General features: G+C 38.1%; 2 protein-coding genes and 1 pseudogene across 6 annotated transcripts in view; all 3 read right to left on the bottom strand.

Annotated features, from left to right (window-relative positions):
- TERB2 (telomere repeat binding bouquet formation protein 2) overlaps window positions 1–16,013 on the bottom strand; it is a 20,915-nt gene extending 4,902 nt beyond the window's left edge. Inside the window, exons 1-6 of the mRNA XM_027084253.1 lie at window positions 15,928–16,013; window positions 15,730–15,811; window positions 14,799–14,938; window positions 12,501–12,562; window positions 8,895–8,980; window positions 572–660 (exon numbers count right to left, since the gene is read on the bottom strand). Coding sequence (XP_026940054.1) covers window positions 572–660; window positions 8,895–8,980; window positions 12,501–12,562; window positions 14,799–14,938; window positions 15,730–15,811; window positions 15,928–15,991 — 523 coding nt within the window. The 5' untranslated portion in view covers window positions 15,992–16,013. The remainder of the gene's footprint in view (window positions 1–571; window positions 661–8,894; window positions 8,981–12,500; window positions 12,563–14,798; window positions 14,939–15,729; window positions 15,812–15,927) is intronic.
- Window positions 16,014–21,895: 5,882 nt separating this feature from the next.
- Window positions 21,896–59,119, bottom strand: TRIM69 (tripartite motif containing 69). Of its 5 annotated transcripts, XM_027084247.1 has the most exons (7): window positions 58,751–59,119; window positions 36,305–36,781; window positions 35,371–35,466; window positions 32,816–33,049; window positions 32,022–32,044; window positions 31,816–31,940; window positions 21,896–22,494 (listed from the first exon to the last, which is right to left on the bottom strand). In XM_027084247.1, the coding sequence occupies exons 1-7, from the start codon at window positions 58,754–58,756 to the stop codon at window positions 21,953–21,955; spliced, it is 1,503 nt and encodes a 500-aa protein (XP_026940048.1). In that variant the 5' UTR covers window positions 58,757–59,119; the 3' UTR covers window positions 21,896–21,952. The 5 variants fall into 5 exon arrangements, with proteins under 5 accessions (XP_026940048.1, XP_026940049.1, XP_026940051.1 ...); XM_027084248.1 differs by lacking the exon at window positions 36,305–36,781 and having other exon boundaries at window positions 32,816–33,057; XM_027084250.1 differs by lacking the exon at window positions 36,305–36,781 and having other exon boundaries at window positions 32,867–33,057.
- A 6,560-nt stretch (window positions 59,120–65,679) lies between these two features.
- LOC113608113 (E3 ubiquitin-protein ligase RNF4 pseudogene) overlaps window positions 65,680–72,089 on the bottom strand; it is a 7,378-nt pseudogene continuing 968 nt past the window's right edge.

The following is a 72,089-nucleotide window of genomic DNA, read 5'->3' as shown; positions in this document are numbered from 1 at the left end:
CACATAAATTGGGACTGTCTTATGTAAACAGGGGTGTGTTTTCACCTTACCCATAGACCAGGATTTTTTTTTAACACCTTTATTGGAGTATAATTGCTTTACAATGGCGTGTTAGTTTCTGCTTCATGACAAATTGAATCAGCTATACATATACATATATCCCCATATCTCCTCCCTCTTGCGTTTCCCTCCCACCTTCCCTATCCCACCTCTCTTGGTGGCCACAAAGCACCAAGCTGATCTCCCTATGCTATGTGGCTGCTTTCCAGTAGCTATCTATTTTACATTTGGTAGTGTATATATGTCCACGCCACTCTCTTACTTCGTCTCAGCTTACCCTTCCCCCTCCCCGTGTCCTCAAGTCTATTCTCTACGTCTAGGGGCAGGACAGACCAGCATTTTAACACAGAAAATATGGAGCCTGTCTTTGGATTAGTTCTGCAGATTAATTTATTTAACGTGTGAATGATGTCTTCTATTAGCATGTATAATAGAGGGGGCTCTACTTTGTACAAAATATTCGCTTGTTTCTTCCCTACTTGGGTTGACTCTAAATTTTATTTTAAATTACCTGTTACCATGTTGTTCACTGGATAATTCTGAAGAGGGAAGTACATCTGCTTTTCTACAACTGGAGTCCTTATAAAATGCTTTTCTGTGCTATAAAATATAGAAACACATAGAAAGTCATGTTTATATTTTTTTGGACTTGTTTTACAAATGAGAAATGATTCCAGGCAATATATATAGCAATCTAATTGCTCTGTGATCAGACTTCAGTCTTACTGGGTGAAAACATTAACTACGAACTTCTTTGTGCTTCTAAGTAATACAAGGGCCCATACAGATATTTTTGGCTTTCTGGGCTGCTTCATAAAACAAATATTTACTGAGTAAATACAGATGTGGGTCTTTTTCTCAATATTTTTGAAAGTATAATAATGCAATAATACTTTATAATTAGATAAAAAACAGATATACATATGTAATCTCAAATATGTTAAAAGAAAAGGCTCCCTTTTAAATAATCACAGCATTTATTATTATTCAGTGTTCAAATAATTGGAACTCTATTAATTCGTATTTCCACACTTTAAAATAAATAAAAAATGATGTCTGGGAAAATCATGAGGTATACTAAGTGACTTCTGAGTTAAAAAGAAAAAAAGTTAAATTATTCTGAGTGTGGTTGTATAGTATATAATTAATTATATTCTAATTTTTAAAGAGCTAAGCAGTTTTCAACTAAAATATCCTATTTTCTAACTGCCAAATAACAATTTACTATATTTAGACTACATATAATCCATAGGTAATACAATTGTATGAAAATAAAAACGTTAATAAAAAATTGGAGTCATCCTTAAATTTATTTTCCTAAAAATTCTAAAATTACACTGAGTGATAACAAAGGTTTTACTTTCAATTTGTTTAAAAGTTAGAGTTCATCTAAACTCTTCTAAAAGAAACCATAGCTCAGTTAGGATGAGATCCTACAAATAAAGCAAAACAATATTCCCAGAAAACTCAGGGACTAAACAAGGATACCCATTATCATTGCTATTATTTGTCATGGCTCTAAAATTTCTGGCCAAGCAAAAAGAGATGAGGGAGGGGAGAGAAAGAAATGGAAGAGATATCTAGTGAAATGGAAGAGTTATATAGTGAAACGGAAGAAGAAATAGTTTCATTATTAACAAATGATATAAACGTGTACCCTGAAAAGCCAAGAGAATCAACTGAAATATTTTTAGAATCTTAAAGATTCCAAGTGGGTAAATATAAGACAAATACCCTCAAATAAATGACTTTTCTATGTCAGCAATAACTAATGAAGGAAGAAATGATCCAATCCACAATAGCAACAAAATTCATAAAAATCTAGGAATAACATAATAAGCAGTTTCTGATTCTATCTGTAGAAAAATCAGGAAACTTTACTAAGATATAGAAAAGAAAAATAAAGAAAAACAAAAAAGCATTGTCTTGGATAGGAATACTGAAAATTATAAAGACATCAATTCTTCTCAACCTTTAATATAATTCTCAATAAAATCCCAATGGGATTTTAGTGTTTAAGAAAAAAATAATTCTAAAATTCACATGAACAATCACATGTTAGAAGATCTAATAGGAGGCAAGAACAAATTTACAATAGAATGAAAAAAAAACCTAGGAATAATCTTAAAAGAAGTATAAGATTTATATGAAGGAAATATGAAAGTGTTTTTTAAGGGCCACAAAAGAAAACTTGAACAAGTAAGGAAAAAAATACCATTTTCTCAGATAGGAAGATTCAGCATCAAAGTCTCCCTAAATTAATCTCTATTTTTTTGTAATGTCACTAAAAATAACAACAGAAGTTTTTGTTTTAATATGAACAAGCTGGTTCCAAAACTCAGATGGAAAAGTAAACCAGGAAGAATAGTTAACTAAGAAAATTTGGAAAAGAGTAAGGAGGAGGAACTAGCTCTAGATATTAAATCATATTATAAACAACTGAAACAGAATGGCACTGTTGCATGACAAATTAATGGAATCGAATATAAAGTCCAGAAATAGACCCAGATACTTATGTGGATTTAACCTAGGATAAAGGTGGCATTTCAGTAGAGTGGGGAAAAAGATGAATTATTCAATCAATAGCCAAGAGTAGGTAACTATCTGAAAAAAAAAAGAAGGTAGATCGCCACCTCATATCTTACACCAAGATATATTCCAAACGTATCAAAGATTTGAATTTAAAAATAAAGAAATCACTAAGAAGAAACCATAGCAAAATAATAGTAATCTTAGAGAAGACTTTCCTAATTATGACATAAAACTCAAAAAGCCATTAAAGAAAATATTAATAAGAATGAATACATATAGTAAAAAATTTCTGAATGCAAAATCCAACATTTTTAAAGTCAAAAGACAAACATAAGCTAATAACTGTAATTTATTTCACAAAAAATTAATTCTCCTAAACGTAAAGGGTTCTTGCAAAAAAATAAAAGTCAATAGAAAAACGTGCAAAGGATATGAACAAACAGTTCAGAGAATAGGAACTATAAATGGTTCTTAAACATATGAAAAGACATTCAACCTCACTCATAATGGCAATTCAGACAAAAAACTAGAGTAAGATACCACTTTATATCTATCAGATTAGGAAAGACCAAAACATATGTTAGCACACTGTGTTGGAGAAAGTATAGAAGAAAGAATGGTGACTAACCATCCCAGTTTACCCTAGATTGAGGGGTTTCTCAGGACATGGGCTTTTCAGTGCTAAAACCAGGACAGTCCCAAGCAAACCTGGATGGCTGGTTACCCTAGCCTGGAAAAGGTACTTAAATACACAAACAATAGGAATGTAAACTGGTTTAACCTCTATGGAGGGCAATTTGACAATGATTGTATCAAGGATACAAAATGTATATGCCTTTTGACCTAGCAATTCCCCTTCTAAGAATTACCCTAAAGACACTCGCACACATGCAAAATGACATTACATGATCAATCACTGAAGCACTGTTTTTAACAGCAACTTAGAAATTACCTGAAAGTCCAGTAAAATAGGAGACTAGTTAAATAAATTATGGTAAATCCATACAATAAAATAGTACACAGCACAAAAATGAAAAAGCTCTTTATGTAGTAATATGGAATGATCTCCAAGGTAAATTATTAAGAGAAAAAAGGCAAGGTGCTGAACAATGTTTATAGAATACTACTATTTGTGAAGTAGTATATGCATATATAAGAAACTGATAACATTGGGGTTGCCTCTGAGAGGGAAACTGGCTATCTAGGAGCTAGTATATTTCATAGTTTCCCCTTTTGTGTATCTTGGATTTTGAACCATATGAATATATTTCCTAAAAAATAATTAAAATTTGAAAGTAGAAAAATAATAAGTAGGCATGAAGAACTAAGGAAGAGATTTTTAAAAGGAGAGTATCACACTGGTCAGAATGGCCATCATCAAAAAATCTACAAACAATAAATGCTGGAGAGGGTGTGGAGAAAAGGGGACCCTCTTGCACTGTTGGTGGGAATGTAAATTGATACAGCCACTATGGAGAACAGCATGGAGGTTCCTTAAAAAACTAAAAATAGAACTACCATACGACCCAGCAATCCCACTACTGGGCATATACCCTGAGAAAACCATAATTCAAAAAGAGTCATGTACCACAATGTTCATTGCAGCTCTATTTACAATAGCCAGGACATGGAAGCAACCTAAGTGTCCATCAACAGATGAATGGATGAAGAAGATGTGGCACATATATACAATGGAATATTACTCAGCCATAAAAAGAAACGAAGTTATCTGTAGTGAGGTGGATGGACCTAGAGTCTGTCATACAGAGTGAAGTCAGAAAGAGAAAAACAAATACCATGTGCTAACACATATATATGGAATCTAAAAAAAAAAAAAAAGGTCATGAAGAACCTAGGGGCAAGATGGGAATAAAGACGCAGACCTACTAGAGGATGGACTTGAGGACATGGGGAGGGGGAAGGGTAAGCTGGGACAAAGTGAGAGAGTGGCATGGACATATATACACTACCAAATGTAAAACAGCTAGCTAGTGAGAAGCAGCCGCATAGCACAGGGAGATCAGCTCGGTGCTTTGTGACCACCTAGAGGGGTGGGATAGGGAGGGTGGGAGGGAGGGAGATGCAAGAGGGAAGAGATATGGGGATATATGTATATGTATAATTTATTTACTTTGTTATAAAGCAGAAACTAACACACCATTGTAAAGCAATTATACTCCAATAAAGATGTTAAAAAATAATTCCCTGTGCTATACAGTAGGTCCTTGTTGACGATCTGTTTTATATAGAGTAGAGTGTGTATGTTAATCCCATGCTCCTAATTTATCCCTCCCCCCACCTTTCCCCTTTGGTAACCATAAGTTTGCTTTCTATGTCTGTGGGTCTGTTTATGTTTTGCATATAAGTTCATTTGTATCATTTTTTTAGATTCCACATATAAACAGTATCATTTGAAATAAATAAATAAATAAAAATAAGAGGAGAGTAATGAGTTTGGTACTTACTTGCCTTGTCAGGTATTAAAATACATAAAGTTATATAACTTAAAAGAATATTATGTTTATATCAAAATAGATCCATAGATTAATGGAATAAAACAAATAGTCTAAAAACAGATCTCCAGACATTAAACACAACATATGAGAATGGAAATCACATCAGTTGGAGATAGATTTATTCTTAAAAAACTGGTGGAGGGCTTCCCTGGTGGCGCAGTGGTTGAGAGTCCGCCTGCCGATGCAGGGGACGCGGGTTCGTGCCCCGGTCTGGGAAGATCCCACATGCCGCGGAGCGGCTGGGCCCGTGAGCCATGGCCGCTGAGCCTGCGCGTCCGGAGCCTGTGCTCCGCAACGGGAGAGGCCACAGCAGTGAGAGGCCCGCGTACCGCAAAAAAAAAACAAAAACAAAAACAAAAAAAACTGGTGGAAAATTCTTATTTGTAAGACAAAAATAAACTTCGATCTTCACCTATTACCATACATCAAAATAACTATCTGCAGAATTAAAAACCAATTTGATACCTGAATGGGAAAGGACTTTTCTGAACATAAAAGTGATAGAAGAAACAATAAAGGAAAAGTGATTAGTTTAACAATGTAAAAACTCAAAGCTTGTATCTCTAAAAAATATAAGCCAGAGAACAATCTGAGGAAATAATGTGACAAACTGGCAAAAGGATAATATAGCTAAAAATGTCAGACAAGTTGATAAGAAAAGCAATAAGACTCCCAATAGAAAATGGAGAAAGGATAAAAACAAGTCACAGAAAAGAAAATGTAAAATGCTAATAAATTCAAAAAGATTCAAACCTACTAGTAATCAAAGAAAAATGCAAATTAAAACAAGATACTGGGCTTCCCTGGTGGCACAGTGGTTGAGAGTCCGCCTGCCGATGCAGGGGACACGGGTTCGTGCCCTGGTCCGGGAAGATCCCACATGCCGCAGAGCGGCTGGGCCCGTGAGCCATGGTCGCTGAGCCTGCGCATCCAGAGCTTGTGCTCCACAACGGGAGAGGCCACAGCAGTGAGAGGCCCGCGTACTGCAAAAAAATCCCACAAAAAACAAGATGCTATTTTTCATCTATTAAATTAGCACAAGCCTTCTTATTAATACTCAATATACTGATGAGGATGTGGTGAGGCCAACACTGGTGGCAGTTTTAAATTTGTACTTTTGAGGGAAGCAACTGACAATAGGCATCATGGCCTTTAAAAACACTCATACCTCATTAATACCGTAAATTCCACATCTGAGAATTTACATTAAGAAAATTATCAAGGGAATTCCCTGGTGGTCGAGTGGTTAGGACTCTGTGCTTTCACTGCCAAGGGCCCGGGTTCTATCCCTGGTTGGGGAATTAAGATCCCACAAGCTACATGCCACGGCCAAAAGAAAAAAAAATCTGAAAAGTAGAGAAAGATTTATTTTTAAAAAGATGTTCATAAAGGTGCCACAAGAGTAACAAATTGTAATTTTTAAAAAAAAATTAAAGGAAGGTGGTTAAACAGACAATAAGATTAAATGCCATATACAGCCATTACAAATCATAATATTAAATAAGGTTTTTCAGAATGGGGAACTGCCCATAGAATATTAAATGGAAAATCAAGAGACAGACTATATCTGCAGTCTGACCTCAACTCTGCTTAATGTGTATGTCTATATAAAGCTAGCAAGGAATGTACTAATGTTGATGGTGGTTATCTGAGTGGTGGGTTTGCTTATAATTTAAATTTTCTTTATTCTTTTCTTTTTTAGTTTTTCTTTTTTTAGCATTTTCCATCTTGACAAATTACATGCTTTATATTTATAATAAAATAATTAAGAACAAGAAAAATAAGCAAAAATTCATGCCATTTTCAGAAGATCTGGGAACTTACTGGGAAAGGAAAACAGCATAGTGATTAACAGTTTGGACTCTGAATCAGCTAGAGTCGGTGTCAAATTATGTTCACTACTTAAATAATATTGGGTGAATTATTTAGCTCTCTGAACCTGTTTCCTCAATTGTGAAATGAGGCTAATGCTATTTAACTATCTTATAAGGTTGTGAGCATCAAATGAAATACTGTGAACTGCTTAGCTCACAAATGTCTTGTATTTGGCAAGTGTTCAAAAACTAGCTCACCACTTAGTGTTCACTATCACTAGTAGCATGCCAAAAAAATAAACTTCGAGTAGGGACAAAGTGTATTTTATCTATGTTTGCACTGCACCCTCTGGTGGTTCTACAAAGAAAAAGGCTCTAACTAGACACCTACTTTGTCTATTTTTGTTGTTGTTATTGGAAAATACTGGACATACTTTCCCCAGATTTGTAAGCCCTCTTTGTATATTAAGGAAAATAGCCTTTGTCAAATACTTTTTCAAGTGTATATTTTTCTTTTGTCTTGGTTTATGGTATTTTTATTTCCATGTGCAAGTTTAAAATATTTTTGGTAGTCATATTATCAATCTTTTCCTTATGCTTCTGCATTTTGCAGGACAACCATTTCTTTTTTCTTTTTTTTTTTAATTCTTTTTTTTTTTTAATTTATTTGCTTGTGCCGGGTCTTAGTTGCGGCACTCGGGATCTTTAGTTGTGGCATGTGGGATATTTTAGTTGCAGCATTCAGGCTCTTAGTTGCAGCATGCAGGATCTAGTTCCCTGACCAGGGATCAAACATGGGCCCCATGCATTGGGAGTGGAGTCTTAACCCCTAGACCTCCAGGAAAGTCCCAGGACAACCATTTCTTGAAAAAAAAAAAAAACATATATATCTGATGTCTTTCCAAGTCAAGTGAATCACTGGGAGTTACTTTACTTTTTAATTTCTATTTCCCATTCTTCTCTTACAAGGTCACTTAGGATAACCATTTTCTTCTACTTCTATTTCATTTTTCTTCCTCTCCTTACCAGCTTCTTATCTCAGAAACCATAACAAGTTCAAAGGAGTGCTATACATAGAGATCCCAAAGACCTAGAATATGGATACTCAAACCCAAGTGGTGGATTATCTAGAAGTCATAGGACCATGAAGCAATAGTTTACTAAACTTAAAATAATTAAATATAAAACTTTGTGTTAAATCAGATAATAACTTATTTCAAATTAAAGAAAAACAGGAGGTACAAAAGGTATAAAAAATTATGGGAAAAAACTTAAAATTAAAAAAACTATATAAATTAAACTCATTAATTCTTATATTGAAGAAAGATCATTTTTATTTCAGCAGCTAAATACCAGACTTTCATATAGTTAATGCTCCCTATGAACATATGAAAACCACTGAACTGGAAAATACGGAATTAGGACTAGATAATGAGTAAGTCTGAAACAAGGGGGCCTCTCAGAGATTGGACCTAACACGATGGCAAGTCCATGTCTGTTTGTCTTTTAAGATATAATTTTAATTTCTTAAACCAAAGTAGCCACTTTACGAACAATTTGGGAAGGAAAGGGGGAAATCACCCAGAACTCCCAATCCTAATAAAATTACTGCTAATATTTCTTTCTTTCTTATTATAATACATAGTTTAAAAATAATGTAACAGTGATCAAAATATACATAAAATTTTTGTTTATTTTCTGCAAGGATAGTCTAGCATAATAGTTAAATGCATGCATTCTGGAATTAGACTGACCCAGTTCAAATCCTGCTTCTTCCCATTTAGTAAAAGTTTGTATGACTTTGGGCAAATTACTTAATCTATATATACTTGATCTCTTTTTTTGTAAAATGGCAATGGTGATAATGATATCAATCTCATAAGACGACTGTGAAAATTAAATGAGATAAACACACAGTGTTCAAAGGTGTCTATACTTAATTGAATATCAGTGAAGTATACAAATTCAGTACCTTTTAGATAATTCTTTTTTGTGATCTGTTGCTAGTACACTGCTTTCCCTAAGGGACTTTATTTCATTTGGTGTTACTTCATCATGCTGAGGAGAGCAAAAGAAATCACATTTAAAAAAATCAGCACACCAATGATGCAATCAATAATTTTTTTAAAAAAGTAAAGAAAAAAATTGGCAATATATATCAAGAGTCACAAAAATATTTATACACTCAGGTCCATCCCATCTAGTTTGGTGGGAAAAACTCACAAAATTTTGTACACACACACATACACACACAGAATTATATTATATATTTTTAGAGATACGTAAAGAAAGAAGACCAGGATTTTTAAAATATCAGCTGTGTTTGTATTAGATAGTAAAACTGACTGATTTTATTCTCTTTTTGATTTTTTGAAATTTTCCCTAATGTGGTCATATTACCTTTTAGTTTAAAAAAATAAGGAAACCAAAAAAAGTATTATTAATTTAAACTTTCTTAAAATCCTTGACTTGAAAACTCCTAGGCTTCCTGTGAGCTACAAATCAAAAATATGAAGTAAGCTGAACAAATTAAGTTTCCCCTTAAAAATTAAAGTGGAGTATTTAGCTATGAAGTTACAAAAGAACTAAATGTATATTAAGCTTTTCCAAAAGATTATGTGAAAGTGACTGACCTCAGATACTGGTACCTATCACATAATATGTTTACTTAATATGCCATTAGGAAATTTCTATATTTGGGTCACAAATCCACTCCAAACAATAATAATGTTCCCCAAATTACCTTCCAGGTTTACCCTTTATAAAAAATATTTATTTCTTTATTTGGCTGCATCAGGTCTTGGTTGCAGTGTGAAGGCTTGTCTGTAGCTTCTCTCTAGCTGTGGCACGTGGGCTCTAGAGCTTAGTTGCCCGTGGCATGTGGGATCTTAGTTACCTGACCAGGGACTGAACCCACATATCCTGTATTGGAAGGCGGATTCTTAACCACTGGACCACCAGGGAAGTCCCCAGATTTACCCTTATTATTGCCATTGGATGAAGTACCTTCTACTTACATATTCCATGGTTACATTATTATAATCGGATAATACTCAACATCAATCAATATTTGAAAGAACAAAATCCTTTATCGTATAATCATACAATTTCTAGAGTCAACAGTCAGTACAGGCATGTGCTACTAATTTTTTAGTAGAAAGAAACATTAGATTGGATTGGAGCTGAGAAAATCTGGTTCCACTTTGCTAACATCTGGTTATGTGAACTAAGTCAGGTCTTTACCTTCTTGCCTCAGTTTTCTCATTTCTAAAACAGAATGATTAAATTAACGAACTTTAAGGGCCTTTCGGTATACTCAATAATTATTATCAAATAATAACCATTCTACCACCACTCATGTCCCTGGAAACACTCTGACAAGTCAAGGATTAGATATTTGATCCTTAGTACAACATAGCCAACGATACTAAAAGAGCTATTATTTTCAGATGATGACGCTTTGGGAAGAAATAACAAGTTAATGAAAGGAATACAAAATGCATAAATTAATTGCTGGGCTTTAGACATAGAGATTTTCTCTCTTTTTATTTTGAAAAAATTCAAGCTTACTGAAAAGTTAAAGAATAATACAATAAGTACTATATACCTTTTGCCCAGATTCACAAAGTGTTAACATTTTTGCCACCCTGCATGCCCTCTCTCTCTCATTTTTTATTTTTGCTGGACCATTTGAAAATATTTGCAGATATTATGACATTTCACTCAATCTTTAGCATGCATTTTCTAAAAAAACAACAACATTATTTTATCATTTTAATACCACTATCATAATTAGGAAAATTAACATTAACTCAATATCACCTAATATATACATTGCATATTTAAATTTTTCCGACTGTCCTCAAAATTTCTTTTTTACATTTTTTTAAATTAAAAAATCCACAATCCATTCAAGGTTCATACATCACATTTGGTTCTTATGTCTCAATCTAGAACAGTCTGCCCTGGTTTTTTTTGTTTTTTTATGACATTGTTTTAAAGAGTCTAAGCCAGTTAGTTGCTTTGTGACATGTTCCATAATCTGGAATTATCTGAGTATTTACTCATGATTAGATTCACAATTTTGAACAAGAACACTACAAGATAATATTGTGTACTTTTCTTTTTTTGGCACCATGAGGTGGGCGAGATCTTATTTCCCTGACCAGGATTCGAACCGGGGCCATGGCAGTGAAAGTGCCGAGTCTTAACCACTGGATCCCCAGAGAATTCCCTATATTGTGTACTTTTTATTATATCACATCGAGCCGAACATAACAAGAGGTTGTTCCAATATTGGTGATGCTAAATTTTATCAGTTGGTTATGGTGGCATCTGCCAGGTCCCTCCATTGTAAAGGTACAAGCATTGCTTGCCTTTGTAATTAATAAGTAATCATCAATGAAGTGATCATTTTAGATCATGATTTTAACACCCATTAATGACACTTGCCTAAACCAATTATTTTACTGGGGGTGGTACAGTGCGAATTTTCTATTCTATCATCCTTCTTCGTTTATTACCTTTTATTCTGAAAGGAAATTTTCCCTTATCCCACCCTTTCCTTCCTTCCTTCCTTGCTTCCTTCCTTCTTCCTTTTCCACCTTTGTTCCTCCTTTCCTTCCTCTGTTCTTCCTTTTTTCTTTCTTTATGCTTTTGGAGTATCACTATGGAATCATGGATTTTTAAAAAAATTTAATGTATGGGCTTCCCTGGTGGTGCAGTGGTTAAGAATCCACCTGCCAATGCAGGGGACACGGGTTCGAGCCCTGGTCTGGGAATATCCCACATGCCGCGGAGCAACTAAGCCTATGTGCCACAACTACTGAGTCTGCGCTCTAGAGCCCGGAAGCCACAACTACTGAGCCTGCGTGCCACAACTATTGAAGCCCGCGCGCCTAGAGCCCGTGCTCCGCAACAAGAGAAGCCACCGCAATGAGAAGCCCACCCACCACAACGAAGAGTAGCCCCCGCTTGCTGCAACTATAGAAAGCCCGTGAGCATCAACAAAGACCCAATGCAGCCAAAAATAAATAAATTTATATTTAAAAAAAATTAATGTATTATAATCCATTATTCTTTTTGATGCTCAAATTATCCCAAATTTGGCTTTGCATAAAGATTCTGAAATAAGTCACAAGCACAGGCAAATTTGAGGCAGGATGGCAAAAGCTAAAAAACTTTCAGTATTGCACACATTTATTAAGGGGTATTATTCATAACATTTAACAAATGGTACGACACAGAAATTAATCAAATAGCATCTACACTGGCAGTAAAGAACTGGTAAATACTGTGTACCTATTACTCCCTTAATATTACTGAGATTTCCAAGCTTTTTCAAATTTTCAAGTTTTTACGTGAATAATTTTATTCATACAAAAAAATCTCAATTTTACTAAGGTACTAGTGTAAAAATAATGTCAAACTAGATATGTTCAATAAAAGCATGTCCTTTAAGTTCCTTACTCTGGGTCATTGGTGCTAACATATCACAAGTAAGCATTTTTAAGATTACATTGCTTTCAAAATTTTTTGAAACTGTAGATTCTAATCGAGCACCTTAATTTACTCTTACCTTTTCTATCAGAGAATGTTGGTCTTGTTCCCAAATAAAACTACCAATTTTTCTTCTTATTTCTGTAGTAAGAAAAACAAATCCAATACTGTTTTTTAAAAAGTAACTTTGTAGAATTTTCTGAATTTTGTTTAGGTTTCAAATTTCTAAGTCAGTATTATTCCACTTGCATCAAAAGTAACTAAGATACTTGTTTAAAATGCAGATTCTTATTGAGCCAGATCATTGAGGAGAAGCTGGGGAATTGCATTTCTAACAAACTCTCCAGATGACTCCAGTGCATTATGAGAATCATTGTTGTAAACTTTCTTGGCTGTAATACATATCTTCATCTGATGTCAGTGTCTTTAGGCCAAGCATTATAAAGAAGACAACTGTCTAGTCAAAATAAAAGGCATAGGGCTTCCCTGGTGGCGCAGTGGTTGAGAGCCTGCCTGCCGATGCAGGGGACACGGGTTCGTGCCCAGGTCCGGGAAGATCCCACATGCCGCGGAGTGGCTGGGCCCATTCCATGGCTGCTGAGCCTGCGCGTCCGGAGCCTGTGCTCCGCAACGGGAGAGGCCACAACAGTGAGAGGCCCGCGTACCGCAAAAAAAAATAAATAAATAAAAGGCATAAAATTCCTGAATCTGTAGAGTGCTTCAAGAATTTACTTTGTTAAAAAAGAGGTTGGATGAACAACATGTCTAGTGGGCGTGGTAGTACAGGAATTCTACAATGCTTAGCATGTCAAAGGACTATGAAATTATCTTAAATCAATGATCTCAAAAGTTTCCACAGTATACCACTCAAGGACAAAAAGTTAACATTCCTCTAGACCTAAGCTGTCCAATATAGCAGCCACTAGACTAGATACATATTGAGATGTGTGGCTAGTCCAAAATGAGACGTGCTGTAAGTTTAAAATAAACAATGGATTTCAAATCCAGTATCAAAAAACAATGTAAAATTTATCAATAATTTTTATATTGATTATATATTGAAATGATAATATTTTAGATACATTAGGTTAAATAAAATATTTCTTAAAATTAACTTCATCTCTTATTAGTTTTAATGTGGGTATTAGAAAATTTTAAATTAGTGTGTGGCTTACACTTGTTTGCCTCTCACACTTCTACTAGACAATCCTGGTCTAGGTGAATAATAATGCATACTTTTCATTTTTAAAAAGGATCATGTTTTCATTTAAAACAATTTTTTTAAAAAAATTGAATGCATTTTAATGTAAGATGCTAAACACAAAGACTTAATAGGAGTGATAATTTAAAATTAGATCAGATAGTCATTCCACAATATAAGTTCCCTGAAGGTGGGTATTCTCTGATTTGCAGTTTTTGAGTAAATCAATTCTCCTATCCAGTCATTAATTTATTTGCATAACCACTTAGAACAATTTATTTTTATAAATTATAACTAGGTCTCACCAGGACATCAACTATAGAAGGAACCCAATCTTTGGGGTTTCCAAAGCTCTTCTATAGAAACATTTTTCAAGTTTTTTTGTTTTTTTTTAAATACTCTGCTCACTGGGAATTTTTACTACTTTCAGTCTGTCTTTCTAGGGATGGACACATACACATCGAAAAACACATCAAGAATTGGACAATAATGCAAGACCTACAAAAATGGGATATTTAAAGTTAGTCCATAAAAGATAGGTAGGATTTGGACAGAACAGGATAAGAAAGGGGGTTCCAAGCAGGGAAAACTAAAAGGACCAATCTCAGAAGCAATTTATTCACTTGCCCTTTACTTGATAGGGTTGCTGAAATAATTAATGTGAAAGTACTTTCAATAATATAAAGAACAATATAAATATATGGGTTTATTATCACACTGAATCTTGAAATATCAGGAAAAACATCCAGAAAAATAATGGTGAGATTCAAAACTAGCAACGAACATTTATTATATACTCACAGGTCAGACTACTTAATATATTATCTCATTTTATCCTCAAAACAACTCGGGAGGTGACAAAATTAGTAAGTGTTGGATCCTAGCCAGTGAACACTGTGAGGACAAGATCTGTATCTTACTCACCACTGAATCCCCAGCACCTTGGTTGAAACGTGGCACACAATAAGAGCTCAATAAGAGCTCAGTGAACGTGTGAATGAATGATAAACAAAGCGAGGATGCACACCCAAGGCAATCTGATCCAAAGTACATGCTTTTCTATTTATATTAAATGATACAAAACACAAAAATCTCTGAGAACAAAGATCAGTAAAGTTGGGTGACATAGCTGGATTTGGCAGTCTAACAGAGATTAGATGAAAGATCTTTGCTAACCTTTTTGAAGGCATTCAGGAGGAAGAATAAAATGACCTAAAGCCACCGAGTTTTTTATTTCAGCATTAGCTACTGCAGAGAGATAGCAGGCGTGAAAAACTGTAGCATTATCTTCTATGTAATCAAGACTCTGATATATTCTAGGAGAAAGAAAGGAAATATTTGAAATTATGAAATGAACAAGAATGTATTCAACATTTCAAAACAGAATAAATGAACAGAAAGAGAATTATTGGTAGGTAATCAGGAGACTGGGGGTGGGGGAGTGAAGGGGTGAGAAGGGGATCAGCCAGGACGGTGATCAGACGTCTGTTTTGTAAACATAATCGGACCGCAATGTGAAGGCGGATCACAGGTGGACAGATTGGAGGCACAGCAACCTCTCAGATAGACTACTGTGATTTGGGGGTAAGAGGTAATTTACGCTGTATACTAAGATAGTGGCAGGAAGAACAAAGAACATTTACAGGGGCACAATCCATGGTGTTTGGTCATGGATTAATTGGATTAATTAATGGATTAATGGGGATAGGGGTTATTATTCAAAAGAAATTACCAAGGTTTTAAGTTTAAGAACACAGCAGCTGGTACAGGTATGAGAGGCAATCAGGAGATTTGGTTTAAACATGTTGAATATGAGGGTCCTTCAAGGCGCCACGGGGATGTGGGAGATTCAAATGGAAACACACCACTGGAACTCGGGAAAAGATCTGAGGACCAGGTAGGAAGCCATGCCATTGCGGCAGAAAAGAGAGGAGAAAGGTTAGCTATTCCCGCGCCTACTTCCTCCCCGCACATCTAGGATTGGACTGAAACCTTGCTCGTTTCCAGTATCTTCCTATTATCAATATTTATTAGTGGACTGCAACTTCTATCTCCAACTCCTGGCTCCTCATGACCCAAAAGGTACTGCCTGGTGGGCTTCAGGTACCTCAGCGTGTCTGGGTGTGAGGCATCGCAGCTGAACAAGAAATCGGCGGCCCTCGGGTCACTGATGGTCCCCCCTTCGGCCACTGTGGAGGCAAGAGCACAGGGTAAGCCCATCAAGTGTCCTGCGGCCAAGGTACCAGAGGGAGGAAGGGGTGCTCCCCTCCCCACCTCAGCCACCCGCTTCTGCCCAGCTTCCTACCCCAGAACTGCCTCAGGTTGCAGCTGACGCTGCGGCAGAACCAAGCCCGCTGCCCTTGAAACATGGCGCCGCCTCACACGCCTCACAAGCGAGGAGGTGGGGGGAGGGGGCCAGGAGCCGAGATCACTGATTGGTCGGACGTCTGAAGCCAGCTCCATGATTGGTTCTCAGAGTAATGGGCGGGGAAAGCCTGAGGCGCAACGGAGAAGGTTCCCGTCGCTGCCAGCCTGTGCGGACCAGCTCGTGGTATTGTGAGGAGGACACTCAGCTTCCCCGGACTCGGTGGAGGACGCAGGTCAGTCGTGCTTGTGAAATTTAAACCCTAAGTATTAACAAAGTTGTTGTGCTGTGTTATTATTTTGAAGCAAAACTCATTTTATCACTTCATCTATAAATGTTTCAGCTGGAATCTCTAAAAGATGAAGACGTCTTAAAAAACAGTACCATTGGGGCTTCCCTGGTGGCGCAGTGGTTGAGAGTCCGTCTGCCAATGCAGGGGACACGGGTTCGTGCCCTGGTCCGCGAAGATCCCACATGCCGCGGAGCGGCTGGCCCTGTGAGCTATGGCCGCTGAGCCTGTGTGTCCGGAGCCTGTGCTCCACAACGGGAGAGGCCACAACAGTGAGAGGCCCGCGTACCACAAAAAAAAAAAAAAAAAAAAATCATTGGACTTCCCTGGCGGGCCAGTGGTTAGCACTCCGCACTTCCACTGCAGGGGACAGGGCTTCTATCCCTGTTCCGGGAACTAAGATCCCACATGGTACATCCCACATGCCGAATGGTGCAGGTAAAAAAAAAAAAAAAAAATTAAAAAATAGCAATTCTTCAATATAGTCATATATCACCAGTGTTCAAATTATGTTTTCTTTATAGTTTCCCCATCCCCCGCCTTACATAAGTTTTAATAAGCTATATTTTTCTGGCGTTGGGTCCACTTAATCTAAAATTTCAAAAATATTGATATAAAGTTGACCATAAAACCTTCTATAATATTTTGTAATGTCTGCAGGCTCTGTGGCAGTTGTTCCTTTTCCATTTCTGATATTAGTTACTGATGTTAGTGCCTTCTTTTCATTTCTTAGTCTCACCAGAAGTTTGTCATTTTTTTTTTTTTTTTTTGCGTTATGCGGGCCTCTCACTGCTGTGGGCTCTCCCGCCGCGGAGCACAGGCTCCGGACGCGCAGGCTCAGCAGCCATGGCTCCCGGGCCCAGCTGCTCCGCGGCATGTGGGATCTTCCCGGACCTGGGCACGAACCCGTGTCCCTGCATCGGCAGGCGGACTCTCAACCACTGCGCCACCAAGGAAGCCCGAAGTTTGTCATTTTTATTAGACTTTTCAAAGAACAAACTTATGACATTTTTTATATGACTCCCATATATTTCTTTTGTATATCCTTAATTTCTGCCCTTATAATTTCCTTCTACTTTTTTTTTTTTGGCTTTAAATTGCTGTTCTTTTTCTAATTTCTTGAAAGAGATGACTGATTTTCATCCTTTGTTGTTCTAATATGTGCATATAAGACTTATCGATTCCCTTTAAACTGTGTGCCAGTTTTTCAGATGTCATTTTTCATTATCATTCAATTCAAAATATTTTCAGATTTCCAATAGGAGTTTTTTTGATCCATGGGTTATTTAAAATATTTTAAAATTTCCAAATACATGTGATTAGTTATTTTGTTATCGATGTCTGGTTTAAATGAATTAAGGTCAAAGAATATAGCTTGTGTGATTATAATCTTTTTAAATTTGTTGTAATTTTCCTTCTGACTGAAGTATATGGTCAGTGTTCTGTGTGTGTTTACAAAGAATGCCCTGCAGCTGTTGGATGTTCTCAGGTGTTGGGTACACTGTTTTAACATATGTTCATTGAGTCAAGTTTGTTAATCATATTGTCTGATTCTTCTATCAGTTACTGAGAGAGGCATGTTAAAAATCTCCTAAGTTGTTTGTAGATTTATTAATTTATTGTTAATTACTGCTTTATCTATACAGAAATTATGCTGTTAGGTGCATGCAAATTTATACTTGTTACTTTTAGTTGATTGAACAAGCATTGAAATATAAAACGCAGAACTTTAAAACATGTAGAATAAAACATAGGAGAATATCTCTCTGACCTCTGAGAGGGATTTTTTTGTAAATGAGACACAAGTATTAAGCCATAGGAGAAGATATTTGCAGTGCAAATAACCAACAAAGGATTGGTATCCAGAACATATAAGTAACCCTATGAATCAATAAGAGACAATCTGATGCAAAAATGGGCAAACATCTGTATAGGTATTTCACAGAAGAGGAAACTTAAGTGGTTAATAAAATTATGAAAAGATGCTTCAACCACAGTGGTAATTAGGGAAATGCAAACTAAAACCAGGAGATACCATTATGTGTACCCACCTTACTGATAAAAACTGAATTGTCAAAGACATAGATTAATGGGAACTCCCACTGCTGGTGGCAGTGTAAATTGGCACAATAGAGTTGACCAACTGTTCAGCATTACTTACTTGAAGATGTGCATACCCTATGTACCAATGCTTATCAGGTGTAAACCTAGAGAATTCTTGCTCCCATTTACCAGGTCACATATCCAATAATGTTAATGGCAACATTGTTGCTAATAGCAATAGCAACAGCAACAATTAAAAAAATGAAACAACTAGAACCAACTACTTACCTATTAACAGTAGTTTGGATGTTTAAATTGTTGAATTTTCATACACTGGAATACAACATAAGTTTGAATTTTAAAAAAGCTAAGGAAGGCGTACAACATGATTCCATTCATTTAAAGTTCAAAGAACAGACGTAATGATACTGTACTTTCTAGGAATACATACATATGTAGAATGGAAAAAAACTAAACAATACATTTGTTGGAAAAACATACGTATGAATTATTTGCAAAAAAGAAAAATCCAGACACAAAATGTAGAATAGTGATTACCTCGGGGCTGGGAGAGATACATAGGGGCCTTCAAAGGTTTTGATACTGTTCTATTTCCAAAGCTAGATGGTGAATTAATGAGTGTTTGTTTCTTCGTATTATTCTCCAAACTGTACATATACATTGCATACATGCTTCTGAATGTATTTTACAAGGCATTTTCCTTTTGAGGTTCTCACCTCAGTGAATCCCAACACACTGACTGGGGCCTCTTTATACTCTACTTCATTTTTTGGTTACTATCAGCCTCATCTCCTGTGGCCTGAGAGAAAACAGTATATAAGATAGCCCCAGTCATGCTTCTTAGTGAATACTATTCAGAGTCTATTTCTAGCAGGGAAATCCCGTATTGGTGTTTCATAATTCATACTCGTTAGAAGAATTCCTGCCTTTTTTAAAATGTTATTTTATTTATTTATTTATTTACGACTGCGTTAGGTCTTCGCTGCTGCGCATGGGCTTTCTCTAGTTGCGGCAAGCGGGGGCTTGTGGTTCACGGGCTCTACAGCACAGGCTCAGTAGTTGTGGCGCACAGGCTCAGTTGCTCCGCGGCATGTGGGAACTTCCCGGACCAGGGATCGAACCCATGTCCCCTGCACTGGCAGGTGGATTCTTAACCACCATGCCACCAGGGAAGTCCCGAATTCCTGCCTTTAATTATAGTCTGAGTTCTAAGTAGAGGGATTGTTCAAATTACTCAGTATAGAATAACCAATTATAAAAATAACCAATTATCTGGGAAAACTGGGGGAAAATTTGTGTCATCTGTGTTAAGACAAGTACTGGAGAGCTGAGATAGTATATCAGAAAAAGTATTAAGGTTGACTCCTACAGATAGTGGAAAATATGTATACACCTGTGGCCTGTTCTAATTCCCCTGGTGATCTGAATAAAACATTCATTTTTTCTTTCCCTTTTTTTAAACACAGCTTTATTGTGGTATAATTTACATCTCAAAAAGTTGCCCATTATAAGTTTACAGTTCATTTATTTCTAGTATATTTATATAGCTATGCAACCATCAATACAAAACATTCATTTTTAAGAAGTATATTTTCCAAATCTAGATTAGAATTTATATCCATTCCTACTCATCTTTCATTATGTCCAACTTAATCTGTCTTTTCCTTAGAATTTTCTCCTATTCTGGTGAATACTGACCTCCCCTTTCTTTGAACTCTGTAGCACTCGTCTGTCCCCAAGGACAGACTTTAGATATCAGTTATCTAGAATTCTGTCTATGGCTTAACTAGACCCTCTTCTTTCTCCCAAATTCTTTGTCACATTACTTGAAATTTTACAGTGCCTAAAATCCCACCATTAGAATTATTTACTTATTTATATGGACTGTATATTAGCTAGTAAGTAGTATTGTGTTGATGTTAAATTTTCTGAATTTGATAATTTAGTACTGTGATTATGTAAGAGAATACCTTGGTTCTTAGAAGATACTTGCCGATGTATTTAGGAATAAGAATTATAATGCCTGCAACTTAATCTAAAGTAGTTCAGCAAAAATAACATTAGTAATAATTATACTCACACACAAAATCATATGGGGTGGATGTGGGGGAGAGAGACTAAGAAAATGTAGCAAAATGTTAATAACTGGTAATGTAGGTGGAGAGTATATGGGAGTTATCATATAAATATGTAATTTTTCCTCTACATTTGAATTTTTTTTAAAGATTAAAAAAGGAGAGAAATCATGTTCCTTTAGTTCAGTGGTTCCCTGCCCTAGCCACACGTTAGTAAGCTTTTACAAACTACGAATGCCTAGGCCCCATCTGCTAGAGATTTTTATTTAATTGGTCTTAGGTGGGGTCCAGGCACCTGAATTTCTTTTATATCCCCCTAGATGAACCTTTTTCTTTCTTTTTATGCTTCTTTTATATCCTTCGAAACATCTAGCAAGGCTCCAGGCACAAAATAGGCCCTTATTACATTCCAGTTAAAATGAATTCATTTTTTTTTTAAAAAGGTAATTTCTTAAATGTAGCCATAACATGTCATGGCTGTTTGCCCAAATCAGCAGCTATAAATGTATGTCTATTGTATATACCAACACTACACGAATATTACCTGTAGTTGTATGTATCCTTCCCACTGTGACAGATAGGATAGAGGGCTTTTATCCTGCCCAAAGAGCTGTGCTAATTGTAATTTTAGAGGGCCATACTGCAGGTCCTAAGTACTGCCCCCCATCTCTCCCAAAAAACCTGTCAGATATAGAGCATGAAGCCCAGTTAGATGGGACTTCCAAAGGAAGGGAAATAGGGGTGGTTCATCAAGGGTACTGCTGAGATCAATAAGCCTAAGAAGTTTAGGCTTAGAAAGAAGGAACAAGCTAGAGGATGAGTATATTGGAGAGGACACAATGAAATATATGGGTATTTAAATTATAGGCAGGAATGACTAAAAGGATATGGTCAAAAGTAAATGAAAATACTTAAATGTATTTGAATACAGAAAAACAAGTGCTCCATAGGTAGGTAAAGTAAGAAAAAGGGACTGAGAAAGAGTCAGAGATTCGCTGGACTAAAAAGTATCTTGAGAGAATTCAAGACAAGAGTATAAACTAGCCCAGAACATTTTATTCTTTAAATCTCTGGAACAATTTTTTTTTAAATTACAGTAACAAGTTCCAGAAAATAAATGTGTTGCAAAATGTATATTAAAAGATAATTAAATAGGAAGAAGAGCACACATCTAAAAATTAATCTATTGAGTCATTATGTTGGAGAATAAGGACGGTATGATAGAATTTCTGAGCACGTTTTAAAAGGGTTCCTGAGCATCACAAACTCAAGTTGCATTTTGCTCCAGTTATAATAGGATGATGATCATGCTCATGAGAATGGCTCCTGTGTCATAGTAGACCCCAGAGAGTTAGAATGACAGCTTGAAAAGCTCCAGTGAAATCCACTTAGAACAGTGAGAACAGAATTCAATTTGTGAATCCTCTTTTCATTATTCCAGAGTTCCCCATAAATTGGGAAGAGAAACCAGTGAGACTGGTAAACTATTTCAATACCTCTTTAATAATGCTCTGAATTTATACAATAGTATGACAAATTACTGTGGATGTAAGATATGCAATGGTTCTTTATTCTCTCCACCATCATTAAGGCAAGGGCAGAAGTAGGGATAAAGTTTCTCCATGAAGGTGCTACTGAAGGTGTAAATGTGGGTCATAGTTTTAGCATTGTAGAAGGATACCTGCCCTCCTTCATAATCCAGGTATATGCCCACCTTGTTGAGATTGTTAGTCAGTTTCATACTACAGGAAGGCAAATCCAGAGCCTTTAGATCAGTTTGGTTCCTTAGTCTTAAAAGCCAGAATCCTTGCTCAGGAGTTAGAGGACAGCTGCCCTTCCGAAGGATGGATTCTCTGACGACTCCAACTGTCCATTTTGTCTTCTTTGCTACTTCTACTTCCCAGTACCACCTTCCAGATGTGAAGCCTTTTGAGCCCAGCACAGCCACACTTGAGTCAAACCTCTCTGGATCATCAGGCATTACCTGCTTCATGTCACCATGCCACACACTGGTTTGGTTTTTGGAGAGCACTAGATTTGGGTGAGCAGTTTTAGGGTCCAGAGTTAATGGAGATAGGCCTAGTAAGAAAATAAGAGAAATCAGGGAGGGCATGGGGGAAAAGGGATGAATGCAGGTTCCCATAGATAGTATTCACATAGACACCAGTGCTTTATCTCCCCATGCCATATACTCTTAGACAGGCAGGTAATTACTTATATACTTTATATTGTTTTGATATCCATGTAGCTATATTCTAGACATTTTTATATTTGTGGTAAAAATCAGACTTTACTCTGAAGCAATTATTATACTGTAATAAAAAATGCAAATAAGATAAATCTGTACTAATAAATATAAGAAAATACAAATGCTGAAAGGGTAAAGATTAGGTAAGTGGGTCCTAGGAAAGCTTTCTAAGGGCAATAACCATTTTAGTTTTGATGTAACATCTATGAGATGTATCAGGATGCTTTGGGTAAAAAAAGGCAAAAAAGGAATGAGTTAAAAACAGTAGCTTGCATGAGAGAGAAGATAAGGGCTTGCCCGTTAGAAGCAGGTGAGACTGAGCTAACTGGCACAGAATTTAGAGGACAATGGTGATAAGTTTACATTTGGTTTAATAGACACTGGAACTTTTGAGGTCTGGAATGGTTGATGCCACTGATAATCAGAATGTGGTTCACAAACTGTGTAGTTGCCAGTTTGTGACAGGATAGTACAGAATTGAGAGTAAGCTCTTGGAAACTTTCATAGAATTCTGACAGTAATTTTGCCAGTTGATTTTGTTAAAAAACTGGGCTTGCACTTTGTAATCTTTGTTATTTTAATTCCACTTTTTCAAGTAATTAATTTATATCGTATTCTACAAACATAATCAGTTTTAAAAACTGATCCTTTATCACAGGTAATTTGAGAAGTATTGGTTTAGACAAATCAATAGGCAGCAGTATAAAAAAGAATTTCTAAATAAAGAGAGATTGGAAGCATATCAGCAAGAAGGTGACACAAATACTAGATGTGAGGTAATTGAACCTTGGCACAAAATTTGATACAGGAAACACAAAAACTATTGTATGTTCACATCATGGACACAGATACAAATATGCATACATTTGTTGTTAATGGATTTACTTATACTTGGAAGGAAGATCAATCCAGTCTATCTCTCTCTTCTCAGAAAAGCTTGAATCTTTTCCATCATCCCAAGGATTTTTTCTTTCTAACAAGAGGCTTTGAAGAATCCTGAAAAGTTCCCATATAGGCTGAATCTTCTCTCTCACACAGATCCTCATCCACTTTGGGTTGTTACTTTTTCCAGTATGAGAACTAGGATTTCTTTGGAGGTATCATAAAGAATTCCTGCCAACCTTTTAAGAACCACAGTCTGCTCTCATCACCAAACCTCTGACACCTCCAGCTAGCTCAGCCGGCCTTGGTTTTGAGGATTCCTAGGAGTCAGCTTTGCATCCCCGCTTTTCTTCTTATGCCATGTTCAATCCAACAGTAAGTTCTGTCAGCTCCACATTTAAAATATATTCTGAGCCTACTCAGAATATATAGACAGATAACTTCTACAAATACCACTGGCTTCGAACTACTGCAATAGCTTTTTAACTGTTCTGTTTCCACTCTTGCCTATCTGCAGCCTATTCTGCCCATAACATGAATGAGATCATCCAGTTCTCCTACTCAAAATGCACTTATGCTTCCCATCACCCAAGGTAAAATCCAGAGTCCTTACAGACCAAACAAGACATACATGATTTACCCACTTCTTTGACCTCATTTCCCACCACTTACCACCCCCTCGCCCCATTTAGTTTGGTCCAACCACCTTTGCCTTTTGGCTGTTCCTTGAACATACTAAGCTCATTCCTACTTCAGAGACTTTACACTTTTCTTTCCTTGTCCCTAAACACTCTTTCCCCATATGTTCACTCCTTCACATCATTCAGGACTTTATTCATGCAAGTTCAGTAAAATGTTAATGATAGAATCTAGGTAGGTGTAGGAGTGTTCATTGTAAAAGTCTTTAAACTTTTCAGTATGTTTAGAAATGTCCACAGTAAAACATAGGGAGAGGGGACTGTTTGCTCAGAGAGGTTTTCTCTGGCCATTCTATCTAAAATAGCATGTTCATCTGTCTATCACTGTTTGTACTCTTATCCTGCTTTATTTTCTCTCATGAATAATTATTTACTGAGTATACCATGCTTTGTTTTCTTCACAGTAATTATCACTATGTGAAATTATTTACTTGTTCATTGTCTCTTCCACTGGAGTGTAGTCTCTAGAAGGGCAGGGACCATATCTGTTTTGTTTCCTCATATATCTTCAAAATTTGGAACTGTTCCTAGGTATTCAAGTAACTATTTATTAAACAAATAAATGAACTTCAATTAGAGTTCCATTTGAAACCTTGACACTAATTAATTTCACCATGCTTCATATTCCTGTTATCCTTGGCATAAATGCCCAGAATGTAGACTCCTCTAATGATTTATTCTCTACTGTACTTTTATCCCCACTCTTCAGTTCTTTACCTCCTCTGCCTTCACCCATCCTTCCACTGTTCCCACCCAACCCTTTCCACTCTGCCCTTTAGAACTACCTCCCTAATTATCTCTCCTGTATCCTCAGTTTACAGAATTCTCTCATCACCTCCTTAATTTAACATAAATCTGGCTGGTTCTTCCAAAAAACAAACTAACTAAAAAACAGCTTCCAGAAGTTCATGAGACTATTCATTTTCTAAATTCAGATGCCAGAGATCAGGTTGCCACCACTGCTACTTCCAGACCCATACTCTACTCATCCTCATGTAAAAACATCACTCTTCATTTGAGACTCTTGTCATTCCATTTCATATTTCCCTCTATCTCTATTTGATGCTATTATGTACAAAGTTCCTGGTTATACCCCCTGCACTTTGGGTTAACCTTACTTCTCTACCCCAAATCCAGCCCATCATCTCAAGTGATTTTACTATCTTTTATATACAGCTACTCTTCTATTCTTGCATGTCCTTGACTTTACTGCTGGTGACTTTTGACTCCATTACATCCAAGCTGTCCATATCAATGACTATATTCTGGATCTTGTAGTCATCAGGAACTATTCATTCTCTAAAATCTTCAATTCAGATATGCCATACTCTTTATTTTTTGAGCTTTCTCACTCTCATCTCTCCCTACAACCATTACTTGACTTCATTAACATCTCTGGTCCCCTATCTCTCTTTATTATCTCTCTTTCCTTCCTGGCTTAAAATCCTTCCCTAAACAGTTAGCAGTGATAGCTTTGTTGTCAATAGCCTCAACACTTTTATCCTCTTATGCTATTTCTGCAGCATCTGCCATGCAACTCTCTAACCTTGGATTTATTCAACTATTCAAATTAACACCCCAATTCCTGACCATTGCAGGAGGAAAATCACAAAATTGTGCATACAGGTACCACTACAAATTCATTATTTCCACTCTATGCTTGGCCATCAGCACTGCCCAGAACTCTTATATTTCCCAAATCAAATCCTCTCCAATTCCTCACAACAGCAATTTCAAACCTTCAACTCCCACCTCAAACCCCTATTCCAACACTTCCCTTCTCACTCCCAGGCAGAAGACTTCATCTCCTGTTTCACAGAGAAGCTACAGTACGTCTTATAGGAATCCCTCAATTCTTCCCACTCATACTGCAAACCCCACCCCACAGAATTGTTCACTTCTACCATCTTTATCTCCTTTCCAGTTTCAGAGGAAACTGTGGAAAGTCAATACCTCTCTCTGCTGTAGCTCTCACTCTTCCCTACTTCCACCAATTATTCCCTTTCTTATACTGTTGATTTCTGCCTTTCTACAGGCTACTTCCCTTCAGCATGTTTTCCATTCATACATCTTCCCTTCTTAGTGAAACTTCTCAAATGAGTGATCTATTCACTTCATTACCGCCTCATTCCAAATTACTCCTGAACCCTACACAATAACTTCTACTCATTCCACTCTTTTGAAATTGGCCTTGCCAAAGTCACCAGTTGTGGTTTAAAATATCTCTTTTCCAGTCATTTTCTAAATTGATCTTCGCATTTGGCGTGAATGACCATTCCCTTCTCTTTGACAGTCTCTTTGTTTTAGATTCCATGTGGACTTCATTTCCTGGTTTTTCTTTTATTTCTGTTGCCAGAATTCCTCAGTCTCTTCTGACGCTTCATTGACCTTCATCTGTTGTTATTCTCTATAACATGCTCTCTCTTTGACTGTATGTTCTCAGTTTCCTTAGGAAATCTCATTTACATGAATAGCTTCAGCTACCCCCACTCTATATTGATTATTCCAGCTCTGGCCTCTCTCCTAAGCTCCAGTTAGAATAATTACCCATTTGAATATATTCACTTAGTTGTCCTGTAGGTCAACACAACATGGCCAAAACTGAACTCATCAGCACCCTCCAAAATCTGCATCTCCTGTATTTCCATCCTTGACATCACCTTTCTCTATCCCTTACCACCAGTTACTGTCCTGTATATTTCAGCTCCAGGAATTCTGTCTCCAGAATCTATTCTTTATTTTCCATTCCCATTCCCATGCCTCTCTCTGGCTTACATCTTAATAATGTTTTACCTAGAGGGTTGCTATAGACTCTAACTTGGTCTTCTAGCCTTTCCTGAGGAGCAGAAACTGTCTTTTATTTCCATATCCTTGGAGCCCAACTTAATGCTTAGCATGTAGTAGGCCCTCTAGAAGAGTGTGTTGAATGAATGAGTGAACTTTGGTGATATTTTACTAATACACACAAAACTAAAGGAAATATATTAAAATATTTTAAGTTAAACAATTCTCTACCCTGGAATACATGAAAAGCCATATTGTCCATGGTTGCTTTTTCACTGCAATGGCATAGTTAAGTACTTTCAACAAAGACCAAACAGCCCAAAAAGCCTAAAATATTTACTGTCTGACCCTTTACAGAAAAAGTATCAGCCCCTATCCTAAAGCAACAGCCTCATTTATAAGGCAGGAAAGAAGAAAATATGAATCTGCAGAATAAGCAAAGGCCTAGAAATAAGAAGTATAAAGTATATTTTACCAGCGTTTGACCATGGTACATTATTATTAAAATAGCCATCTATTAAATAAATCCCATTTGATTTTCTTAAATGTAAAGTTGTACCAAAAAGAAAAAAATCAGTTTGTGCTTTAAATGATTGCTAAAAGTGAAATTTGATTTTACAGGCAAAGAATACAAGAAGAAAAACACTGTGATCCTGAGACAGCTAGAATTTGCAGGGTAGAGTAACACAGAGGAGGGAGCTGTACATAGACTTTCAAACATCTACAAAGGGATTCCCTCAAGGCTGTGGCTGAATATTGCCACATGCATGCGGTGAAACTCACTAAGTCCAGAGAGAAAATCTCCAGAAAGCAGTAGGCCTAATAATTTCTAGAGCTCACACAAGACTGGGAATAGTTTTCAATCCTGTCAGCCAGAATGGAAAAATGTTATAGTATGTAGAACATCAGACAGAGTACTCAGAAGGTTAATACCTTAGAAAATTGACAAAGTTAACCCTAGATTAAAGGCTGCTCTTGAACCACTCTCACAAAGCTTAAAGGCTCAGCAAAGCTTAAAGTGTCAAAAGGAACAAAGTTATTTCAAATAACTTCACTAAATGCCAAAGTTAAATCCATAGAGCTTAAAGGATTACAACAAAATTCAGCAAATAGCAATGTAAAACTGATCATGTTTGACAGCCAGAAGAGACAAATCTCTCATGCAAAATTCCAAATAATTTATGTAGATACTCCACTCTCAAGGAGGAGGGAGCATAACTACCTACTCCTTAAGTGTGGGCTACACATAGTAACTTGCTTCCAAAGTATACAGTATGGAAAAGGGAGGGGGGAATAACTTTACAGTGGAGAAACTTGACAAACACTACCTCAGCTAGGTGATTAAAACCAACATCAGCAGTCGTAAATTATGTTGACAGTATGTATGCTTGATATGATGTGATGAAAATGGCACTTTAACTCTGTGGTTTTCCTCTCAATAACTCATAACCCTGGTCTTATCATGAGAAAATCATCAGACAAATTGCAATAATGTGGCATCCTACGAAATACATGACTAGTATTCCCCAAAACTGTCAAAGTCATCAAAAAACAAGGAAAGTCTGAGAAACTGTCACAGCCAAGAAGAGCTTAAAGAAAAATGACAGCTAAATGTAATGTGAAACCTTAGATGGGATCCTGGAATAGGAAAATGACATTAGGTAAAAAAAGAAGGAAATCTAAAGAAACTATTGACTTTAGTTAATAGTAATGTATTAGTATTGATTCATTAATTATAAATCATGTATCACACTAAATATAAGATAATAATATAAACTAGGAATGAGGTATACAAGAACTCTCTGTACTATCTTTTCAATTTTTCTGTAAATCTAAAAGTATTCTAAAAAAATTAAGTCAATTAAAAATTTAAAAAAATACCAGCCATGCAATGCAGCAGGAAAATATGACCTAGAGTCTCAAGAAAACTCACGCAACAACATGTTAGAAATTACAATAGTGGTGGAATTAGCAAAGACATTAAAACAGCTATTATATATATCTTCCATTTGCATGAGAATGTAGACGAAACAATAACATGGTATGGAGAGAAACTGAAGATATAAAAAGACACAACTTTTTGAAGAAATGAAATGTATCTGAAATGAAAAACATCTTGAACAGGATTAACAGAAGATTAGACAGTGCAGGTGAAAAGATGAGAGAACTGGGCTTCCCTGGTGGCTCAGTGGTTGAGAGTCCGCCTGCCGATGCAGGGGACACGGGTTCGTGCCCCCGTCTGGGAAGATCCCAAATGCCACGGAGCGGCTGGGCCCGTGAGCCATGGCTGCTGAGCCTGCGCGTCTGGAGCCTGTGCTCCGCAATGGGAGAGGCCACAGCAGTGAGAGGCCCACGTACCGCAAAAAAAAAAAAAAAAAAAAAATGAGAGAACGTCAATAGCAAGAGAAGCTATTCAAAATGAAGCACAGAAAGAAAAAAGGCTAAAAAATGCTGAACATCAATGACAAGTGAGACAATTTTAGGTGGTCTGACATATGTAAAATTAGAGTTCCAGAAGGAGAGAAGAAAAGGTAGATAGGTAAAAAAAGCTCTTGAAGAAATAATAGCTGACATTTTCCCAAACTTGGTGAAAACAATAAACCCATTGATCCAAGAAACTCAATGAACCACAAACTAAATAAATAAAAAGAAAACACACCAAGATCCAGCATAATCAAACTGGTGGAAACAAGTGACAAAAAAAGTAAATCTTACAAGGAGAAAAGAGATGGTACATACAGAGAAATGAATATAAAAATGATAATAGACATCTCATCAGAAACTATACAAGTAAGAAAACAATGGAGTGACTTTTTATATTAGTGAAAAGAAGTCTATTAACCCAGAATTCTATATGAGGGAATATATCTTTCAAAAAAATAAGGTAAAATAAAACTGTGGTGGTATCCAAACATTGTCAAGAGAAAACCCAATATGTAGTGAAAGATGAAAAAAGTGACATAAAAATGGAGATTGATATTAAGAGAAACAAAAAGAGTCTTCTAGATCAGCGTGGACAGTACTCCATATGGATGAACCAGAGGCCAAAGGGAGGGGAAAAAAAGAAGCTGAAGGCAAAGCGAAAGAAAGAAAAGGGGGAAAGCAAAGCAAAGGCAGTAAAAGCAGTGAAGGGTTTGGCCTGGTAGACTCTTAAAAACAAAAAATGTCACATGGGATAGATCTTTGATTAGAATGTATACATTAGTTTCAGCTTCCACCAAATGAAAACTTTATTTCCATATTTTAACTTAGCCTTTTTCAATTTAAACACAGCGTAACTTCTCAAATTTGTTTTGGGAACTTTAATAAAATACCTTTTTTTTTTTTTTTTTTGCGGTACGTGGGCCTCTCACTGTTGTGGCCTCTCCCGTTGCGGAGCACAGGCTCTGGACGCCCAGGCTCAGCGGCCATGGCTTACGGGCCCAGCTGCTCCGCGGCATGTGGGATCTTCCCAGACCGGGGCACGAACCCGTGTCCCGTGTCCCCTGCATCGGCAAGCGGACTCTCAACCACTGCGCCACCAGGGAAGCCCCCTAAAATATCTTTTTTGATGGAGTTAAAAAAATCAAAAAGATTGACATTATCAAGTTTTAGCAAGGATTTGGAGAAACCAGGACTCTCATTCACTGGAGGTGGGAATTAAGACAGTACCACCACTTAAGAAAAAAAATGTGATAGTTTCTTATAGTTAAGCATATACCTAACATACAACCTAGCAATCCCATCACGAGATATTTACCCTAAAGAAATTAAAACACAAAGATTTGTAAACAAATGTTCAGGCAAGTTTATTCATACTAGCCATAAACTAGAAACTACCCAAACGTCCATCAGTTGGTGAATGAATAAGCAAATTGTGATGTATCCATAAAATACAGTGATTGATACATGCAACAACATAGGTGAATCTCAAAAAGCATTTTGCTAAGTGAAAAAAGCCAAACAGAAAGGACTACATAATATATGATTCCACTTATATGAGATTTTAGAAAAGACAACTAAAGTGAAATAAAGTAGATCAGTGAGTGTCAGTGGCTGAGGCTAGAAGAAAAGGATTGACTGCAAAGGGGTATGCGGGAACTTTCTGGGATGACAGAAATTTTCTATATCTTGATTTTGGAGATGTTTACATAAGTGTATACATTTGTCACACTCATCAAATTGTACTTTACAATTGGTGAATTTTATTCTGTGTTAATTATACCTCAGTACTGTTTTTTTTTTCAGTGTCAGTTACCTGGAAAAATTAACAGGGATAGATTTGTGATTTTCATTAAATCAGTAACTACAAATAATGAGTCTATATGAAGTCTATAAAAAACTTTATTTAGAGCTTTATTTCTGTAATGATTTTTATAGATCTCTAAACAGTCTCCTAAGATGAGATAACTCCATGTTATAAACGTCAAGCACAAGAGGAACTGTATTCATACACACGGTGAGTATGTACAGTAACCTCCTCCTCCAGGGCAGAGATGCCTCAGGGAGTTACATAACTGTTTTAGAAAAACATTAAAATATTGGTTGTCACATTTGATAGAACAATCAAACAAAATGGTAGGCTGAGAAGTAATTCGGACATCAGACTCTGTTTACCAGTACAGAGTCATAAATTCTTAGATGATGGTAAGAGAAGAAATTCAGTCATACCAACTAGCCTTCTTTTGGCTAAACTTCACCCCTCCCTCTGTCCAGACTCTAATGTACTATTTAGGGCCACAGAAGACATCCCACAGATGAAACATAAAGTGGGAGCCCCAGGAACAAATAACTACTACCCACTGATACCTGGAGAGAGAGTGGACTGCATTTCCCTCCACATCATATACTGGATGGGACCTTTGAACAGGCCTGGGTTCAGCTTTCTGGAGATAAGCTCTCTGGGTGTCAGCACCCTCATTCCTTGCTCCAAGCTGCAGGGGACATAAATCATTTATTCTTAGACATCCTCCAGGGACTGAAGGAAGGGTATTAATACCACAGGAAACACTTACCTATCCAAGAGAGGTGTGATGTCCTAGGAGAGGAAAGGAGAAATAGAAAGGTTAGATGCCTGTTCATCAGCTCCAGAAATTTCTTTGGTCCTACTGGCCACCACCAGAATTTGATGGTCAAAACTGTGATCCTATGCAGATGGTCCCCATCCCATTGCCACCAACTCCTCTCCTCCATATGCCTTTTCTGATCTTCATCCTTCATCTATCCCAGGATAAACTGGCTTACTTTGCTCTGATTTTCTAGAGTTCCCTTTTACAGGGAACAAGAAAGAAATTAAGGTTAAGCTATTTTTGCCTACACTGCCACATAGTCTCAGGAGAAAAACACAGTAGGTATTCCAACCCCAAGGCCACTTTTCCTTACTCTGGCTAATCAAGCTTCTGATCACTGAGGTAGTAACCAATGCCACTTTAGAGGTGAAGCGTGAGGAAGCAAAAATTGACCAACAGCTTTTCAAACAGGTCAATTTATGATTGCTGAGAGCCAGTAAAAGATACAACTTTTTGGCAACATTCTTACTTTTGAGAAATAAAGCTTCAAATTTCTTTATGGAGAAATATTAAAACATGCTGTTTTAATGGCATTTTATTATCTTCTTTTCTAGGAGTGTGAAAGTAAAGCTTTCAACTGAGTATAAGGTAAAAGCAGCCTCCTGCTTTTCTCCCAAGGAATCTTAAAAGCACTACAGCAGTTTTTTTACCCTCCTGGAGGGGAAAATCTGCTTCTACACCATTTCCAACCCTCTTTCCCCCTCTATTGTACCCATAGTCATGTTGGTATGGAGTCTCACTTTGAGAAAGTCGAAGGAGTTCTGCTGTTCCATCCGTGCCTGGATGCTCACCAACATCTCCCTGGCTAGGAGGCACTGTTCTTGAATGTGGCTCAGATTCAGCTCCATCTCCTCATTCAAGGCTTTCCCCTCTTCTCGGAGCTCATTTAAAGCGTCCTTTTCTTTGCTGTGCAGGAACTGATGCAGCTTTAGAACCTCTGAGGAGATGTGTTGCTGCAGATGTAGCTTGTTTTCCTGGAAAACTCCATGATCACCACGATGGTAGTTATTGAGATTGACACTTGAGGATGGGGGCCCACACCACTAACACTCATACAACTTGGGAAACATTATAACAGAAAAATGCATGCAAATGGCTGACTATCAACATTCAACTGTACGAAAAGGAGCCCTTTGGGAGACTTACTCTGTCTTTCCCAGCTAGTTTAATAGTTCAGCACGAAATAGTCAAAAGTCATCCTAGGTTCCTATTACAGTACTGAGGTGGTAACCAATGCCGTATTAAATAAGACCATGGGGTTAATCAAACATTTTTAAATGAATGATAATTCCCTTTTATCCAGAAGTACAAACCAATATCTACCAAGTGATTCTGTTAGACTGGGTCCATATGAGGCTGGAAGAACTGTCCTTTTTTAAGAAATGAGAACTAGGGGAGATGCAATTCCTGCTGCCAGGACAATATAGAAAAAGCAAGGGATGGGCAATGTCTGAAGCACTGAAATTGATAACTGCTACACTGGCATCTCTTTTCTTAGGTGACCTCAACATCCTCATGGGTACGCCATCTGACATCCTGGCTTCTCAGTTCCTCATCATCATTTCTAGTGATTTTTACCTTTATCTACTCGTTCTTTTAGTCACATTGAGGATTTTATCATCCCCAGCAATTGTACCATCTCTAAAATTACTTTTTATGCTCAGTTACTCAGGAGCCCCTACTGCAACAATTATTGGGTCTCATTGAAACTTCCTGTTTATTGACCCCTTCATTTCCATTCATCAACTTCTCTCTCTTCGTGTCCCCTATTATCCAGCTTACATTCTATGGTCAGTCATTATAATTGCACTCTTAAAATAGTCTTAACTCTCCCTGTCCTCTAGGTCAGACTTTTCCATTTTTCCTTTTACCTATTTCACCACTATCTCTCAGTCTTATTTGTTGGTTCTGTCTCCTCTAACCAAGCTCTAAATATTAGATTACTTGATATTCTTCCTGGGGCTCTTTCCCCTTCTCATTCTACACTGTCTTTCTAGGTAATAGCCTCTCCTTTCACAACTTTAAATACAATCTATATGCTGACTTCTTATTTTCATCCTAGTGCAACTTCTGAGCTCCAGATTCCTATATCCAACTGTCTGTTTGATATCATCACTCACCTCTCACATCTAATCAATCCCCACATGCAGGTAATTTTTATTTCCAAAGCATATGCTGAAGCTATTTATTTCTTTTGATCTCTACTGCCTTTCTAGTCCAAGCCATCATCATTCTCTGGGATCACTGCCGCAGCCCTCTGCTAACCATTATCCTTGTCATTGTCTTTCTCCAATCCATAGTCCACATAGCCACCAGACTGATGCTTTCAAAATGAGATGAAGCCATGTCCTATTTAAACCCTTTAATGACTTCTCATTATTCCCTGGATGAAGTTCAAAATTCCTAACATTATCTACAAGGGCCTACATGATTGGCCCCATATCTGCCTTTTCAGTCTCATCTTGCTTACCATGATCCAGCTTAATTGGCCTTCTCTCTGTTTAACATAACAACTAACTTCCTGTCTCAGAACTTTTCTGTATGCTCTTTCCTCTTCACAGAACATTTTCCAGGCAATTTCCTTCATATTCACCTGACCCAGTTCACTTGGCTAAGGATAACACTTATCCTTTCAATTCTCAATTTTTAATAAGTAGCTTCTTCAAAGAACACCCAGTCTAGATTAGGTTCTCCATTTATATGCTCTAATATACCCTATATTTTCATTTATAGTAGTTACCACAGTTGTTGTTTTATTGTTATTGGTGGGATTGTTTAATTAACATCTATCTCCCACCATGGTAGGAATATAGTGTCTAGTATAATACCTGACCCACTCAATAAATATTTGTTGAATGAATGATGTTGACTGTAATAGCTGAACTAGGAACTCTTACAACAAGAACAAGATTCTCTTGAGACATCATTTCCATCTATCCTTCTTCTTTCCCTCATTGTACATATTTCTTCTTCCAGATGCCAAATGCCAGAGAAGACACCCCTCTACAGAATAATTAATGAAGAAACAGAACTCCCAGTTTATTCCCCCAACCTAGGAACTGATTTGCCAAGTCTCTAACCATTAACCTCCTGTGAAGTTGAAAGTATAAGCAATAGTTTTATTTAGTTTTAGGGAAGCTAGGAAAGATCAAATCAGATGAGAAAAGCCAGCAATCTGAGAGACCTGGGTTCAAAGGTGTCTGGTATGTAAAGGTACCTTTCCACTCACATAGCTGAAGTTACAAGGAGGGTATATTCCGGTTGTATCTCATAACCCCTCTACCCTGCTCCTCACCTTGTGAGCAGCAATAGCATCTCTCTGCATGTTCCTCAGGGACTGAAGTTCCTTCAGGGTTGCCTCCAGTTGACCCTGATGGATAGTAAGCTCCTCCTGGGAATACCATGTAGAATTAACACAAGGTAATTGAGAGATAAAGGGCCATCTCCCCCAAAGCCCCAGGGTGTCAGGGGTAAAAAAAGCAAGCTCTTGTTACAAGAGTCTCCTTTAGCCTGTATCGTAATTCCTGTCTCTTCCAAAAATTGTGAAGAAAATTACAAGCAGCAGAAAAACTTAGTTTTATCCTCTTATTAGCTAACTTCAGGGGTTTGAAGAACATAACAGAGCTCTATATATTTTCTGCTCTAGTTACATTGTTCTCACTCTCTATACTTTTACTTGCATTGTTCTCACTTAAAACACTCATTTCTTCCTTCTGCCCATCCAAATTCAAATAATTTTCCAGTTCAAGCTTTCTTTCACCATGCCTCCCCTGACTATTTCAGTTTTCTCTAATCTCCTCTGAAATTCTAAATATTTGTGAATTACAAATGTGACAAAAATTTAGCTCACAACAGTAGACTATCTTATATTGCTTTGGTTGTTTTATTCATTTTAAACTGGACTAAATTTCAAGACTTTTATAACAAAAGCAGTATCTTATATGTCCATATTCTGTACAGTGTCTAGTAGAATGCTGTCGTGGCAGGGTTTGGGTAAATATTTGATTGACTGAGGGAGTAGACCAGAGCTCCTTCACTGCTTTCCTATAATTGGCAACTATAGAAAAAGAACTTTGCAAGATATATTGTATTTTCTGAGCACTCTGAGCTTTCTAGTAATCATCTGAATAAAGGGGTGGTGTTGGAAGAGAGAAGAAGTCCAACAAAAGATTTTTCCCAGCCTTCCTAAGGAATTGCTCAAGATTGCTCAAAACCCAGGGCTCACCCACCGTGAAGAAACGGACAGCATCAGAGATCTGCAGGAATTCGTTAGACTGCCCCACAGACAATCGAACATCTTTGCATTGAAAGCAAATCAGTTTCCTGTCTGGCTTACTGAACAGTTTCAGGTTCTCTCCGTGCTCTGGGCACTGTGGATGGCCCTTGAATAGGGGTAGCTTCTTAATCTTCTCTACCAGCTTCTCCAGTACAAGGTTAAATGTACAGTTGCTGTATTGACATAGCATCTTACACTCAGGACAGAATGTTTCTTGTGCTTGCTGCTTCCAAAAGTTTTGGATACAAGACTGACAGAAGTTGTGGCCACAGCTTAGCATCAGTGGATCACAAAACCAATCATTACACAGTGGGCAGTGTAACTCCATAGTAATATCTTGTATCTGCACTTTAGAGGGTATCTGGGTGATGAAATCATTCACTTCAACGTAGTTGTCTGGGTCAATGTTGACAGAGGGGTTGGAAGATACCTTTGGAAAAGAACAGCTAAAATGAGTTTCTCTTTCTCATTGCCCATTTCAGCATTCCAGGATAGTGGGCTCTATTCCTAAAGGAGCTGAGAATTGATGCAGTCTGAGTAAAGGCACCATAATCTCTTCTTTGAAAGTGATCAATAAATTCATTGTTATCTAACATCATAGTTTATTACTACTCCCAACATTATTGAACTTTAATAGAGAACCAAGGCAGAAGAAGAAAGAGTACTCAATCAAAGAAATGTATTTCGTTGTACATCGCTTCTTCCACCCACTTTCTCTATGTATCAGTTGAAAGCTTTACTTCCAACTTCTGTTCTACTAGTTATTACCTTTTTGTTTTGTTTTGTTTTCTGGAAGTCATATGCAAAGAATTGGAAGATCAGTCAGATTCCTCAGTCAATGGCATAATATCACCAACTATAATATCATCCAGGCCCTCCACCCATCCTTTTTATTTGTTTTTGTTTTTGTTTTTGTTTTTTGCGGTACGTGGGCCTCCCACTGCTGTGGCCTCTCCCGTTGCAGAGCACAGGCTCCTGACGCGCAGGCCCAGCGGCCATGGCCCACAGGCCCAGCCGCTCCGCGGCACGTGGGATCCTCCCGGACCAGGGCACAAACCCGTGTCCCCTGCATCGGCAGGCGGACTCTCAACCACTGCACCACCAGGGAAGTCCCACCCATCCTTTTTAAAAAACACATTACAGAAATAACATTTATACAGAAAAATGCAGAATCATAAGTGTACAGCTCAATAACTTTTCACAAAATGAACACATCTGTGTAATCATCACCCCAATCAAGAAACATTTTCAGCATCCTAGAAGCTCCCCATATGCCTGCTTCAAGTCACTATCCCTCATCAAGGTTGACCCCCATCCTGACTTCCAACACTATACATTAGTTTTGCCTGTTTTTGAATTTTATATAAATGCAGCCATGCAATATATACTCTTTTGTTGTTGGATTCTTTGGTCAACATTATATTTGTGAGATTTATTCATATTGTTCTATATAATTGTGGTCCATTCATCCTCGTTGCTGTATAGTATCCATTGTGTAAATATACCATAATTTATTTCTCCATTCTACTGTTGATAGACTTTTAGGTAATTACCAGTGTGGAGCTATAATAAATAGTGTTGCTAAGAACATTCCTGCTCATGTTCTTTGGTGAAAAAATGTTATATACAGACATACCTTGGAGATGTTGCAGGTTGGGTTCCATACCACCACAATAAAGTGAATATCACAGTAAAGTGAGTAACACAAAATTTTTGGTTTTCCTTGCATATAAAAGTTATTACTGTAGTCTATTACATGTGCAATAACATAATGTCTAAAAAATGTACATACCTTAATTAAAAAATACTGTATTGCTAAAATATGCTAACCATCATCTGAGCCTTCAGTGAGTGGTAATCTTTTTGCTAGTGGAGAGTCTTGCCTTGATGTTGACAGCTGATCAGGGTGGTGGTTGCTGAAGGCTGGGGTGGCTATGGCAGTTTCTTAGAATGAGACAACAATGAAGTTTTCTGCATTGATTGACTCTTCCTTTCATGAATGATTTCTCTTTAGCATGCAGTGCTGTTTGATAACATTTTACCCACAGTAGAACTTCTTTCAAAATTGGAATCAATCCTCTCAAACCTTGCCACTGCTTTATCAACTAATTTTATGTAATATTCTAAATCCTTTGTTGTCATATCAACACTCTTTATAGTGTCTTCACCAGGAGTAAGTTTTATCTCAAGAAACCACTTTTTTCCTCATCCATAACAAGCAACTCTTCATCTATTAAAGTTTAATCATGAGATTGCAGCAATTTAGTCACATCTTCAGGCTCCACTTCCGATTCTAGTTCTCTTGCTGTTTCCACCACATCTGCAGGTACTTCCTCCACTGAAGTTTTGAAACCCTCAAAGTCATCCATGCAGGTTGGAATCAACTTCTTCCAAACTCCTGTGTATGTTAATATTTTGACCTCTTCCCATGAATCATGAATCTTCTTAATGGCATCTAGAGTGGTGAATCCTTTCCAGAAGGCTTTCAATCTACTTTGCCCAGATCCATCAGAAGAATCACTATCTAAGGCAGCTATAGCCTTACAAAATGTATTTCTTATACGGTTAAGACTTGAAAGTCGAAATTACTCCTTGATCCACGGGCTGCAGAATGGATGTCATGTTAGCAGGCATGAAAACAGCATGAATCTTATTGTACATCTCGATCAGAGTTCTTGAGTGATCAGATGAATTGTCAATGATATTTTGAAAGGAATCTTTTTCTGAGCAGTAGGTCTCAACAGTGGACTTAAAATATTCAGTAAACCATGTTGTCAACAGATGTGTTGTCATCTAGGCTTTGTTTATAGAGCACAGGCAGAGTAGATTTAATGTAAACCTTAAGGGTCCTAGGATTTTCAGAATGGTAAATGAGCATTGGCTTCAACTTAAAGTTATCAGCTGCATTAGCCCTTAGCAAGAGAGTCAGCCTGGCCTTTGAGGATTAGAAGCCAACCATTGACGACTCCTCTCTAGCTATGAAAGTTCTAGATGGCATCTTCTTCCAATATAAGGCTGTTTTATCTACATTGAGAATCTGTTGTTTAGTGTAGTCACCTTCACCAATGATCTTAGCTAGATCTTGTGGATAACTTGCTGCATCTTCTACATCAGCACTTGCTACTTCACCTTGAATTTTATGTTATGGAGATGGTTCCTTAAACCTCATGAAGCAACTTCGGCTAGATTCAAACTTTTCTTCTGCAGCTTCCTCACCTCTCTAAGCCTTCATAGGAAGAGAATTAGGGCCTTGCTCTAGATTAGGCTTTGACTTAAGGGAACGTTGTGGCTGGTTTGATCTTCTATCCAGAGCACTAAAGCTTTCTCCATTATCAGCAATAAGGCTGTTTCACTTTCTTACTATTCACATGCTTATTGGAGTAGCACTTTTAATTTCCTTCAAGAACATTTTCTTTGCATTCACAACTTGGCTAACTGGCACAAGAGGCCTAGCTTTTGGCCTATCTTGGCTTTTGACATGCCTTCCTCACCAAGCTTAAATCATTTCTAGCTTTTGATTTGAGGTGAGAGACATGTGGTTCTTCCTTTCACTTGAACACTTAGAGGTCATTGTAGGGTTATTAGTCAGCCAAATGTCAATATTGTTATGTCTCAGGGAATAGGGAGGCCCAGGGAAAGGGAGAGGGACAAAGGAATGACCTATCTGTGTAGCAATCAGAACACAAACAACCTTTATCGATTAAGTTCCCTGTTTTACGTGAGTGTGATCTGTGGGGCCTCAGAACAATTACAAGAGTAACATCAAAGATCCCTAATCACAGATAACATTATCTGTGATAATAAATACAATAATAATATATAATTATATAATAATAAATATAATAATATATAATACCTCAGATAATTAATATAATAACTTGAAAGTTTGAAATATTACAAGAATTATCAAAATGTGACACAGAGACACAAAGTGAGCAAATGCTTTTGGAAAAATGGCACTGATAGACTTGCACAGCACAGGGTTGACACAGACCTTCAATCTGTAAAAAATGCTCAATGCTATTAATAGCATTCTTGTTTGTGTCTCTTTGTGAACATGTGTAAGCGTTTCTCAAGGATCTGTACCTAGAAATAGCATTGCTAGATCATGGGATATGTAACTCTTTACCTTTACTAGATAATACCAAACTGTTTGCCAAAATAAATGTAGCAATTTACACTACTAGCAGAGGATGAAAATTTTGGTTGTTCCATATCCTCACTAACACATATTATTGTCAAATTTTCTATTTTTTGCCAAACCAGCAGGTATGTAATGGTACCTCAGTATAACTTCAATTTGCATTTTTGTGATTACTAATGCAGTTGAACATTTTTTCATGTATTTGTGGATCCTCTTTTGTTAAGAGAAGAAGTGTCCATTTAAGTCTTTTGTTCATTTTTTTCTAATGAGTTGTTTGTCCTCTTAATGATTCACAGTAGTTCTCTATATATTCCAGATACTAGTTCTATTTTGGTTGTGTTGTAAATATCTTCTCCCACCTCTCAGTATATGGCTTGTCTTTTCACCCCTATTATAGTGTCTTCCCATGAACAGAAGTTCTTAATTTTAGTGTAATTTGGTTTATAAATCTCTTCTATTTTATACTTTGCCTAGATTAAAGGTGAGTCCCTACAGAGAATATCTGTGTTTATTTCTGCTTGGAGATCCAGATTACTACCAGCCTCCACTATTTTATGTTAGTATTATTGGTTTCAAATCTCTAGATCATAAAGGGATTGTAAATTTTAAGCCTAACCCTGTATGAGGGCAAGCTTGTGGTTAAAAATTCTCTAGGGACACTCTTGTTTATCACTCAGACCCCAGATCAAGATAGTTAAGTTTTTTATTTTTTTTCTCTTTGCTACTCCTTCACTGAGGATGTAGCTCTTCAAATGTTTTACCTTTATTCAAGGTTCTCAGGTCCAACTACATACTTGATATGGGTCTAAAGATTGTTAAATCTGGGTTTTCCTGAGATACACAAAAGGTCTCAGTGCAGATACCGCTCTCAGTAACTCCAGCCCATCTCACTGCTTTCCAAGTATTCTTTGGAGTTTCTCTTTACTTTCTTTTACACTCAAGTATGCATTACAGAGGATGTTTGTTACAGCTTAACTGGCATTTCTAGATGTTCTATAGTGGTAGGTTTTCCAGGATAAATGGTTCACAGTTTTACCAGAAATGGAACTTAAAATGTATATCTTCAAGTAATTTTTAAAGAAAGTCTGAATAGGGAGTGTATTCCATTGGAATAATTTCACTTCCAGTAGTAGTAACCCTATTTTGTCCTAGCATTTGAATGATAGCTTGTGTAGGTTTAGAACTTTCAGTTCCAAACCTTTCCCTCTGAGTACTTTATAGACATCTTCCATTATTTGCATTTAGTGTTACGGATGAGAAATCCAGTGCCAGTTTGATTCTCACTTCCTTTAGGAATGAGTTTATTTCCCTCTAGAAACTTGTAGGATTTTCTCTTTATTTGGAAATTCACAAATTTTTAGCAGGATGGCTCTAAGTTTATTTCGCTTTTCAGTATTTCTCAGTATTAAGTGATCTTTTTAGCCTAAACAATCAAAACATTATTTAGCTCAGATAATTCTTATTTAACTTTATTGGTTATTTCTTCCTTTTTATCTTCTGTTTTCTTCCTTTAGACTTCATATTAGATGGACATTAAATCTACTACATCTAACATCTTTGTCTCATAATTTTTATTTAAAGCTTCTTGCTCTCTTTCCCTCCACCACCCCTTTACATTCTAGAAGCATTCTTAAATTTGATATTCTAATCCACTAATTCAGTTTTGGCTGCATTCATTCTGATATTCAATCCTTTCTCAGAGCTATTTTTGGCTAGAAGGCAATCATGTTTTTAACTTCCAAGACTGCTTTCTTGTTGTTTAGTTATTCCTTTCTCAAATATTCCAGGATGAAGTTGTTCTCTTTAATCTCTATTGAGATGTAGATTAAAATTTTTTTAGTTCTCTTTTGTTTCCGGTAGTAACTCTTGTTTCTTTGTTCTGGTTATTTGTTCTGCTGGTGAGCTTGAGATTTCTCTTTCATATTGCAGGTATTACTCAAAATTTCTGATGATTCTTAAATATCCATTTTATAAATGAAAGCCTAGATCTATTAACATTGCAGTTCTGTGAGTCTCTTTGGCATATAAGAAGTTAGTGCAATAGTAGATTTAAATGAATCAGTTGGAATGTGCCAACAGATAAACATCCCTTCAGTGTGTGAAGGTCCCACGTCTGTTGTAAGAATTTGAAGTTACCAGGAACACTGTCCTGTTCTCTCTCCAGCTTTCACTCCTACACTGAGAGCATATTCTGAATTGTTTAGAGAGAGGCTCTTGCCAGCTGTACCTGGCGCTAACACAAAGCTGGTTTACACAGAGCCAAGAACTAGTCCATCTCTGCCAACCTCTCAATTAATACTCAGTTGAACTTTCTTTAGCCTTATTCTACTGTAAGCACAGCTGACTTTGAACTTAAAGTTATTAAAGTGTTTTGTCAGGATCTAACACTTCAACAGTCTCTCCTTCTCTAGAGTTGTGCTGCAGATTTTTTATCAGTTTGGTTTCTATACCACTAAATCCCATTTTCTTTATATCATGCAAACATTCCCCAGTGTTCTTGGTCCACTCCTAGCAATTCACTGTGTTCTAGCACAGTTGTGGATTTATTTTTTGTTATATATATACTTTATGAAATTTGTATGGGATTTTTGAGAAGGTGGACAGTATGTGCAGCCTGCCATCTTGAACTGGTAGTTCAAAGTAATACATTTTAAATCACAGAATTTCAAGCTTTAGTACTCTTTTACTTTTATTTTTTAAGGAGACAAAAGACTGTATGCAGAAAATTATAAGACACTGATGAAAGAAATTAAAGATGATACAAATAGATGGAGAGATATACCATGTTCTTGGATTGGAAGAATCAACATTGTGAAAATGAATCTACTACCCAAAGCAATCTACAGATTCAATGCAATCCCTATCAAACTACCACTGGCATTTTTCACAGAACTAGAACAAAAAATTTCACAATTTGTATAGAAACACAAAAGACCCCGAATAGCCAAAGCAATCTTGAGAACGAAAAACAGAGCTGGAGGAATCAGGCTCCCTGACTTCAGACTATACTACAAAGCTACAGTAATCAAGACAGTATGGTACTGGCACAAAAACAGAAAGATAGATCAATGGAACAGGATAGAAAGCCAAGAGATAAACCCATGCACATATGGACACCTTATCTTTGATAAAGGTGGCAGGAATGTACAGGTACATGTAAAAGTATGAGATTAGATCACTCCCTAACACCATACACAAAAATAAGCTCAAAATGGATTAAAGACCTAAATGTAAGGCCAGAAACTATCAAACTCTTAGAGGAAAACATAGGCAGAACACTCTATGACATAAATCACAGCAAGATCCTTTTTGACCCACCTCCTAGAGAAATGGAAATAAAAACAAAAATAAATGGGACCTAATGAAACTTCAAAGCTTTTGCACAGTAAAGGAAACCATAAACAAGACCAAAAGACAACCCTCAGAATGGGAGAAAATATTTGCAAATGAAGCAACTGACAAAGGATTAATCTCCCAAATTTACAAGCAGCTCATGCAGCTCAATATCAAAAAAACAAACAACCCAATCCAAAAATGGGCAGAAGACCTAAATAGACATTTCTCTAAAGAAGATATACAGACTGCCAACAAACACATGAAAGAATGCTCAACATCATTAATCATTAGAGAAATGCAAATCAAAACTACAATGAGATATCATCTCACACCAGTCAGAATAGCCATCATCAAAAAATCTAGAAACCATAAATGCTGGAGAGGGTGTGGAGAAAAGGGAACACTCTTGCACTGCTGGTGGGAATGTGAATTGGTTCAGCCACTGTGGAGAACAGTATGGAGGTTCCTTAAAAAACTGCACATAGAACTACCATATGACCCAGCAATCCCACTACTGGGCATATACCCTGAGAAAACCAAAATTCAAAAAGAGTCATGTACCAAAATTTTCATTGCAGCTCTATTTACAATAGCCAGGAGGTGGAAACAACATAAGTGTCCATCAACAGATGAATGGATAAAGAAGATGTGGCACATATATACAATGGAATATTACTCAGCCATAAAAAGAAACGAAATTGAGCTATTTGTAATGAGGTGGATAGATCTAGAGTCTGTCATACAGAGTGAAGTAAGTCAGAAAGAGAAAGACAAATACCGTATGCTAACACATATATATGGAATTTAAGAAAAAAAAATGTCATGAAGAACCTAGGGGTAAGACAGGAATAAAGACACAGACCTACTGGAGAACGGACTTGAGGATATGGGGAGAGGGAAGGGTGAGCTGTGACAGGGCGAGAGCGAGGCATGGACATAGATACACTAACAAACATAAGGTAGATAGCTAGTGGGAAGCAGCCGCATGGCACAGGGATATTGGCTCGGTGCTTTGTGACCGCCTGGAGGGGTGGGATAGGGAGGGTGGGAGGGAGGGAGACGCAAGAGGGAAGAGATATGGGAACATATGTATATGTATAACTGATTCACTTTGTTATAAAGCAGAAACTAACACACCATTGTAAAGCAATTATACCCCAATAAAGATGTTAAAAAAAAACCAATAAATGCTGGAGAGGGTGTGGAGAAAAGGGAACCCTCTTGCACTGTTGGTGGGAATGTAAATTGATACAGCTGCTATGGAGAACAGTATGGAGGTTCCTTAAAGAACTAAAAATAGAACTACCATGTGACCCAGCAATCGCACTACTGGGCATATACCCTGAGAAAACCATAATTCAAAAAGAGACATGTACCACAATGTTCACTGCAGCTCTATTTACAATAGCCAGGACGTGGAAGCAACCTAAGTGTCCATCTACAGGTGAATGGATAAAGAAGATGTGGCACCTATATACAATGGAATATTACTCAGCCATAAAAGGAAACAAAATTGAGTTATTTGTGGTGAGGTAGATGGACCTAGAGTCTGTCATACAGAGTGAAGTAAGTCAGAAAGAGAAAAACAAATACCGTATGCTAACACATATATATGGAATCTAAAAAAAAGGAAAAAAAGTGGTTCTGATGAACCTAGGAGCAGGATAGGAATGAAGACGCAGACGTAGAGAATGGACTTGAGGACATGGGGAGGGGGAAGGGTAAGCTGGGACGAAGTGAGAGAGTGGCATGGACATATATATACTACCAAATGTAAAATAGATAGCTAGTGGGAAGCAGCCGCATAGCACAGGGAGATCAGCTCGGTGCTTTATGACCACCTAGAGGGGTGGGATAGGGAGGGTGGGAGGGAGACGCAAGAGGGACAGGATATGGGGATATATGTATACATATAGCTGATTCACTTTGTTATTACAGCAGCAGAAACTAACCCAACATTGTAAAGCAATTATACTCCAATAAAGATGTTAAAAAAAGAAAAAGGAAAAAATAAAATAAAGGTACAATAATAGAAAAAAAATTTTTTTTTGCCCATGCCACACAGCATGTAGAATCTCAGTTCCCTGACCAGGGATCGAACCCACTTCCCCTGCAGTGGCAACGTGGAGTCTTAACCACTGGACCGCCAGGGAAATCCCACTTTAGTACTCTTTTAGATGCTGCATTCCTGGCTATACTCTAACTATACCACTTACATGACCACCTCTCTCTCTTATGTATAAGGCTAAGGGCCACAAATCAAGGGCAAGTTGTGGGGGAAAAAACACACAGAAAAAGTAAAAGGGGAAGAAGAGAGAAGGGCAGGAAAGAGTCTTTTCTGGCCAATTAGCACCCAGATTCTGAGTGATTTAAATAAGCCAGTCTTTTTTACTCTCAAGCTGATCTCTGGAGCCAACAAATATGCTCTCACTCTACCTAGACTCAGGTGTCCAAGTCCAAACTCAGTGGGCCAAGCAGGCACTATCATTACCTAGTACTTCCCACCCCTCATTTTGAGAAGAGAACTCAGGAAGAAAATACCTTCTTTCTCTGTAGTTCTGAACAGTTTGGGGATTTCAATTTGTAGAGCCAGCAGAGGCTTCAGATAGACTTTAAGAACATGAGTCAATAAAACAAGAGTAGTTTTGATAGGTCACGCAAAGCATTAAACTGAAAAAGGATCCCAACTCTTCCCTTTTTTTTTTTGTGGTACACGGGCCTCTCACTGTTGTGGTCTCTCCCGTTGCGGAGCACAGGCTCCGGACGCGCAGGCTCAGCGGCCATGGCTCACGGGCCCAGCCACTCCGTGACACGTGGGATCTTCCCGCACTGGGGACACGAGCCCACATCCCCTGCATCGGCAGGCAGACTCTCAACCACGGCGCCACCAGGGAAGCCCAACCCTTCCTATTGATTAATAGTAACCATTGCACACTTTTCTACAGAAGAACATTGAATTGGGCCTTTAGCAGCTGCCTGATTCATTTTATTTCCTCACTTGTACTAAATATGCTTAAGCTCTGAGTTTTAAATTTAAGTACAAAATGCAGTAGATTAAAATTTTCAGTTCAGTACGGACTTCACTAAATATGGCAGAGGAGGAAGTCAAGGGAGAACTCCAAAAAAACGACTAATAAACTTGCAAAAACTGTCAGAATCAACCTTTGCAGAACTCCAGGACGTAGTAAAAAAAAAAAAATATATATATATATATATATATATATATATATATATATATATATATATAAAACAAGTAGGGAAAACTAAAGGAAGAAAGAAGCTGCCACATTGTAGTAAGAATGTACTGTAGTGTTTTCATTCACTTACCATCCCTCACTCTCCAAATTGGTGACAGCCATGAAGATGGCAGTTGCACTCTTGGTGCAGTTTGCTAGTGCCAGAGGAAATATGTACTTTATTCTCAAAGAATTGTGGTAGTATTTTCCACTTTGGTGGCTCCCTCAAGGGTCAGAACAAGGGCTTGCCTTTGTTTTGTCCAACCCAGAGAGTTCCCAGGGCTGGGGCAGCTCCTGGGAGGCTTTTGCTGAATGTACTTAAAGGCAAAAGGATTGGATACAGCAGCCTGTGGGAAGGGATAATAGGACAAGCCCAAAAAGCCTTGGAAGGAAGTTAGAAAATAAGATGTGTGGGGCATAAGAGCTTTTAAAAGCTCCAGTGTGTACTGGGGAGTCAAGAAGCCCAAGTGCATGCCCAGGTCTGGATATCTGTACAGAAAATGCCTGAGAAGACACTAAGCTTTCACTTCTGGCTGACCGTCAGGCTCCACATGAGTGAGAAGTAAAGGCTAAGACAGAGTTGTAAGTGGCCTGGCTAAATGTTGAAGGAGTGCCCAACACAGAGCCAATTGGTAAAGACTGGAAGATTCAATTTTATTTTATTTTTTTCTCTTCTTGGGTCCAAGCATTTGAGCCAAATTTTGTCAGAACACTAGCTGACCACTAAGTTAATGGAACATAAGTTTCAGTGGCCACACATGACAGAGATAGCAAACTGTAAGAAAATAATTTAGAAAAGTCACTAAGTGAAAAACAGCAACCCAAAATAAGCAGGAAAAAGAAAAACAGGTAGGGAGAATTTCATTTCCAGAGTTGCCGCATTATAATATTCAAAATATCCAGTTTCAAACAAAAAAGCCATGCAAAAAAACAAGAAAGTATGACCTATTCACAGGGGAAGAAAAATTGATAGAAAATTTCCCTAAGGAAACCCAGGATTTGGACTTACTAGACAAAGACTTTAAATCAACTATCTTAAATATGGTTAAACAGCTAAAGGAACCATGGACAAAGAACTACAGGAAGCCAGGAGAACAATGTCTCATCACATAGAGACTATCAATAAAGAGACAAATAATGAAAAGGAACCAAATAGAAAATTTGGAAATGAAAAGTACAATAACTGAAATTAAAAATTCACTGAAGAGTAGAAAGAGAAAAGAATGACCAAAATGAACAGAGCCTAAGAGACCTTTGGGACACTATCAGGCATACCAACATATGCATAATGGAAGTCCCAGAAAGAGAGGAGAGAGAGAAATGTGCGGAAACTATATTTGAAGAAATAATGGCTGAAAAGTTCCCAAATATGATGAAAGACATGAATCTATAAACATCCAAGGAACTCAACAAACTCCAAGCAGGATAAATTCAAAGAGATCATGCCAAGACACAGTATAGTCAAACTGTCAAATGACAAAGACAAAGAGAATCATGAAAGCAGAAAAAAAAAAAGCAGCAGTTCATCATGTACAAGAGAGCCTCAATAAGATATACTGCTGATTTCTCCTTCAAAAACATGGAAGCCAGAAGACAGTGGGATGATATATTTAAAATGTAGGGAAAAAAATGTTAACTAAGAATTCTATATTCATCAAAACTAACCTTCAAAAATGAAAGAGGAGATAAACAAAAACTGATGGAGGTAATCACTAGTAGACCTGCTCTACAAGAAATGTTAAAGGGAGTCCTTCAGGCTAAAATAAAAGGACACTAGAAAGTAACTTGAAGACATGAAGAAATAAAGAACAATGGTAAAGGTAAACATAGGTAAATATAAAAGACAAAATTGTTGCAGTTTCTGGTTTTTAAACCCCTACATGTATATATGTCTACCGCGGGCCTCTCACTGCTGTGGCCTCTCCCCTTGCGGAGCACAGGCTCCAGACGTGCAGGCTCATCAGCCATGGCTCACGGGCCCAGCCGCTCCGCGGCATGTGGGATCTTCCCAGACGGGGGCACGAATCCGTGTCCCCTGCATCGGCAGGTGGACTCAAAACCACTGCGCCACCAGGGAAGCCCATGCAGTTTCTGGTTTTTAACTGCTTTATCATTTAATAAATTCATAAAACAATAATTATAAGCATACATTAATGGGCATACAATGTATAAAGATGTAATTGGTGACAATGACAACATAAAGGGGGAAGTGGAGCTGGGAAGTAACAGAGTTTTTGTGTACTATTGAAACTAAGTTGGTATTAATTCACACTTGATTAATGTGAATTGAATTTCTAGCTTGCTTGTTAGAAAATTCAAATACTAATTTTAATCCCCTGAGTAACCAATAAAGAAAAATACTAGACAATATATAAAAACAATATATAGAAAAAGAAAAGGAAAGGGAATCAAAATGGGACACTAAGAACAAATTTATTTGAATGCAGTAACAGAATTTAGAAACAAAAAAGATATTACATGTAGAAAATAAATAGAAAAATGGCATAAGTGAGTCTTTCCTTATCAGTAATTACTTTACATGAAAATGGATTAACCTGTGATTCAAAGGCAGAGATTGAGAGAATGGATAAAAAGAACATGATCTAACTATATGCTGTCTACAGGAGATTCACTTTTTTTTAATAGTTATTTATTTATTTATTTATTTATTTATGGCTGCTTTTGGTTCTTTGTTGCTGTGTGTGCCTTTCTCTAGTTGCGGCGAGCAAGGGCTACTCTTCGTTGCGGTACGTGGGTTTCTCATTGCAGTGGTTTCTCTTGTTGTGGGGCACAGGCTCTAGGCGCGTGGGCTTCAGTAGTTGTAGCTCACAGGCTCTAGAGTGCAGGCTCAGTAGTTGTGTCGCACGGGCTTTGTTGATCTGCGGCATGTGGGATCTTCCCAGACCAGGGTTCAAACCCATGTCCCCTGCATTGGCAGGAGGACTCTTAACCACTGCTCCACCAAGGAAGCCCAGAATAAATAGGTTAAAAATGAAAGGATGGGAAAGATATTTCATACAAATAATTACCAAAAGAGAAATGGAGTGGCTACACCAATATTAAACAAAAATTGACTTAAGACAAAAATTGTTACAAGAGAAAATAAGGACATTATATATTGATAAAAGGGTCAATCTATCAAGAAGAGATAACAATTATAAACATATACACACTTAACAATAGAGCACCAAAGTATGTGAAGCAAAAACTGACAGAATTGAAGTTAGAAATAGGTAGTTCTACATTCATAGTTGTAGGCTCCAATACTAAGCTTTCAATAATGAATAGAACAACTAGACAGAGTATCTATCAGTAAGGAAATAGAGGACTTGCCACGGAGCAACTAAGCCTGTGCGCCACAACTACTGAACCTGTGCTCTAGAGCCCATGAGCCACAACTACTAAAGCCTGTGCGCCTAGAGCCTGTGCTCCGCAACAAGAGAAGCCACCACAATGAGAAGCCCGCGCACTGCAACGAAGAGTAGCCCCCGCTCGCCACAACTAGAGAAAGCCCATGCACAGCAACGAAGACCCAACACAGCCAAAAATAAAGTAAATAAAATAAAAAAGAAATGAAAGTAGGGACATTACCACAGAATGTACAGAAATAGAAAAGAATTATAAGAGAATACTATGAAAAGCTGTATGCCAATAAATTGGATAACCTAGATGAAATAGAAAAACACAGAAATTACCAAAACCGACCCAAGGAAAAATTGAAAATCTGAACAGACCTATAACAAGAGATTGAATCAATCATTTAAAACCTCCCAACAAAGAAAAGCCCAGGACCAGATAACTTCACTGGTGAATTCTACCAAACATTTAAAGAAGAATTAACATCACTCCTTTCCAGACTCTTCCAGAAAATAGAAGGGAACATTTCCTAACTCTTTCTATGAGGGTAGCATTATCCTGATATTAACACCAGATAAAGACATCACAAAAAAAGAAACTGATTTTAGTTTTCTTTTCACAACATAGTGAAAAGGCAATTCACAGAATAGTGGGAGTGGGGGGCAATATTTGCAAATATATATACCTAAGGGTCTAGAATCCAGAATATATAAAGAACTCTTACAAATCAACAACAAAAAGATGCTCAATTTACAGATTAGCAAAGGACTTGAACAGACATTTCTCAAAGATAGACAGATGGCCAACAAGCACATGAAAAGATGTTCAACATCATTAGGAAAATGCAAATGAGAACTACAGTGATATCCCACTTCATACCCACTAAGATTGTTATATTTTTTCATGGAAAATAACAAATATTGGTGGGGATATGGAGAAATTGGAACCCTCGTATATTGCTGTTGAAAGTGTAAGATGGTGCAGCTGCTGTGGAAAACAGCTTGTCAGTTCCTCTAAAAGTTAACCAGAGAATTACCATATAATCCAACAACTCTCCTCCTAGGTATATACCCAAAAGAGTTGAAAACAGATATTCAAACAAAAACTTGTATGCAAATGTTAATAGCAGCACTATTTGCAGTAGCCACAGATGGAAACAACCCAAATTCCATCAGTTAATGAATGGATAAAATGTGGCATATCCATAAAATGAAAGGTTATTCAGCCATAGAAAGGAATGAAGCACTGATATCTGCTACAACAACATTATGCTAAATGAAAGAAGCCAGACATAAAAAGTCACATATTATATGATTCCATTTATATGAAATATCCAGAATAGGTAAATCCATAGAGTAAATAGTAAATCCATAGAGACAGAAATCCATAGAGACAGAAAGCATATTAGTTGTTGCCAGAAGCTGGGGGACGGAGAAGTGGGAAGTGACTTCGTAATGGTATGGGTTTTCTTTGGGAGGGCGATGAAAATATTTTGGAACTAGATAGAAGTGGTGGTTGCACAGTGTTGTGAATGACCTAAATGTCACTGAATTGTATACTTTAAAATGGTTAAAAAATAATAAAATGGTTAATTTTATGTTATGTGAGTTTTACCTCAATTTTAAAAGATTGAAGCTATATCTGACTCCAGAGCAAGAATTTTTATATTGACAGTATCCTGCATTGAAGAATGCTGTATTATAGCTACTATTATCAAAAAGTAGCCACCAGAAGTGGCTTTGAGCTCAATACCTAAGAGTCTGATGAAGTAAACATTGAATAATTCCAGCTCTGTTCTAATGACCATACTTGCTGGGGCATAGAAGTGGGTAAGATAGAGGCTCTGCCCATGAACTGCTCATATCTGGGTTTCCACTAGCACTTGTGGGCCAAGGCAAAGTACAACTAGAAGTCCCTGGCCCATTCTTCTTCCCCTCCCAACCCCCTCACCCTGTGCCATACCTCATAAGCATGTGTGTGGAAAACCTAGCCCACACAACCAAGCTCCATACATGTACACACACCCCTATACACAACTGCCCTTTAGGCACACAGTTGCCTATGGGAGCTATGGAAGTCCTAACAGTGGACTCAGAATCTTTTGGACAGATAATTTTAGAGTCCTGGGTACATGTCATGTAATTTAAAGTAGGAGAGAGCATGGGCTCTGTGGTCTCATGGACTCTGTATCTTGTAAAGAGGAACGTAGTTGGAGAAGGGTCAGAGTGGGAGCCTTAAAGCATAAGCCAAAGGAAAAGCCCTTCATTGCCCAGGTCTAGGGGTGGTACTTCCCTACCCACTCCACTCACCGTTTTCTGTCTCATCTGAGCACCAGCCATGGATAGAACCTGTTTCTGCTCTGGAATTAGCAAGGAGAGGCTGGCCTGAAAGAAAGTCTGGTGTTTCATCTCACAGGTCACATCTTTACCAGAACTGAATTTCTGTAGCCTCAGGGACCCTGTGGGGTTTGTCTGACTTAGCTGTGTGGAAGACCTTGCTGTCACCATTGACTTCCCAGATTCCAGGAGTTTGGACTCTACTTCCTGCAGAGTTTTCTGCCAGAATTCCTGAAGTGACCTTGCCCACCTTAGACTTTCCAATGCCAGGATCCACTGCTCCCAGCATATTCCATTACCAGCTCTCTGTATTCTTACCTTTTCCTAAATGCTAAAGATGAAAAGCTATGATCCTGGGCTTCCCTGGTGGCGCAGTGGTTGAGAATCCGCCTGCTGATGCAGGGGACACGGGTTCGTGCCCCACCGCGGAGCAGCTAGGCCCGTGAGCCATGGCCACTGAGCCTGCGGGTCCGGAGCCTGTGCTCCGCAGCGGGAGAGGCCACAACAGTGAGACGCCCGCGTACCGCAAAAAAAACAAAAAACTATGATCCAGGAGTATAAAAATGGGGACTGAGATGAAACCTCCTCAAAGTAGGAGGATCATTTGTATCAATATAATAGAGATAAGTACGTTTTAGGAGAGCATAATAGATGGGTCCCTGATGCATGACTAGGGGGTGTGGTCAAGGGAAATATATAGGATATCTAAGATGGGACTTAAAAGATCAAATCTTGGGCAGACAAAAGTGAGGAAGATTATTATGGGGGGAAAAGAAATGTTAAATGTACATACACTATTTTTCAATTTGCATATTGTGGCCTCTGAAGGATGAAAAACTTAAATATAGACAATATTTATTCTGAGGCAGAATCCCTGAGGATTGGTCCATGGGTTAGTCTCATGCTCTTGAAAGGAAAACTAGAACTCAGAACTTGCTCTGACACTCAAGTCAGTGGTAGAATTGAGGGAATCCAAAGAATTCTAACCCTAAGACCAGCGCTGTCTCCATCTTCTGTACATCCCCTTGAGAATCTGAGTGTCCAGAACTCCTTATTCTTCATTTCTAACCCTCCATTCCCAGTCATAACTTTGTGTTTGCCTCTGTTTGTGAGCTTAGTTTCACTCATAGATCTGTTCTAGCCAAGGGAACATGGCTAAAATTCCTTTGCCTCACCATCCATCAAATTCCATACTCATTGATGACTCTTTTGCTCTCTTTCCATACCTATATCTTCACCTCTTTCTATCCAAATTCTTTAGCTTGAGTCCCTAGACCTTTACTCCCTAGTTTCCCACACTGCCTGTGTTCCTTACCCCTGATACCTGATCTTCCCAAACCGGGATCTTGCCTGCCTGAACCGAATATAGCCATTTTCTCTTGGAATATTACCTCTCGTGTATTCTCTGCAGTCTTTCTGAAACTCCTATCAGACAAATGTCAGAGTCTCTCACTCTATCCCACATTCCTCTTAATTTCCTTCTCATATTCTCTAACTCCATAGTTCTCTGCGCTTTGCTCTGGACATTTCTCCCCACTCTTGTTTAATGGATGCTACTTATATTTTTGTTTCTTTAAACACTGAATGAGGTGAGTTCTTCCTGAGTCAGCTGTTTGCAAGAGACTTGCAAGAGGGTGGAGGCAGTACCATATTTAAGGCCATTTTCTTTATGAAATAGTATTTGCATGAGTTCTTATAGCCCTTGCTGTTTCCCATGATTAGCATTTCAGGGTTGCTTACAATGCAGAGTCTATGTCCTTCACTATTCCTCACCAACAGACTGCTTTCTACAAATAAGCTGTTTGTCCCTTTTCAGCTTCACCTTCCCTGTATCTAAGTCTTTGTGTCAAATGGGTGGAAAAAAAGCCCTTACTTCAGTCTGCTTGCCTGTTCTTATTGTTCAGTACAATAAGGACTTGTGGGTCTTGGGTCACTTTCTTTGGAGAGCTATGTCACTCTCACTTTGTATAAAATCTGCACCCTTAGGCATCCATTATCACATTCCTGTTTGACTTTCACTATATTGGGCAGTTCTTACTCATAGGTTGTAGTCCAGGCTTACAGGTGTTTCTAGTTACATCACAAATAAAGTTTGTCTATTTTTCATTCTCCTTGTAGTTTTGAGTTAAAGAAGGATGAATTTCTGAGAAGAGGAAAAAAAATCACTGTTTTTATTCTGCCACTTGAAAACCAAAGCTTCAACTGTTTTTCACAATTTATCCAACCTTTTTATGTATTTAGAGAAGGGTTGGGGGGAGGGAAGGGGGAGGATATTTCAATATGTCCTCCATACACATCTTAACCAGATTGAGTAAATGAACTTTCAGCAATAATCAATATGGATGCCTCTCTTCAAAGATTGCAAGTTGAATTTCCTTCCAGCCACAGGAATGGGGACTCAAAGTCAATATAAACAGTGTTATAGAAAAGGCTATGCACTGTTCTTCGCACAACTGAGATTCACCCCCAATACCTACTCGATATATTAATCACAGTTGCTGTCGTTCCCATAGTTCATGCTAAAGGTCAAGCCTGCACATAGCTTGTGGCCTCCAATACTTCTCCCGGGCCACAGGTGATTAAAATACAGGTGGGCTTCTGACTGATTCCATCGGCTGTTCAACAACTCAATGAAAAAAGATGATCTGGGCAAACCAGAACCTCTTGCAAATTTAGCTATGGAAACAAAAGAGAGAATCAGAAAATTGACAGTCAAAGCAAAAGCTTAAAGATTTCTATGAGGTAGAGTTTGGGACAGAAAGGTCATGGCATGGAGAATCATAAGGAAACAGAATCTAAGAGATGAATTTTAAACAGGAGGCAAAAAAATGCAGAGGTGTAGGGTGGAAAGAGTCAATTAGTTGGTAGAGACAAGAATTACACATAGAAACAAATGTGGAGAGTGGCTCTGTTATGTTAACCACAGCACTGTCCTTTGGCTTTTCCTGGATTCCTGTACCTAACACAACACCTTGCCATAGTAGGGCCTCAACAAATGTGTTTAGAGGGATGGATGTTTATCCTCAGGATAAGTGAGGTTACCTCTTTGCTTAAGGTAACCTGTCTGAATCTCTGCTTTGTTACAGACCCTCTACCCCAGCACTCTATAGAAACTGTTTTCTTAAAGCTTGCCATGGAGTTTGCTAAACACTCATTTAATGACTTATTCTTCATTCTCCTCGATTTATTGAGTCTCTCCTTTGGCTGTTGTGGTGCAGTACTGTCCTAGTTCTCTTGCCTCTGACCACTCCCCTGCCTCAGCTGGTTTCTCTTCCTTTTCTTCTCTTTCTGAGTAAATAATCACCAAGGACTTTCTTCAGCTCTCTTCTAGTTCTATACTCTCTTTTTACCAAGTGAGCTATTCATGCCCATAACTTCATGTATAGCTGCTATAGAGGTGACTCCCAAATCTGAATCTCTGGGAGCCCACATCTCCGAGCCCACAACTGGGTCCTTGAAACTCAACACGACTTAAACAGAACGTGTCTTTCTTTGTAAATCAGTTCCTTCTTTTGACTTCCCTATTTCTATTGCACTATCAGTATCTCAGTTTTGAAATCTGAATTATCTTTGGCTGTTTTCTTCTTCATTCTCCATCGTCTAATCAGCTACAGAGTCTAGTTAATAATGCTAATAGAAATAATAATTGCTAACCCTCCTCTGCCTCAAAAATCTTCTGTTGCTCTCCATAACCTACCAAAATAAGTTTTTTAAAAGGGCCGCAGAATTCAGAATTCTCTACAACATGTTGTAAACTCATTTCTAGTCTTATTTTCTATGGTTCTGTTGTACAGTGAGAATTTTAAATTTACCATCCCTTTACATATTAATGATTCATTTAATTCCATTAACCAAAGATAACAAATGATTTTCTAAAAGATTATTCCTTTTTTTTTTGTACTTGGCTGAATGGAAGTGAAGAGGAAAAAATATGTTTATTCTCCACCCTCTCTCAATATGTGCTCGGAAGATCAAACTCAGAAAATTATGCCCATCAGGGAATATGAAAGGACAAAAAACATTGCATTTTAAGCCACTCAGACTATCTTGAAAACTTTAAAATTAGATGCATTCTGTATAAGATAAAACTTGTAGAAGAACCTGGCCAATTGAAGGTGATTTAAGAGAAAGTCTTGCCTACTAGAGCCAGTTTTTAATCCTTGTGTATGCAGTATCTTTTGGAAGTGGATGCCATTTAGGAACTTTATTTCATGTGTTTTATAAACACAAACAATAAATGCTGGAGAGGGTTTGGAGAAAAGGGAACCCTCCTACACTGTTGGTGGGAATATAAATTGGTATAACCACTGTGGAGAACAGAATGGAGGTTCCTTAAAAAACTAAAAATAGAACTACCATATGATCCAGTACCCCCACTCCTGGATATATATCTGGAGAAAACCATAATCCAAAAAGATACATGCACCCCAATGTTCATTGCAGCACTATTTACAATAACCAAGACATGGAAGCAACCTAAATGTCCATCAACAGAGGACTGGATAAAGAAGATGTGGTACATATATACAATGGAATATTACTCAGCCATAAAAAGAATGAAATAATGCCATTTGCAGCAACATGGATGGACCTAGAGATTATCATACTAAGTGAAGTAAATCAGACAAAGACAAATATGATACCACTCATATGAGGAATCTAATTTTTTTAAAAAATGATACAAATGAACTTATTTACAAAACAGAAACAGTCTTACAGATAGTGAAAACAAACTTTTGGTTCCCAAAGGGGAAATGTAGGGGGAGGGATAAATCAGGAGCTTGGGATGAACGTACACACACTACTATGTATAAGATTGATAAGCAACAAGGACATGCTGTATAGCACAGGGAACTCTACTCAATATTCTGTGATAAGTATAAGAGAAAAGAATCCAAAAAAGAATGAACATATGTTTATGTATAACTGAATCACTTTGCTGTACACCTGAAACTAACACAACATTACACCAACAAAAGTAAAAAATTTTATTATTATTATTTTTTTTTTTTTGCTGTACGTGGGCCTCTCCCGTTGCGGGGCACAGGCTCCGGACGCGCAGGCTCGGCGGCCATGGCTCACGGGCGCAGCCGCTCCGCGGCATGTGGGATCTTCCCGGACCGGGGCACGAACCCGTGTCCCCTGCATCGGTAGTCGGACTCGCAACCACTGCATCACCAGGGAAGCCCTAAAATTTTTTTTTTTAAAGTAGATAAGTGGGGCTTCCCTGGTGGCGCTAGTGGTTGCGAGTCCGACTACCGATGCAGGGGACACGGGTTCGTGCCCCGGTCCGGGAAGATCCCACATGCCGCGGAGCGGCTGCGCCCGTGAGCCATGGCCGCCGAGCCTGCGCGTCCGGAGCCTGTGCCCCGCAACGGGAGAGGCCACAACAGTGACAGGCCCTCGTACCGCAAAAAAGTAACTGGTGGAAATGATAACTCAGAACCTAAGGGCTCAGTGTCACAATCTCTTGTTGATGAACTTTAGTGAGGTTTTTTACCTTCCTTGTAGTAAATAAACATTTTCTTTTATCTGTACAACAATCAAGAAAACACTAAATTCAGAATAGCATTTATTTTTAGCTCCGAAGAGATCTTGAAGGAATTCAATTTAAAATGTTTAATCAACTCCACTTTAAGTATAAAATACCAAGTGTGATAGTATAATGAGCAAATCAAGTTACACATAATAAATTTTTTCAATCTAAAATAATAAAGTGATTACATTAATAAGGAAAGTACATTTTTGTATAGTATTTATTTTAATTTTTCTCAAAAGTTTTTGGTAGGTTTCATCACTTTTCTACCAAACTCTCTTCTCTAAATTCTCAATTATTCCAAGGCCTAGAGAGAGTACAGAAGCTATAAGCTGCCACAGGTTAACTATCCCCCTGAATTTTCTTTCATGCTGTAAAATCCATACCCTCTTCTTTGATCCAGTTTTCCACATTATGCTCCAGAAATCAGCTAAGTTAGAAAAAGGTAACTCACCTCCATGAAGCTCTATCATCAGGCCACCACCAGGGGACAGAGGCAGGCACTTGGACCAGAGCTCAATAGGCCTAGGATGGTTGCAGACCAGAAGTCTGTGACCTGTTAGTTTGCTAAGAATGGGCCCAGAGCATGACAGAGGAGGGAAAGTTCAGGAGCTGGGAGGCGGGGAAGGCCAGAGTGAGGTCTGACAGATTCCGTGACAGTTTGTCAGTTGCTTTGATCATCATTAGCTTAAGAGAGAGAGAAACCCTGACTGGAATGGCCTACCTGCCCACCATTTTTTGTGAGGGAGGGGAAGGCAACTCATTTAGATCCAAGGTGGCAGTCTAATCTTAAGGGTCACATATCCGCATTTCTGGCCTAGGGCACTCTACGAAAGAGGAAATAATCATTATCATCTGCCTAGAAGTCTAACACATGAGAAATAACCACCTTATCCCTGCTCACGATTTCATCACAGCACTGAGACACCAGCTAAGTGGCTTTAATAGTTATTCCACCTCTCAGAGCTCACATTCCATTGAAACAGCTTGGACTCTGTCTCTGAGAAAGTAACAAATGCCTGGAAAACTTCAGACCATAAGGAAGCAAGACGAGAAAAGCTTCATTTCAAACAGCTTTCTTTAGCAGTTTTAGCTCATAGCAGTACATACCTAGACTGTGCTCCTGAGTGACTTATAAAGAGCCATCATGGAACCAGTTTTTCTTACAGTAATTCCTCTAACTCAATATATTTTCTTGAATGTCTAGCTCCTCCCTAGCTGTCCAGCCTTAATGCCTACAACTCTTCCACCAGTGTGTGGGATTGCCCAAATATGCTATGCTTCTGTGGCTTTGTACATGTTGTTCCTTATTCTGGGGATCTTCCCTCCCTAACCCCAATCATTATCTCTTCAGTAAACTCTTCCACAACCAGTCCCCCAAGATATAACCCCCTCACCCATCCCTTGTAGAAAATATTTTGCTGGCTGTCTACCACAGTTTCTCAACCTCAGCCCTATTGACATTTTGGGCTGCCTAAGTCTTTGTTGCTGGGGCGCTGACCTGTGAACTTTAGAAGGTTTAGCAGCATTTCTGGCCTCTGATCACCAGTATCACCACCACCGCCCCCCCCCCCCATGTTGTGAGAACCAGAACTGTCTCCAGACATTGCCAAGTGTCTGTTGGGTATATGGGAGTGGGACCCACCCCCAGCTGAGAATCATCACTTTACACATTTCTATAGCACCCTAAACCTTTGTACATGCTTGTACATAATTATTTTAATTGTTTGATTGCATGTCTGCCCCTTCCCCAAGTTGTGAACAACTGCTGGGTTGTGCTGTGTCTTGCTTACCTTGACAGTACATGGCATTCATTGGATCAAATTCTTTGTCAAATAAATGGCTATGAAATGCTGATGATCACCTAGAAACGATGTCCCCAAGTAAAAAAAATTTTTTTTTATTGCATCTTGAATGTCTTGTTGTTGGCTAAAATGTTTAACAATGTCTAGTAAAGATGATTGTATGAAAACCTGAAGTCTGCACATTCTTGAGTCTTTGGCCCTGGGGCAAGAGCAGTGGGCTAGAAGAGAGAAGCCTTGGGCTTCCCTGGTGGCGCAGTGGTTAAGAATCTGCCTGCCAATGCAGGGGACACGGGTTCGAGCCCTGGTCTGGGAAGATCCCACATGCCACGGAGCAACTGAGCCTGTGCTCTAGAGCCTGTGCTCTGCAACAAGAGAAGCCAAGACAATGAGAAGCCCACGTACCGCAACGAAGAGTAGCCCCCACTTGCCTCAACTAGAGAAAGCCCATGAGCAGCAACAAAGACCCAATACAGCCCAGAATAAAAACAAACTAATAAATAAATTTATTAAAAAAGAAAAAAAAGAAGAGAGAAGCTGTGTCTCCCACCAGAACAATGAGTAACTTTGGTTGATGTTTAACTCCTCTGGGCATCAGTTCTTCCACCATAAAATATGAGTTCCTAAGACTCCCCTTCCACCTCCAAAGTTTGTGATTCCACATCCTATGTAGCAAGAGTCCCAAATCTCACAAAAAGGCACTTCGAGCTTTTATTTCACTATTTAAAAACGAAGTTTTGTGCAGCGGGACAGTGATGTTTAAGAAACTACATACCAGGTTTTACCATATAATTGGTACCAGGAGATGGGAAACAAAAACAAAGTCATAAACCAAAGTTACTTTTCTTTTCCAAGCCTCAATTTTATCGTATATAAAATAGAGATGATAGGGAATTGCCTGGCGGTCCAGTGGTTACGACTCCATGCTTCCACTGAAGAGGGTATGTGTTCAATCCCTGGTCAGGGAACTAAGATCCCACAAGCCACATGGTGTGGCCCAAAAATAAAAAAATTAAAATAAAAATAGAGATAATAATACTTACCTCATAGGATTGTGGTGAGGATTAAATGAGATGATGTATGTAAAGTGCTTAACAGTACCTGGCACATAGTGAGCACCCAATAAATGGTCATAGCTATTATTATTGTTATTGCACTAACATTCGTATAGAAAATAGTTTACAAAACTAATGCCCCTTCAAATTAACTTTGTCTTGAAATATAACAAGAAATGTAAGTAGGTATTAATCTTCAAGGACTCCATGGAGCTGAATATAAATTAAAAGTTCAATTTTCCATCTTCTAGACTCCAAGGAAGCTACTGAGAAGTCAGTTATTTACTCTTTTATGCCTCGGCCGCACCTGGCAGATATTTCTGTCATAGCTTTTATTTCACTGCATTATTTCTTTTATTATAACTATTTTCACATCTCTTCCCCACTAGCTGTGAGCTTCTTGGAGACTGTCTTATTCATCTTTTTAACTATATACGTCTATCACACTATCAGAATTTAATAAATACTAGGCAAATGAGCAGATGAATGAAAGAATTAATGAGTGGTCCATGCCCAGCAATGCACTGCACCTTCTCTTTTCTGGCTGGAGAATACAGCAGCTGCTACTTCTGTGACTTGGCCTCGTTCAGAGGAAAGAAAGAGAGAAATTTGTTCTCTAAAGGCTCTCATCTCAGCAGGGAAGCCAAGTGCTGTCGGTAACTGCTACCTTTATCTTGTGACACCATGCTGGCCGCCCCTCTGCCCTCCCTTTAGAGGGTCAGTGATGCTGGCAGAGTCATACCTGGGGCCACATGCCTTCTCCATGCCACTCCACAGGAGAAAGGACTATGCCCTGTAGGATCTTTTTGCCTGCTGAAAGCTAAGGGGGCAGGGAAGGGCCCATGTCCAATGCTGCCCTGATTAATGTTCCCCACACAAGAGGGTTATCATGTTAGAGCTGTCTGTACATAGTCCCTGGATAGTGAAACAAAAAACATTTTCTCAAAGTTGGAAATCCATCTGCATAATACCATGAAACTGAACTATGAAATTGGAGATGGAAAAAGAAAACATGTTTTACTTTCAAAATACTACGTACTAACAAATGTCTAAAACTGTGATAAATAAGGAAACCAGTAGGAGAGAACCATTGGGAGTGCCTGTGCATTTGTGCAAGTGCCGCTGCTGTTCCCTGCTCTTGTTGCAGGGAAACTACTGTTTTAGAGACAAGACACTGAGCCAATGATATCATTGAAACCTACTTCCCTGGGATAGTCATCTCAGTATGCAGATTTTAATATGAAATCAGTGGGATCTAATTGATATAGCTAAGGAAAGGATCTAAAAGTTTATCCATCTTAACAATTTTAGGTTCTCAGAGAGTAACTTGTTTCTTCTGGCAGGTGTGCTTATCATTTGCTGCAGGGATGAATTCAGTGTGGATCAGACAATAGAAAGACCAATCGTTGCTGAAAGATGCCTCTGACTTCTCCACTCTGTCTCTCTTAACCCTTTTCTTGAACAGCTTGATTTTAATCAGTGATTGATGAAATCCTCACATATCATAGCTCAAGAAGTTTGGCTTTAGTTCCCTGCCGTAACCTCAGGGAACATCAGGAAACAGCTAATTTAAATTGCCAGATTATCTCACTGTGAGGCTAACTTGTTCTAAGGCTAGATCAGTCATAAAGTGGATAAATTTGATTGTCCAACCTCTTCTAATCCATTTCTACTCTGGTCAAATGAGCTTCCACTTTTCCAGAAAGGTACCTGAAAGCTAAATCCAAACCGCCACAGCTGTTCTCTCAATTCCTATCATTGCTACCTCAGACCACCAGCCGTCTCCCAAGAGCTGCCATAGCTCAAAAGACTTGCACAGCCCTGCTGGCTGTGCTAAAATGAAACTGCTAACATCAAGGGCAAGAGAGTACCAGTGCATTACCACATTCCTCAGACCAAGGGTACTTTCATCCTTTTTCTTATACATTTCAGAAAATTCACTTCTATTTTGGGAGGAAAATCAACACCAGGACCTTTCCTTCCTGATCCTACCTCCATGTTTTCTCCCCAGTTTTCAAGCAGTATCTTCAACCCTCACTGATATCATGCTGAATCCTTAAGAATCCTTCTCTGGAGGCTCTTTTTCAGAGCCTTTAATGGTTCCTTAGCAACTGTAGAATAAAATCTAAACTCCATAACACAGCACACAATGCTCTACTCAGGATGTGGCCTTAATATTCTTTTCTAGCTTTAGTTCTTACTTCTTCCCACAGCCATGTACAATAGTCAGCCAACCTATTCACACTAATGTGCCTGTGGCAGCTCCCTTCCTTCAACTTTTGTTCTTACATCCTGTTGGGTTCCTGCTGTTGCCTAGATGTATGTGTGAAGTGCCTTGTACTGTGCCTGGAAAATAGCTATTGTTTAATAAATAGCAGGTGTCATTATTAATACCTTCTTGCTTCAATTCTTAAGAAAAATAAGTCATACTCCCACTAAAATAAACCCTTGACCCTTGCCTAATGCTTATATTCCAAATTTCCCTATCAAACTTTCCTCCCAGATGATCTGGGCTAGACAATGAAGTAATAAAAGTCAGTGTCCCCAAACATATCTATGATGATAGTAATCAAAAAAGTGGTTGCCTGTGGGGGATGGGGATTGACTAGATGGGAACTTTCTGGAATGATGGAATTGTTTTATATGTGTGTGTGTGTGTGTGTGTGTGTGTGTGTGTGTGTGTGTGTGTGTATGTGTGTATATATATATATATATATATATATATTTTTTTTTTTTTTTTTTTTTTTTTTGCTGGCAAAGCAAAAGACTTTACTGAGAAGGGGCACCCAGGTGGAGAGCAACAGGGTAAGGGAACTCAGGAGAACTGCTCTGGAATTGTTCTATATTTTGATTGGGGTGCTGGTCCTGTGAATGTACATAATTGCCCCAGCTCATCTAATTATACATTTTAAGATCAGTGAATTTTTCTGTCTGTAAAATTTATCTCAATTTTTCAGAAAAGTCAGAATCCCCTCTATTTTTTCCCTAAAGCAGAGATCAAAAACTCAAATGTCTACATGAGTTTGGTAGATAAGGTAAAAATGTAGTGGACTGGGTAGAACATAATAGGGAGGGTCAAGGGCTGCTGGCAAGCTGGAGAGAGTATGCTCTTTTTCCTGATCACATGGGCAATATATGCAAAAGCAGAATCTGTATATTTAATAGGCACCTCTCAGGTGTTTCGATCATTAGCCAAGTTTGTGATACACTATGCTATGTGACAGAGCAATTAACAGTCTCCAAAGTGGAACACACAAGATGTCCTATTGAAATGCAGGAAGTTCTACATCTAATATTTAGAACTTTTTTCTTTTAAAAAAATTTTCATGTTGTTTTTCTTCCTCGTTTTATTTTATTTTATTTTATTTTAATAAATTTATTTATTTATTTTTGGCTGCATTGAGCCTTAGTTGCTGCATGTGGGCTTTCTCTAGTTACGGCGAGTGGGGGCTACTCTTCATTGCGGTGCACGGGCTTCTCATTGCGGTGGCTTCTCTTGTTGTGGAGCATGGGCTCTAGGCACATGGGCTTCAGTAGTTGTGGCACGTAGGCTCTAGAGCACAGGCTCAGTAGTTGTGGCACACGGGCTTAGTTGCTCCACAGCATGTGGGATCTTCCCAGACCAGGGCTCGAACCCATGTCCCCTGCATTGGCAGGCGGATTCTTAACCACTGCGCTACCAGGGAAATCCCCTCATTTCAGTTTAGAAAATACAAGGAAACCCACGGAAGGAAGTATACCCATTTATCTTGCATATCCTGTGCTAAGACAAGCAACTGAAGTTTGGAGTATGAGCTATTGCAGAGAATGCAGTGTGTAGAACAGACATTATGCTGGGATGGGCATTGCTCCATTGGCACAACTGAGCCTCCATGGAGGAAAGCAACACTGCTACAACCATTGAAAGTAAGGAACAAGCTTTACTGCACATTTCATTATGAGGGAAAAGGAGAGAGCACAGTAGAAATCATGTCGTCTCTAATTCTAAAGTACAGATGGAATTGTGAGTCCTTTGTGATTTTCTTCAAAAGAAAAAAGTGTGTGTGTGTGTGTGTGTTGGGGGTCTGTGGGAAGCAGTGATGAGGTCTTCTCAAGCCTGTGACCCAGTCAGGCTGCAGGAGCAGCTAGGATGGTGATGCAGTGATGTATTTGTTCAAAGAGAAGCAGACCAACTTGTTGATTAGCTGACCAGTATGGTGGAAGGCAGGCACACCTGTAAGCCTAGGATGAAGGGAGCCTCTCTCTGGTGTGGCAGGTCAGAGAGCACAGAACCACAGCTCTAGATTCCAGTGTGTCTAGGTGACTCCTCAGGCTGGTTTCAAAGGCCACCAGGAGTCCCAGCAGGACATGGTGCCTGATTGTATACCTACCTCCACCTTGCTGGTTGGAGAGATGGTCAGAAAGGACTGACTTCCTTTTATTCCAGTGGAGTCAGGATATTCAGAAAAACCAGGAAGATATCACCCTGCCTGCTCCATTAATTAAAATAAAGTTCCCATTACTCTAAGCAAGACTCAGTATAATAGTTGCATAAACAAGAATGAAGTTTATTCATCTCTCAAGTAAAAGCCCAAACTTGTAGGTGGCTCTGGTTTGCAAACTTGTCGGTCTCTCAGGTTCCTTCCATCTTGTTCCATCATCTCTAGGATGTTGCCCTTATTTACATGACCCAAAATGCTCACATGTGGCCAATTAAAAATTGATTGTTATGAGAAAGAAAGGAAAATTTGCTTTGAGGACAACCACCAGTCTCTGGCACACTATGACAACCAAGTCCAGTCCTGTAGCATGAAACAAAACAAATCAAAAGGTAGTCTCATTGTGTGTGGGAAATGAAAAAAAAATTTATATACTCCAGAGAACAATTTTTTAAATCAGGCGTTTTTAACTCCGTGCACTGAATGCCAACAACCCACCGTTTCTGCACAAGGACATGGAAGAATCTAGCTAGCTTGTCTGTCTGTCCTGAGCAACACAGCACACATCATATATAGATGCGGTGGTACAGATGGCAGCTGATTTTTTTCAAACAAACTGGGCAATTTCTAGTATATTTAAGGGAAGTGCAGAGGCACTGACTACAGAAGATGTGGCCACATTGTGTAGAGTAGATATGTCGTTTACTCAGTTCAATCTCTAAGTACCCATCCCTACAAATTCGACACCAGATATAACCAGGTAGTGTGCAACTTAAAGTTTCTTCTTCCAGGGCATTATGGTAGGCACTGTTGGTCACAGATACATCTCTGTCCCTCATCAACCCCTCCTTATCACTGCTCACCACACAGCTGCCAGTTTGGCCTTGGAGTGACCTTGTATTTCCCCTTGGCCTCCTCCTTTCTTCAGTAATCACAACAGAGTCATGGTGAGTTAGGTCAATCACTGCAGGTTCTAGAGAGTCACAAGTGAGGTCAATTATTTCATCACTTTCCCCAAGTTCTATCAGTTCCACTTCCAAGATCACCTCAGGAGTTGTGCCTCCTTCCCCAGATGTACCGAATTCTCGTGCTTGTCTGGAATTCACCCTAGTACCATAGCACATTCTTGTGTTCATTGTGCTTTTTGGATCCAGTATTCAGAGAAATAAGTGACCTGTGCCAAAGTTTACAGTGAATGCTAAAGTCCTCAATGTCCCACAGCTCTTGGCCAGTCAGTCTCTGACTTACATAAGAATTTATGGTCCACATTTTCTGGTATATTTGAACTCTGATTCTGGTTCCATTCCTGTCTCCATATCCACAACTGCTGTGTTCCCACAGTGGGGTGGGGTGAATCTTCTGGGAGCCACTTATGAGAAAGCTCAATCTGAATTTTTAACTGAAAAAAATGAGACAAAGATTAAGCATTAGTAGTACTTAAAATAAGATTGACAGCAGTATAAAGTATATAGATAGAGAAAAATGTGTACTCAAAAGTTTTTGATAACTCTTCATTCTCCAGAATAGGTCACAAAACAAGGCCACAAAACAAGTCTCAGTAAATTTAAGAAAACTGAAATTCATATCAAGCATCTTTTCCAGTCACAACGCTATGAGACTAGAAATCAACTACAAGGAAAAAAAAAGACCACACAAACACATGGAGGCTAAACAGTATGCTACTAAACAACCACTGGATCACTGAAGGAATCAAAGAAGAAATTAAAAATATACCTGGAGACAAATGAAAACAAAAACATGATCCAAAAATCTGTGGGACGCAGTAGAAGCAGTTCTAAGAGGGAAGTTTATAGTGATACAAGCCTAACTCAGGAAACAAGAAAAATCTCAAATAAACAACCTAACCTTACACCTATAGAAACTAGAAAAAGAAGAACAAAACTCAAAATTAGTGAAAGGAAAGAAATCATAAAGATCAGAGTGGAAATAAATGAAATAGGGACTTAAAAAATAGAAAAAAATCAATAAAACTAAGAGCTGGTTCTTTGAAAAGATAAACAAAATTGATCAAACTCTAGCCAGACTCATCAAGAAAAAAAGAGAGAGGCCCCAAATAAATGAGAACAGAAATGAAAAAGGAGAAGTTACAACTGACACCACAGAAATACCAAGTATCATAAGAGATTACTGGGAACAATTATATGCCAATAAAGTGGACAACCTAGAAGAAATGGAAAAAATCCTAGAAATGTACAATCTCCCAAGACTGAACCAGGAAGAAACAGACCACTTTACCAGTAATGAAATTGAATCAGTAACCAAAAAACTCCCAACCAAAAACAAGCCCATGACCAGATGGTTTCACAGGTGAATTCTACCATTAAGAGAAGAGTTAACACCTATCCTCCTATCCTACTCAAACTATTCCAAGAAAAATGCAGAGGAAGGAATGCTTCTGAACTCATTTTACAAGACCAGCGTCACTCTGATGCCAAAACCAAACAAATATCAGAAAAAAGAAAATTATAGGCCAACATCCCTGATGAACATAGATGCAAAAATCCTCAACAAAATATTAGCAAATCAAATTCAACAAACCTTAAAAGGATCATACATCATTATCAAGTGAGATTTATCCCAGAGATGCAAGGATGGTTTGATATCCACAAATCAATCAATGTGATACATCACATTAACAAATTGAATAATAAAAATCATATGATCATCTCAATAGATGCAAAAAAATAAGGTTTTGACAAAATTCAACATTTACTTATGATCAAAATCTTTCAGTGAGAGAGTGGCATGGACTAATATGTACTACCAAATGTAAAATAGATAGCCAGTGTGAAGCAGCCACATAGCATAGGGAGATCAGCTCGGTGCTTTGTGACCACCTAGAGGGGTGGGATAGGGAGGGTGGGAGGGAGATACAAGAGGGAGGAGATATGAGTATATGTGTATATGTATAGCTGATTTACTTTGTTATAAAGCAGAAACTAACACACCATTGTAAAGCAATTATACTCCAATAAAGATGTTTAAAAAACAAAAAACTGTCAGTGAAGTGGGTATAGAAGGAACATACCTCAACATAATAAAGGCCACATATGACAAGCCCACAACTAACATTATACTCAGTGGTGAAAAGCTGAAAGCATTTCCTCTGAGATCAGGAACAAGACAAGGATGCCTACTCTCACCACTTTTATTCAACATAGTATTGGAAGTCCTAACCATTGCAATCAGACAAGAAAAAGAAATAAAAGGAATCCAAGTTGGAAAGGAAGAAGTAAAACTGTCATTGTTTGCAGATGACTTTATACTATATGTAGAAATTCCGAAAGACACCACCAAAAAACTACTAGAACTCACCAATGAATCTGGTAATTCTAAAATTTGTATGGAAACATAATAGACCCTGAATAGGCAAAATAATCTTGAGAAAGAAGAACAAAGCTGAAGGTATCACATGCCCTGGTTTCAAACTATACTACAAAGCTACAGTCATCAAAACAGTATGGTACTGGCACAAAAACAGACACATAGATCAATGGAACAGAACAGAGTGGCCAGAAATGAACACACACTTATATGGGCAATTAACCTAGGACAAACAAGGCAAGAATATACAATGGAGAAAAGATAGCCTCTTCAGTAAATGATGTTGTGAAAACTGGATAGCTACATGCAAAAAAACAACTGGATTACTTTCTCACACTATACACAAAAATAAATTCAAAATGAATTAAAGATTTAACTGTAAGACCTGAAACAATAAAACTTCTAGAAGAAAACAAAGGCAGTAAGCTCTCTGACATCAGTCTTAGTAATATGTCTTTGGATATGTCTCTTCAGGCAAGGGAAATGAAAGCAAAAATAACCAAATGGGACTGCATCTAAGTTTTTGCACAGCAAAGGAAACTATTAACAAAATGAAAAGGCCACCTACGGAATAGGAGAAGGTATTTGTAAATGATATATCCAATAAGGGGTTAATATCCACAATATACAAAGAACTCATATAACTCAACATCAAAAAAACAAACAACCTGATTAAAAAATGGGCCGAGGGTCTAAACAGGCATTTTTCCAAGGAAGACATACAGATGGTTACAGACATATGAAAAGATGCTCAACATCACTAATCATCAGTGAAATGCAAATCAAAACCACAATGAGATATCACCTCACACCCATCAGAATGGATATTATCAAAAAGACAGCAAATAGGGCTTCCCTGGTGGTGCAGTGGTTGAGAGTCTCCCTGCCGATGCAGGGGACACGGGTTTGTGCCCTGGTCCGGGAAGATCCCACATTCTGTGGAGCAGCTGGGCCCGTGAGCCATGGCCACTGAGCCTGCGCATCCGGAGCCTGTGCTCTGCAATGGGAGAGGCCACAGCAGTGAGAGGCCCATGTACCTCAAAAAAAAAAAAAAAAGACAGCAAATAACAAGTGTTGGCAAGGATGTGGAGAAAAGGGAACACTTGTGAACTGTTGGTGGGAATGTAAACTGGTACAGCCACTATGGAAAGCAGTATGGAGATTACTCAAAAAATTAAAAATAGAACTATCGTGTGATCCAGCATTTCCACTCCTGAGTATTTATCCAAAGAAAACAAAAACACTAATTAGAAAAGATATATGCACCCCTGTGTTCATTACAGCATTATTTACAATAGCCAAGATATGGAAGCAACCTAAATGCCCATCAATAGATGAATGGATAAAGAAGTTCTGGTATGTATGTGTATATATATTGGGTTGGCCAAAAAGTTCATTTGGGTTTTCCCATAAAATATTACAGATTATATATATATATATATATATATATATATATATATAATGGAATATTACTCAGCCATAAAAAAGAATGAAATCTTGCGTTTTTGACAACATGGATGGACCTAGAGGGTATTGTGCTAAGTGAAATAAATCAGAGAAAGACAAATACTGTCTGATTTCACTTATACGTGGAATCTAAAAATCAGAACAAATGAACAAACATAAAAAAACAGAAACAGAGTTATAATTACAGAGAACAAACAGGTTGTTGCCAGAGGGGCAGTGGTGGGGGAGGAAAGGAATAGATGAGGGAGATTAAGAGGTACAAATGTCCAGTTGCAAAATAAATAAGCCATGGGTATAAAATGTACAGTGTGTAGAATATAGTCAATAACTATGTAATATCTTTGTATGGTGACACTATAATAATGGTGACTATTTTGAAATGTATAGAAATATTATATTGTGTGACAGGAACTAATATAGTGTTGTAGGTTAACTATACTTCAAAAACAAACTCATAGAAAAAGAGACCATATTTGTGGTTACCAGAGGCAGGGGTTTGTGGGAGGGGAATTCAATGATGGCAGTCAAAAGGTACAAATTTACAGTTATAAGATAAATAAGTATAGGGATGTAATGTACAACATGATAAATATAAGTAACAGCAGGATGTTATATATAAAAATTGTTAAGAGAGTAAATCCTAAGAGTTCTCATAACGAGGAAAAATTTTTTTCTATTTAATTTTGTATCCATATGAAGTGACGGATGTTCAGTAAACTTATTGTGATAATTGTTTCGTGATGTAACACCTTAAACTTATACAGTGCTGTATGTCAATTATATCTCAATAAAACTGGAAGAAAAAATAAGTGTTGGCGAGGATGTAGAAAAATTGGGACTCTCATATACTGCTGTTGGGAAGGTAAAATGGTATGGCACTTCTGGAAAACAGTCTGGCAGTTCCGCAAAAGGTAAACATAACTATATGGTAAACATATAGTTACTATATGACCCAGCAATTCCACTCCTAGGTATATACCCAAGAGAATTGAAAACTTCTGTTCACACTGAAAAGTTGTACATGAATGTCAATAATAGTATTATTTTTATTTTATTTTTTATTTTAAAAAAATTTATTTAATTTATTTATTATTTTTGGCTGTGTTGGGTCTTCATTGCTGCATGCGGGCTTTCTCTAGTTGAGGTGAGCAGGAGCTACTCTTTGTCGTGGTGTGCGGGCTTCTCATTGCAGTGGCTTCACTTGTTGCGAAGCACAGGCTCTAGGCGCCAGGCTTCACTAGTTGTGGCTCACGGGCTTCAGTAGTTGTGGCGCACAGCCTCAGTTGCTCCATGGCATGTGGGATCTTCCCGGACCAGGGCTCGAACCCATGTCCCGTGCATTGGCAGGCGGATTCTTAACCACTGCACCACCAGGGAAGCCCAGTAATAGTATTATTTTTAATAGCCAAAAAGTGGAAACAACCCAAATGCTCATTAACTGATGAATGAATAAATAAAATGTGGTATAGTCCTACAATGGAATATTATTCAGCAATAAAAAAGAAATGAAGTGCCAGTACTTGCTATAATGGATGATCTTTGAAAACATCATATCAAATGACAGAAGCCAGTCACAGAAGACCACATACTGTATGATCCCACTTATATGATAAATCAAGAATAGGCAAATCCATAGGGACAGAAAGATTAGTGGTTCCTTAGGGCTGGGGGTGGTTGGGGAGAAATGGGGAGTGATGTCTAATCGG

The sequence above is a fragment of the Aethalodelphis obliquidens genome, unplaced genomic scaffold (genome assembly GCF_003676395.1).
Source record: "Aethalodelphis obliquidens isolate GAN/ISIS:26980383/991018 unplaced genomic scaffold, ASM367639v1 scaffold51, whole genome shotgun sequence".
In the NCBI taxonomy this organism is placed as follows: domain Eukaryota; kingdom Metazoa; phylum Chordata; class Mammalia; order Artiodactyla; family Delphinidae; genus Aethalodelphis; species Aethalodelphis obliquidens.
Note: the sequence above shows the minus strand (reverse complement) of the source record. Positions and strands in the feature narration are given on the sequence as shown.

Coding starts and splice junctions, on each gene's coding strand:
- TRIM69 (XM_027084247.1), bottom strand. Junction 32,045..32,815: donor ACTCCTTCGACTTTCTCAAA/GTGAGACTCCAT, acceptor TTCCTCTCCTAG/GACATCACACCTCTCTTGGA. Junction 31,941..32,021: donor ATCACACCTCTCTTGGATAG/GTAAGTGTTTCC, acceptor TGTCCCCTGCAG/CTTGGAGCAAGGAATGAGGG.